Raw genomic sequence first — 69,804 nt, forward strand, 5'->3', positions numbered from 1 at the left:
CTTAGCATGTATTAGCATAATACAAACAATGCTGCTAAATGAATAAAGATCAAGATTCAAGATGTTTTATTTGTCACATACACACACACACAGGGTGTGCAGTGAAAATGAAAGTGGCAATGCTCAGCAGGAATGTGCAAGCAGCAACAAGTACACACTATTTACAATAAAAACAACACAATATTTACAGTAAGTGTGTGTGTGTGTGTGTGCCTAAGAGGGGCAGTTGTGTGGGTCTATGTGGGGGTCCTGGTGAGGTCGGAGTTCACAATCCTGATGGCCTGAGGAAAGAAACTCGTCTCAGTCTCTCTGTTCTTGCAGCGTGACTACGGGCGCCTGCCTGACCGCAGCAGCTGAAACAGTCTGTTGTTGGGGTGGTGAGGATCCTTCATGATCCTGCCGGCTCTGGTTCTGCACCTCCTGGTGTACAAGTCCTGCAGGGTGGGAGTGTAGTTCCAATAGTGCTCAATGAACGCACTACTCTGTGCAGAGCCTTCGTGTCGCGATCGGAGCAGTTGCCAAACCAGGCTGTGATGCTTCCTGTCAGCACGCTCTCTACAGCTCCAGAGTAGAAGGACTGAAGGATCCTCTGGGAAACTTTAAATTTCCTCAGCTGCCTGAGGTGGTTGAGGCGCTGCCTTGCCTTTCTCACCAGAGTGTCTGTGTTTGTTGACCATGTCAGATCCTCGGTGATGTGGACTCCCAGGTATTTATACCCGCTCACCCTCTCCACAGTAGTCCCGTTAATCCCCAGTGGTGAGTACGTCCTCTGTTGTTGTACCTCCCTAAAGTCCACAATCAGCTCCTTAGTTTTGGTGACATTCATGATGAGGCTGTTGTCCCGGCACCAGAGTGACAGATCAGCAACTTCCTCCAGGTAGGCCTTCTCGTGGTTGTGGAGATCAGGCCCACCACCACTGTGTCATCCGCAAACTTGATGATGGTGTTGAGCTGAACCTGGCCACACAGTCATGTGTGTACAGGAGTACAGTAGGGCTGAGGACGCAACCTGGGGGATCCTGTGTTCAGGGTGAGGATTTGGAGGTGTGTCTGCCCACCCTGACCACCTGTGGCCTGGCGGTCAGGAAGTCCAGGATCCAAGCACACAGGGGTGTTCAGTCCCAGCTCAATCAGCTTGCCGGCCAGTCTGGAGGAGACTATGGTGTTGAAAGCTGAACTATAATCAATGAACAGTAGTCTCACATAGCCCCCCCTCTGGCTGTCCAGATGAGAGAGTGTGGTGTGCAGTACCTGGGAGACAGCATCATCCGTGGATCTGTTTGGGCGATAAGCAAACTGCAGCGGGTCCATGGAGGAAGGGAGGAAGGCGCAGATGTAGTCCTTTATCAGCCTCTCAAAGCATTTCATGACCACCGAGGTGAGGGCCACCGGTCGGTAGTCATTCATACATGCTGGAGAAGCATTCTTGGGCACAGGGACAATAGTGGATCTCTTGAAGCAGGCGGGGACCACGGACTCAGCCAGTATCTATCTATTGAGGAGGTTACAGCCGATAAAGCTGTTGTTCACTGCGTCTTCACCTGAGTAAAAGCCCCTCCCACAGGTGTGACCGCTTCAGCGGACACCAAACTTCTCGTAGTTCTTGAGTAGTTTGTAGTTCTCTTTGTTCTCCAGCACGCGCACGCGCACACACCCACCGCATGGAGACGGCGCTGCCTTCATGGCGCAGCTGCAGCCCCGCCCCTCCCTCTCCGGTCGATCCGGCCGCGCATGCGCAGTAGCTCTCCTGTGCGCTCGGCTGTTTGCATTGTGTCTGAACTGCCGGCGAGAGCTTTGAAAAAAACAGAAAGATCTCATCCCCACCGCGGCAATGTCGGGCAGGTCGGTCCGAGCGGAGACCCGGAGCCGGGCGAAAGATGACATCAAGCGGGTCATGGCCGCGATTGAGAAAGTACGGAAATGGTAAGAGTGCGTGAAAGAAAGGAGAGAGAGGAGAAAGAGCCAGGCGTCATTATCTAACACGAGGGGAGAAAGGAGAGCCTCGTTGGGGGAGGAGAGGCGCCGGGCGGAGGATGAACTGATTCTCCTTCTTGAGCCGGCGGAGGGAGCGCGAGACGTTCAGCGGCTCCGGGGCACCGGGGCGCGCGAGCTTGGCGCCCCGCCGCCGTCGTCTCGCGACTCCTCTCGCTCTGCCGGACAAACATGGAGCCGTTCTCCTCTCTTAACGGGTTGAACCCAGGAGCCATTTCGGTGCAGCCACATGAAGCCATGGCGCTCCGGTGTGGCGCGTGACGCTCCGGCGGCTCGTCCCCCCGCACACACACACGGGAAAACAACCCTCCAATAAACTGTTGACTCCATTTTTAACGACGGCGCTCTGGAGTCGGAGGAGTTTAGTCCGTCTGGGTTTTTTAATCCGGCGCTTTGAGTCGCCCTCTGCGGCCGGTAGAGGAGCTCCCGGTGGGGGTTGGGAGCGGGAGGAAGAGGGCTAACCGGCGGAACACCGAGCGACTCTCGGGCTCAACGGTTACCACGGAAAAACACTTTCACAGCCACGCGCCGGTTCTGTGTGGTGGGGGTATTGTTTTGTTCGGTTTAGGCGTGTAACCCCGCCCGGTGGCGGCGTTTAGACGGTGTTTTGTGTGTTTTAATCAGGCGGTTTAATCGAACGTCCCCAGGTCAAAGTCAGGAGAAGTTAGCGGTTTGGAAACAACGTTTATTTAAACGGTCTTCTTCTTTTTAATAAAACAAATACAAATACACAGTGAAACATTGAGCTTTTATTTATTTTATACATTTTAATAAATGTGTTTTGTTATGGTGGTGCATCTTTGGTGCTCTGCTGCTGTTATATAACACTGTATGCAACCTAACTAGCTTAAAAGTTAGTTTTTAAGGACATTTTAAAGATAATTGTACTTGAGTATTTTCATTATATACTACTTTACACTATAATTTCACTACATTTCAGAGTAGATGTATAATTACAAAAAATATTAAGCATAAAATGTACCAACATGTATAAAACATAACCTCGTTACCAATAGTTCACCTCAACCAGCTAAATGCTGATTAAGCATTAAGTAGCAGTGATAATAATAATACAATATTATATACTGTAGTATGACACCAAATTATTCATGAGGGCTTTTACTCTCATACTTCCATCTACATTTATCTAATCATACTTTAAGTTGCATTTTCATTGTTGAACTTAATTTCTTTATTGCAGGAGTCAATTATTTAACAACTATTTTATTTAATTGATATATATTGTTAGTCATTCCTGACGGTTGGAATTTTCTTTATTTCTGACATTCTACGGATCAACAGATCATTTAGATTAATCAAGAACATATCTAGTGTAGTTTAATCATAACTGAAAGTTAAATATAAGGGATGTTTCCAGCTTTCTTTGTCCTGTGAGTTTTATTTTATTGAACGGACATTTAAAGATGTCTAATTTTTAGGGTTTTGAGACATTTTAAAAGCAAAGGATGTCCGTAGTATTCCCACTTTGTTTACTCCCCTGTGATTTCCTCAGTTCCTCGTTTGGTTTTTAACATGTCACAAAAAGTTCCGAAAGCTAAATGCGAAGCCTCTTTAAAGTGTTTCATGTGCTGACATGGAGACGGAGGCGCGTGGGGGGTCTGCTCCTCGCCTCCTGCCCACCGGCTGCTTCACGCCGTCTGAACCACACGTCTCTGGGTTTCCCCGGGACAAAGGAAGTCATTTGACGAAGTAATAGGTGGATCTGGGAAATGATTTAAACTTTGTAATTCTTTTTAATTCTTTAAATTAAGTGGTTCATTTTAAAAGCTGCCGAGAGAAATAAATAAATAAACTGCAGCCCGCGTGTCTGAAGCTGGTATCGCGGCCGTGGTGGGTTTTATAGATCTAGTTCAGAATCAGAATCAGAATCAGAAACAGTTTTATTGCCAGGAATGTTTTCACAAACAAACGAGGAATTTTTTTTGGTGGAAGGTGCAACATTTGGACATGACAAAACAAACAACAATCAACACGACAGAAAGACAACAAATAATGTGAAGTGTTTGGGTGTGTGCTTCAAGTGGTGTGTTTTAGTTAAAGTGCATGTTAAAGTGACGTGTGTGGAGGAGGGAAGAAGAAGGAGGAGGAGGAGGTGAGGAGGAGGAAGAGGAAGGAGGCGGGAAGAAGGAGGAAGAAGAGGTGGTAGTCCTGGGGTGACAGTCAGTCAGTCCAGGTTCCATTGATGAGCCCGACTGCCGACGGGAAAAAACTTTTGGTGTGGCGGGTGGTCTTTGTCCTGATGGACGCAGCCTCCTCCCGAGGGAGGGACTCGAACAGGGAGTGTCCAGGGTGGGAGGGTCAGCGACAATCTTTCTGGCCCGCTTCAGTGACCTGGAAGTGAACAGGACCTGGAGGAAGGCAGATTGCAACTAACCCTCTCGGCCGGCGGATGATGCTCTGCAGCCTGCGCTTGTCTTTGGCTGTGGCTGCAGGGTGCCAGGCAGTGATGGAGGAGCAGATGATGGACTCAACGATGGCCGTGTAGAATTGTACCATCATTCTCCTGGCAGGTTGAATTTCCTCAGCTGCCTCAGGAAGAACATCCTCTGCTGGGCCTTCTTGGTGATGGAGCGGATGTTCAGCTCCCACTTGAGGTCCTGGGAGATGATGGAGCCCAGGAAGCGGTAGGACTCCACAGCGTCGACGGGAGTCACACAGGATGAGAGGGGTGGGGCTGCATTCCTCCTGAAATCCACAACCATCTCCACTGTCTTTAGAGCGTTGAGCTCCAGGTTGTTCTGGCTGCACCAGGTCACCAGGTGGTCAGTCTCCCACCTGTAGGCGGTCTCGTCCCACCAGAGATGAGTCCAATGAGGTGGTGTCATCCATGAACTTTAGGAGCTTGACGGACTGGTGACTGGAGGTGCAGCTGTTGGTGTACAGGGAGAACAGCAGAGGAAAGAACACAGCCTTGGGGGAACCTGCTGGTGGTCCGGGAGCCTGAGACGTGTTTCCCCAGCCTCACGTGCTGCTTCCTGTCGGTCAGGAAGTCTGTGATCCACCTGCAGGTGGAGTCGGGCACGTGCAGCTGGGAGAGCTTGTCCTGCAGCAGGGACGGGATGATTGTATTGAAGGCAGAGCTGAAGTCCACAAACAGGATCCTGGCGTGGGTTCCTGGGAGTCCAGATGCTGGAGGATGTAGTGAAGGGCCATGTTGACTGCGTCGTCTGCAGACCTGTTGGCTCTGTGGGCGAACTGCAGAGGTCAGGAGTGGGTCGGTGATGGTCTTGAGGTGTGACAGGACCAAGCGTTCAAGGACTTCATGACCACAGAGGTCAGGGCGACGGGCCTGTAGTCATTGAGTCCTGTGATCTTGGGTTTTTGGGACGGGATGATGGTGGAGGCCTTGAAGCAGGCTGGAGCGTGGCATGTCTCCAGGGAGGTGTTGAAGATGTCGGTGAACACGGAGACAGCTGGTCAGCACAGTGCTTCAGGGTGGAGGGGAGGCAGTCCGGGCCCGCTGCTGCGGGGTTCTGCTTTTTGAACAGCCTGTTGACGGCTCTCTCCAGGATGGCGAGGGTCGCTGAGGAGATGGAGGGTGCTCCAGAGGTGTGAGCCCTGATGGGCTGGGGAGGGTGGGCTGATGGTCTGTGGCTTGTTGGTGGGGCTGTGGGGATTGTCTCAGGACTGCTCCATTGTCTTTCAAAGCGGCAGTAGAACTCATTTAGCTCGTCTGCCAGAAGCACATTGTTCATGGAGTGGGGTGATTTGGGCTTGTAATTGGTGATCTGCCTGAGCCCTCTCCAGACAGAAGCAGAGTCGTTTGCTGAGAGCTGCTGTTGCAGTTTCTCAGAGTACAGTCGTTTAGCATCTCTCACCGCCTTGCTAAACCTGTATTTGGACTCTGTGTACAGGTCCTTGTCCCCACTCCTGAATGCTTGGTCCTTCTGCAGTCTTAGCTTCCTGAGCTCCGCTGTGAACCAGGGTTTGTCGTTGTTATAACTCACCCTGGAGCTGGATGGAATACAGCTGTCCTCACAGAAGCTGATGTGGGAAGTTACAGCCTCTGTGTACTCATCCAGGCTGTTGGTAGCAGTCCTGAAGACATCCCAGTCAGTACAGTCCAAGCACGCCCGTAGATCCTCCAGAGCCTCACTGGTCCACTTCTTGAACTTCCTCACCACAGGTTTGCAGAGCTTTAGTCTCTGCCTGTATGAGGAATCAGATGAACCATGACGTGGTCAGAGTTTCCCAGTGCAGCTCGAGGACGGCGTGATAGGCCCTGCTGATTGTTGTGTAGCAGTGGTCCAGAATGCTCTTCTCTCTAGTAGGGCATTTTATTAACTGTCTATATTTAGGAGTTCGTGGCTGAGGTTTCCTTTGTTAAAATCCCGAGTACAATAACTAAAGAGTCCGGGAAGGTCCGCTCCACACACGTATCTGTTCAGCGAGGTCCGCTGTGCCTCGTTCACGTTCCCTGCGGCATGTAAACTCCGGCCAGGATGAATAAGCGAACTCACGTGGGGAGTAGAAGGGTTTGCAGTGAATGATAAAGATTCCAGGTCCGGCGAACAGTGCTGTAGGATCACCGTTATGTCGTTGCACCAGCCGTTGTTGAGGTAAAAGCAGATTCCTCCACCCTTTGCTTTTCGGAGAGCTCCGTGACCGGTCCGCTCGGAACAGCTGGAAGCCAGCCAGCTGGGCGCAGAATCTGGTATCGATCCACTTAGCCATGATTCCGTAAAACACAGGCGGAGGATGAGGAGAAGTCTCTGTCTCTCCCACCAGCAGCTGGAGTTCGTCAGTTTGTTGCACAGTGGCGGACGTTGGAGAAATATGCCCGGCAGCGCTGTACGAGATCCCGTTTCCGTAGCCGTGCAAAGCGCCCTGGCGTTTCCTCTCCGGCGGCGTCTCACCGCGTGGGCGAAGGTGAGCACACCTTTTACAAAAATGTCCAGTAACTCCACAGAAGTTAAAAACGTTGGAAATAAATCCGCTGGAGTTGTTCCCCTGATGTTCATGAGCTCTTCTCTGGTGAAAGAGCTCTGGGAATCACAGCAGAAAACAGTATTTAAAACGAAAACAACAAAAAACATCGCGCACCAACACACCGAGGCGGCCGTCCGCGGCGCCATCAGATTTAGTGGGGAGAAGAGACCCTGGAGAAGAGAACTTGAATCTTGTGGCTCTCAGGTGTGAGCCTGCTAGCGGTGCTGGTGATGTACCTGACGTGGGTCCAGGTCCTGGACACCCTGGAGCAGTTTGCCCTCCACCACAGCCTCCACCTGCGCCTCCTTCCACCTCAGCGTGCAGCACGGCTACTTTAGTGTCTGAATTCAGTCTGTAAGTGGTGATGAGGATGATATATATACATATGTGTGTGTGTTTTCCTCTCCGTCACAGGGAGAAGAAGTGGGTGACGGTCGGCGACACGTCTCTCCGTATCTACAAGTGGGTGCCGGTGACGGAGCCCAAATCGGATGACGTGAGTTTGCGGGTCGAAGAAGAAGAAGAACACGTGTGTGTACGTGTTCTTCTTCTGTGTGTTTAATGGGCGTTTCCCCCCTCTGGTTGCAGAAGAACAAGAAGAAGGGCAAAGACGAGAAGTACGGCTCCGAGCTGACGACCCCAGAGAACAGCTCCTCCCCGGGGATGATGGACCTGCACGGTGAGCAGAGCCACAGGCTCAGCGCTCGGGTCCAGTGGGTTCTGCTGAACGTGCAACTCTTTTAAAACCCACAGATATATTTATATATTTCTAGTTTCCCAACATTTAACAATCCAACAGCATTTGTTGGGGACTATTTTCTTCAGTGGATCAATACACACACCAGATACTCGTTAGTGGACACATTCACGCTTAGCTTTGGACTTTTTGTGGTTTTCATAGACAGAAAGTTCTAGTATCTTTCTTTAAAATGAATCACTCCTTATTTTTAAATAACCTTCAGCTTTTACTTTCCTGAAACTGAAAAGTAATTTGTGAGGGTTTGAAGCGTCTTCTGCCAACATCGTTGCACTGATGTCGTACTTGATCTAATAATAGATTAGATAATAGAATAGACACCAACAACTATTTACAGAAAGGTACGTTCTGTCTCACAAAGACTAAAGTCTCCCTCTCTCTCTCTCTCTCTACCTCTCTGTCTCTCTCTCTCTCTCTGTCTCTCCCCCTCTCTGTCTCTCTCTCTCTCCCTCCCTCCCTCCAGATGACAACAGCAACCAGAGCTCCATCGCCGACTCGTCTCCGGTGAAACAGGAGAACAGCTGCAGCACCAGCCCGGCGCCGGAGGCCGCGTCCCGCAGCGAGAGCAGCGAGGCCAAGCCGGACCAGAGCCCGGACAGCAAGCGGGGTCAGACACACACACACACACACACAGCTGATCGGCCACTTCCTGTTCTGGTTTTGCCGCTCTCTCTGTCGGGGCCGAACGATGACGTCACTCTGAGAGAAGAAGAACTACTTCCTCTTCTACTTTCTCTCCGGTTTCCTCTAAAAGACCCAAAACATGACGGAGACTCCAACATGTTGGTCTTCTCATCTTTTATCCACCGAAAAACAGTTTGATTAAAACATAAATCACCAAACATGCAGATGGAAGAAGATCTTCCTGGTCGGGTGAATAAAAAACATTTTTACATTCAACTTGTAAGAAAGTAAAACTTCCGAATAACTTTATCAATTCAACTCGTGATCGTTCCCTCGATTTAATGTTTTTATTCAGAAAGCGGAGAAAACCAGCAAGATTTCACTATTTAAAGAAAAGTTTGTAATTGTTTTGTGTCTCAATGAGTCACAACTCGATGTTTAAAAAAACTTTAAATAATCAACATGTTGCTGGAATACAAAATAAAGAAAACGGAACATAATTTCACACGGTGGACATTTTACATTTCAGGGTAATTTGCTAATAATGATCTCAACTTTGTTTTGTTACCTTCGCATTGAAAATGCCGGAAGGTTATGTTTTGATCGCCATTTATTTATTTATTTGTATGCGTGTTATTCGCAAATCTCAAAAAGTATTGAACCGAATCGCATGAAATTTGGTGGGATGATTGTTTATTATCCGGGGACCATTTGATTAGATTTTGGGATCAATCGGGTCAAAGGTCAAGGTCATGGAAAGGTCAAACTCTTTTTTTACCATAGCACGATACATTTTTGTCCAATTGGCAACTAATGCCAAAATGTTCATAATTCAATGCCCAATCTTGTGATATGCGAAGGTATGCGCTCTACCGAGTGCCCATTCTAGTTTTGAGTGCAACCTGCAGTGACTCCTCCCCGCCACACGGGGTCCCCAGAGAGTCAGACTGTGATTCAATGCCGTGTTGGCCTCTCCTCAGGTAAGACCCCCCCTTCACCAGAGACCTCGGAGAGAGCGCCAGGGGCCAAGCGAGGAGACGGGGGCGTGTCCTCGGGGGAGAAGGAGCCTTCAGAGGGGAAAGCCACTCAGGTAGCGACGCCGCGGGGAGTTCAAGTACCCCGGGAACAACACGTGCTTTCAGTTCAATGGCGTTCCCTAAATGAAGCATCCATGTATTCCTCTGTGTTTACTGTGTTTCTGTGTCTTCGCCCTGCAGGACCAGGAGGAGGCCCCGCCCACCAAGAAGAGCAAAGGGGAGTCTTCGTCTCAGGACTTCGAGGAGAGCTAAATGTCAGCGGTCGTTCCTCTCCCCCCCCCCACTCCTCTGCCACGGAGGCAGAATGGATGTGACCTCTATTCGCTGGCCCCCCTCTGTCTTCCTTCCAGTCCTCCACACTTCTTTCACCAATGCCAAGAGAAGCTCCGAGCCCCCCCCCGCCCCCTGAGGGAGGCTGCAGTCCCCTGTGTGACCAGGAGGGGGAGGAGCCACCGCCAGACCTGCACCTGTGACGAGAGAGTTCCCCCCGGAGTCGGAGTGGACCCGGCCGCTGACCTGAGACCCTCTGGAACGTTTTAACTGGCTCAGCTCAGGAGGCTACGCTGGTCTCAGGTCAGCGGCCGCGGGGGGGGTCCGCCTCCTGTTAGTCTGATGTTCTGTTTGTCTCGGAGTCGTTTCGGGGTTCTTTCTCAGGAGGTCAAAGCACTGTTACGTCTCGGTGGGCGCGGCTCGCTGCTGGAGCGTCTTCCTCTCTGGGAGTTCTCCACGCAGAGGAAGAGGAGGGCGGCGCCGGTGGTGCCTTCAGTCGGGTCGAGCAGCTTCTGGTGCCATGTTTTCTTCTTGTTTTCTGCCTTATAATAATCACTAATTAGTGTTCTCCAATATTTATCATCCACTGCAACACTTTTGTTTTATTTTGAAGGGACGGTTCAACATGTCGACACGAGAAGCTAGAGGACACTGTTAGCTTAGCTTAGCATAGAGACTTGAAACGAAGGGGAAAGCTAGCCTGGCTCTGTCCAAAAGGGGAAAATACAGCTAATTGTTCCTACTAATCCGTTTTTTAATGCGGATTAAATGTTTTTAATTACTGAGCTTCAGAGGATTCGGCTGAATTATCACGTTACAGATTGTTTGATTTCTACAGAAAAATCCCTCAGATTTTCTAAAACCTAAAACGTGTAAATTGGCGACACTTTTCTTCTTTTTCGACTTGATGCTAAGCTAACACATTTGTTTTATTTTGAAAGGATGGTTCAATATCTCAACGTGAGATGAAAAAAAGATGTAAAGCTGGTTAGCTTAGCTTAGCATAGAGACCTTAAACGAAGGGGAAAGCTAGCCTGGCTCTGTCCAGAGGAACACCCAAACCTAAAACGTGTTAATTGGCGATCCTTTTTTTAATTAGCTGTTTTTTTGACTTGATGCTAAGCTAAGCTAACCCCCCTCTGGTTCCCACCGCCTGTGTATCACGACTCCTCCACGACAGAAGGGTTCTCACAGTGCGGGTTCTCGTGGTTCTCGTGGTTCTCGTCCTCCTTCAAGGTGCTGCCTGTGACCTCTAACGTACGACCTCTCCCATGTTCACGTTGAGTTTCATTAATATTTACTCGTGAGTATGGATTGACTTCATGACACAACAGGGGCTATCAAGAAGTACTTTCACTTTCAGAGAATCAGCGTTCAGTGGATGGAGAGAGAGAGAGAGAGAGGATGGATTAGCATATACCTCATTCCCAGTCCAGCGGCGCTGGAACTTAAAATGCTATTGTATTGACATTAACAATTATTAAACAAAGCATTATGTGAACTCAGTTAAACCAACAATAGAAACTCACTGGTGTCGGTTAGTTTGCTCATAACTTTTAAATAAAATAATCGTGAGCTGTGAGATATACAATATTGTATTTTATTTTTTTCCCCGGGACCATTTTTTGTTTGACTTTAGAATCTTGTACAGATTTCTGGTTTTGGTTTGACTTATTTATTCCATCAGTAGTGCTCGGTTTTTATCATGTCATGGTTTTGTTTTCTTAATAAAAATCACAAAAGCTTCTGTTGATCGTGTTTCAGTGTTTGGAGAGATATACTTATTATATATATTTATATTCTATAATATATATATATACTGTGTATATTTTATATAAGATATTTGATAAATACAGTATATGATAATGTATGTATTATAATATATATACTGTATATATAATATTTATATTAGAATATATGTATAATATAAAAATATATTATATACTGTATATACAATATTTATATAATGTATATATATTAAGTATTATCTCTACAGTATATAATATATGATTGCAGAAAAAGGGAACTTTAAGGAAGATATTGCCGTTAATCAAACCCACTTTAAGGATAAAACCATTAAAATATGTGTATATAATTGTATTTATTATGTTTATTGTGGTTTTAGTACTTCCAGACAAAGCCATGAGAACGAGGTTGTTTTGTACTTCTATTGTTTTGAGTATTCAGGCCATAGAAAACAGTTTTACGCCACGTCAACATCTGCAAAACATGACACTTATAAAACACGAACCTTATAAAACACGACACTTATAAAACACGAACCTTATAAAACACGACACTTATAAAACATGACATCAGAACGTACACACGGCCCTCATAAAGCTTTAGTCTGGTGGTCTATTAGTACTTACAGGCGGTCAGTGTTATATAATACACGGTTACACCAGAAGATTCAATATGATCCAAATGTGCTGAAGAACTACAGGTCAACACTCGGCCTTCAGGTCAACACTCGGCCTTCAGGTCAACACTCTTCAGAGGAGGAGCTCGGCACTTTAGGGAAATACGCTCCTTCTGCTTTCCACAGTGCGTTAGAGGATCAATAGATCAATATCTGTATTTATTTATCAGCTCTTCTGAGCGTCAAAGGTTATAAACTAAGTCGTTATCGTCCTTTCTTTGCTACATTTTGAGGTATTCTTTAACTGGCGCCTACATTACCCACAATGCAACGAGACCGTCGGCGCGCTGCCGGCTTCGAGGTCCGCTAACGTCTTTCTGACGCCACACTTTCAGATTTCTATTTCTTTTTTTGTTTGTTTACATTTTCAAACATTTTAACCGACTCCAGTGACATCACTCGAGGCAAATCAGCGTTTCTTCTGGAGACGATGTCGCACGTTTCTTTTCTAGCTATTTCTATTTTTAGCATTTTTAGCAATTCGCAAACCGCTTTTCCAAGGTTACGCTTTGCCTCGCTGGCCGGCCAATCAAATCAAGGAGGAGGTGGGACTTACTGCTTCTCCCACTTCCTGTTTTGATGTGGGAGAAACAAAAGTTTGACATTAGCGGAATTTAATGAGAGCGTGACGATGTTATCGAATACATTTATTCAACCCGTTAAGCACATTGGATGATTTTGTGCTAAGCTATGCTAAGCTAACCCGCTCATCCAACAAACGCCAGAAAACGTGAAGACGTATTTCCCTCAAAGAAGTCCTTAAAGTGCTCGATGAGAAGTTTAAGACGTAATAAATGGAGCGTCTGGAGATTGTTTGGTCAAACACAAACGTGTTGAACACCTCGTCAGACCAAACTAACTGCCACTTTTGGGGAAGCTACGATTTCCAAAGTGGCGCCTGAACGCCTCGTGAAAGAATCATTCAGGTAGATTGCGACAGAGCGTCGGGCTTAAGAAGACTAATAATAATAATAATAATTTAAATAGGAGACGCCGTAATATTCTGCTTGTGGAATAAAGTTTTTATATATTTTAAAAACAGTCGTAATATTTCAACATATAAGTCGTAATATTTAAAGAAAAGTCAGAACCGTTTAAAAAATAAATTAAAAAATATTTTCAGAATAAATTTGTAATATTTTGAGAATAACATCCTAATATGTTAGAGAAAATCTGTCATAATTATTCGTCCCTAACGCTTCGTCGCTGATCGACAGACTTCCTCAACGTTAAGGACGTCGGACACGGCAGTGAGACAGGAGACAGGAGCGAGGAGAGAGGAGACAGGCAAGTAGGAGACAGGAGAGAGGAGAGTAGGAGACAGGAGACAGGAGAGTAGGAGACAGGAGAGAGGAGACAGGAGAGTAGGAGACAGGAGACAGGAGAGTAGGAGACAGGAGAGAGGAGAGTAGGAGACAGGAGAGAGGAGAGTAGGAGACAGGAGAGTAGGAGACAGGAGACAGGAGACAGGAGAGTAGGAGACAGGAGAGAGGAGACAGGAGACAGGAGACAGGAGAGGGGGAGAGGAGACAGGAGACAGGAGACAGGAGAGAAAGTGGAGGAGACAGGAGACAGGAGAGGAGACAGGAGAGTAGGAGACAGGAGAGAGGAGACAGGAGACAAGAGAGTAGGAGACAGGAGAGAGGAGAGTAGGAGACAGGAGAGAGGAGAGAGGAGACAGGAGACAGGCGAGTAGGAGAGAGGGGAGAGGAGACAGGAGAGTAGGAGACAGGCAAGTAGGAGACAGGAGAGAGGAGAGTAGGAGACAGGCAAGTAGGAGACAGGAGAGAGGAGACAGGAGAGAGGAGAGAGGAGACAGGAGACAGGCGAGTAGGAGAGAGGAGACAGGAGAGTAGGAGACAGGAGAGAGGAGACAGGCAAGTAGGAGACAGGAGAGAGGAGACAGGAGACAGGAGACAGGAGAGAGGAGAGAGGAGACAGGCGAGTAGGAGAGAGGAGACAGGAGAGAGGAGACAGGAGAGAGGAGAGAGGAGACAGGCGAGTAGGAGAGAGGAGACAGGAGACAGGAGAGAGGAGACAGGCAAGTAGGAGACAGGAGAGTAGGAGACAGGAGAGAGGAGACAGGAGAGTAGGAGACAGGAGACAGGAGAGTAGGAGACAGGCGAGTAGGAGACAGGAGAGAGGAGACAGGAGAGTAGGAGACAGGAGAGAGGAGAGTAGGAAATAGGAGAGAGGAGACAGGAGACAGGAGAGAGGAGACAGGAGAGTAGGAGAGTAGGAGACAGGAGAGAAGGAGACAGGAGAGAGGAGAGTAGGAGACAGGAGAGAGGAGACAGGAGAGAGGAGACAGGAGAGAGTAGGAGACAGGAGAGAGGAGGAGAGAGGAGACAGGAGAGAGGAGAGTAGGAGACAGGAGACAGGAGAGTAGGAGACAGGAGAGTAGGAGAGAGGAGACAGGAGAGTAGGAGACAGGAGAGAGGAGAGAGGAGACAGGAGAGGAGAAAGGAGACAGGAGAGTAGGAGACAGGCGAGTAGGAGAGAGGAGACAGGAGAGTAGGAGACAGGAGAGTAGGAGACAGGAGAGAGGAGACAGGAGAGAGGAGAGAGGAGACAGGAGAGTAGGAGACAGGAGACAGGAGAGTAGGAGACAGGCGAGTAGGAGAGAGGAGAGTAGGAGACAGGAGACAGGAGAGAGGAGACAGGAGACAGGAGACAGGAACGTAGAGTGGCGTCATGACGACGGTGTTCTGTTAATAAACATCAATGTATTTAAAGTTAGGAGGTCACGGAGGAGACGAGCGGAAAGCAGACAGTATAAAAATACAATGTGGAGCCGTGAGGAGGTGAGGAGGGATAGGATGCAGGAGAGGAGGCGAGGAGGAGAGGAGGGATAGAGAGGAGGAGAGGAGGAATAGGATGCAGGAGAGGAGGAGAGGAGAGATGAGAGAGGAGGAGAGGAGGGATAGGATGCAGGAGAGGAGGAGAGGAGAGATGAGAGAGCAGGAGAGGAGGGATAGGATGCAGGAGGAATAGGATGCAGGAGGAGAGGAGGAATAGGATTCAGGAGAGGAGTTGAGGAGGCGAGGAGGAGGAGCCTCTAGAAGGTCTGCTCCTCGCTGCAGGCCTCCGTGTGGTGGCCGAAGGCCTCGCAGCTCTCGCAGTACGGCCTCCTGGTGGCCGGGTGGCCTCGGTGCGCGCTGTGCGGCGCGGCCTCCGGGCTCTGCGCCTGCGTGGGACAGTCCTCAAGGTCGTGGAGGTCGAAGCAGTCGCAGATATCGCAGAAGAGACGCGGAGGACACTTCTTCTCCCTCGGCTTGGAGAACCTGGAGAGGAGAGGGGGGGGGAGGAGGAGGAGGGGGAGGAGGAGAGGAGGAGGGGGAGGAGGAGGGGGGGGGAGGAGGGGTGAGTGTGTGTTCTACAGTTCTGAGAACCAGAAGCTCCTCCCCCTCCGCCTCCTCTTCCTCCCCTCCTCCTCCTCCTCCTCCTCACCTGTCCGTCCCGTTGAACTCGTCCACGGCCATCTTCTTCAGTTTGACCTTCAGCTCTTCGTTCTTCCGCTGCAGGTCAACGATGACGCTGTTCAGGAAGTCGACCTGAGGGCCACGCAGGGGTCAGTGAGGTGTGTGTGTGAGTGTGTGTGTGTGAGAGTGTGTGTGTGAGTGTGTGTGAGAGTGTGTGTCTGAGTGTGTGTGTGTGTGAGTGTGAGTGTGTGTGTGAGAGTGTGTGTGTGTGAGTGTGTGTGTGTGTGTGTGTGAGTGTGTGTGAGTGTGTGTGTGTGAGTGTGTGTGAGAGTGAGTGTGTGTGAGTGTGTGTGAGTGTGAGTGTGTGTGAGTGTGTGTGTGTGTGTGTGTGTGTGTGTGTGAGTGTGAGTGTGAGTATGTGTGTGTGAGTGTGTGAGTGTATGTGTGTGTGTGTGTGTGTGAGTGTGAGATTGTGTCTGTGAGTGTGTGTGTGTGTGTGGTGTGTGAGTGTGTGTATGGTGAGAGTGTGTGAGTGTGTGTGTAGGAGTGTGTGAGTGTGTGTGTGTGTGTGTGTTGGCATGTGAGTGTGTGTGTGTGTGTGAGAGTGAGTGTGAGTGTGTGTGTGAGAGTGAGTGTGAGAGTGAGTGTGTGTGTGTGTGTGTGAGTGTGTGAGTGTGTGAGTGAGTGAGTGTGTGTGTGTGTGAGTGAGTGTGTGAGTGTGTGTGAGTGAGTGTGTGAGTGTGTATGAGGTGTGTGTGTGTGAGTGTGAGTGTGTGTGAGTGTGGAGTGTGTGTGAGGTGTGTGTGTGTGTGAGTGTGTGGTGTGGGTGTGTGAGTGTGTGAGTGTGTGTGTGTGTGTGTGAGTGTGTGTGTGTGTGTGAGTGTGTGTATGTGTGAGTGTGTGTGAGTGTGTGTGTGAGAGAGTGTGTGTGAGTGTGTGTGAGAGTGTGTGCGTGAGAGTGTGTGTGAGAGATTGTGTGTGAGAGTGTGTGTGAGTGTGAGTGTGTGTATGTGTGAGAGTGTGAGAGTGTGTGTGTGTGTGTGAGTGTGTGTGAGAGTGTGTGTGTGAGTGTGTGTGTGTGTGTGAGTGTGTGTGAGTGTGTGAGTGTGAGTGTGTGAGTGTGTGTGAGTGTGTGTGTGAGTGTGTGTGTGAGTGTGTGAGTGTGTGAGTGTGTGCGAGTGTGCGTGTGTGAGAGTGTGTGTGTGTGAGTGTGCGTGTGTGAGTGTGTGTGAGTGCGTGTGTGTGAGTGTGTGTGTGAGTGTGTGAGAGTGTGTGAGTGTGAGTGTGAGTGTGTGGTGAGTGTGGTGTGTGGAGTGTGTGTGTGTGTGCGGGTGTGTGAGTGTGAGAGTGTGTGTGTGTGAGGTGTGTGTGTGAGAGTGTGTGAGTGTGTGTGTGAGTGTGTGTGTGAGTGTGTGTGTGTGTGAGGGAGGTGTGTGAGTGTGTGTGTGTGTGTGTGTATGTGTGAGGAGTGTGTGTGTGGTGTGTGTGTGAGTGTGTGAGGTGTGTGGAGTGTGAGTGTGTGTGGAGTGTGAGTGTGTGAGAGTGTGTGAGTGTGAGGTGTGTGTGTGTGTGAGTGTGTGAGTGTGTGAGTGTGTGTGGAGATGTGAGGTGTGTGTGTGTGAGTGTGTGTATGAGTGTGAGTGTGTGAGTGTGTGTGTGTGTGTGTGTGTGTGTGTGAGTGTGTGTGTGTGGAGTGTGTGTGAGGTGAGTGTGTGTGTGTGTGTGTGAGTGTGTGTGTGTGAGGAGTGTGTGTGTGTGTGTGTGTGTGTGTGAGTGTGTGTGAGTGGTGTGTGTGTGAGAGTGTGTGAGAGTGTGTGTGTGTGAGTGTGTGTGTGTGTGTGTGTGTGTGTGTGAGAGTGTGGTGTGTGAGTGTGAGTGTGAGTGTGTGTATGATGGTGTGTGAGTGTGAGTGTGTGTGAGTGTGTGTGTGTGTGTGTGAGTGTGGGTGTGTGAGTGTGAGTGTGGTGTGTGTGTGTGTGGTGTGTGTGTGTGTGAGTGTGTGTGAGTGTGTGTGTGTGTGTGGTGTGTGAGTGTGTGTGTGTGTGAGTGTGTGTGTGAGTGTGTGTGTGTGAGTGTGTGTGTGTGGTGTGAGTGTGTGTGAGAGTGTGAGGTGTGTGTGGTGTGAGAGTGTGAGTGAGTGTGTGTGTGAGAGTGTGAGTGAGTGTGGTGTGTGTGTGTGAGTGTGTGGAGTGTGTGTGTGAGGTGTGGAGTGTGTGAGTGTGTGTGAGTGGTGAGTGTGAGGAGTGTGTGTGAGTGTGTGAGTGTGTGTGAGCTGTGTGTGTGAGGTGTGTGTGTGTGTGAGAGCGTGTGTGTGTGTGTGTGTGAGGTGTGAGTGTGTGAGTGTGTGAGTGTGTGTGTGTGTGTGAGGTGTGCAGGCAGGTGTGATGAGTGTGAGAGTGTGTGTGTGAGTGTGTGTGAGGAGGTGTGGAGTGTGAGAGTGTGTGAGGTGTGTGTGTGTGTGAGTGTGTGTGTGAGTGTGTGTGTAAGAGTGTGTGTGAGTGTGAGTGTGAGTGTGTGCGTGTGTGTGATGAGTGAGTGTGTGAGAGTGTGAGTGTGTGTGGAGTGAGTGTGTGTGTGTGTGTGAGATGTGTGTGTGAGTGTGTGTGTGAGGGTGTGTGTGTGAGTGTGTGTTAGGTGTGTGTGTGTGTGGTGTGTGTGAGTGTGTGTGTGCAGTGAGGTGTGTGTGAGTGGTGTGTGTGTGTGAGGTGTGATGTGTGTGTGTGTGTGTGTGGTGAGGTGTGAGAGTGTGTGGTGTGTGTGTGGAGTGTGTGTGTAAGTGTGTGTGTGTGAGTGTGTGTGAGGTGTGTGTGAGTGTGTGAGGTGTGTGTGTGTGAGGTGTGAGTGTGTGTGAGTGTGTAGGAGGTGAGGTGTGTGTGAGGGAGTGTGTGTGAGGTGTGTGTGTGGGTGTGTGTGAGAGCGTGTGTGGTGTGTGAGTGTGAGTGTGTGTGAGTGCAGTGGTGTGTGTGAGGTGTGTGTGTGAGAGTGTGTGTGTGTGTATGAGCGTGAGTGTGTGAGTGTGTGTGTGTGAATGTGAGTGTGTGTGAGTGTGATGTGTAGTGTGTGAGGTGTGTGTGTGAGTGTGTGTGTGTGTGTGTGTGTGAGTGTGTGTGAGGTGTGAGAGTGTTGTGAGTGAGTGTGATGATGTGTGTGAGGAGTGAGTGTGTGAGAGAGTGTGTGTGTGAGGCAGTGTGTGTGGAGGTGAGTGTGTGCATGGTGGAGTGTGTGTGTGACGTGTGTGTGAGGTGTGTGTATGGAGTGGAAGTGTGTGTGTGTGAGGTGTGTGAGGTGTGGCAAGGAGAGTGTGAGTGTGTGTGTGAGGTGTGTGGAGTGTGTGTGGTGTGTGGTGTGAGTGTGTGTGCATGAGTGTGAGTGTGTGTGATGTGTGTGAGTGTGTGAGTGTGTGTGTATGTGTGTGAGGTGTGTGTGTGTGTGGAGGTGTGTGTGGAGTGTGTGTGTGGTGTGTGTGTGATGTGTGTGAGTGTGTGTGAGAGTGTGTGTGTGTGAGTGTGTGTATGTGTGAGTGTGTGTGTGAGAGAGTGTGTGTGAAGGAGTGGAGTGTGAGAGTGTGAGGTGTGTGTGAGAGTGTGTGTGTGGAGTGTGTGAGTGTGTGAGTGGAGCGTGTGTGAGTGTGTGTGTGTGTGTGTGAGGTGGTGTGAGTGTGTGTAGGTGTGAGTGTGAGTGTGTGTGTGTGTGTAGGTGTGTGAGTGTGTGTGTGAGTGTGTGTGTGAGTGTGTGTATGAGGAGTGTGAGTGTGTGGGGTGTGTGTGAGTGTGTGTGTGAGGAGTGACAGTGTGTGTGTGTGTAAGTGTGAGGTGTGTGTGAGAGGTGTGTGTGAGGTGTGTGTGTGTGAGGTGTGTGTGGTGTGTGAGTGTGTGTGTGTGAGGGTGTGAGGTGGAGTGTGAGGTGTGTGAGTGTGTGTGTGTGTGTGAGTGGAGGTGTGTGTGTGAGAGTGTGTGTGAGTGTGTGTGTAGGCGTGTGTGAGGTGTGAGAGTGTGAGTGTGTGAGAGAGTGTGTGTGTGAGTGTGTGTGTGTGAGTGTGTGTGAGTGAGTGTGTGTGAGTGAGTGTGTGAGAGAGTGAGTGTGTGTGTGTGTGTGTAGAAGTGAGGAGTGTGTGAGTGTGTGTGTGTGGAGTGTGTGGTGTGTGTGTGAGGGAGGTGGTGGTTTATGTTAATTTTTTGGGGTTTTGAGGGGTTTTTTGGGGGGGGAGGGGTATGGTTGTGTTGGGAGGGTTAGAGGGGGGTTGGTTTATGGGGGAGTGTGTTTTGGGGTTATGAGTTGTAGGGGGGGGAGGGGGTTGGGAGTTGTTTGGGGGGAGAGGGTGAGGGTTGTTTGGGTGGATGGGGAGGGGGGTTTAGGGGAGGGGGTTTAGGGGAGGAGGGGGGGGTTTGGGGTTGGGTGGTTTTGGTTTTGGGATGGGGGGGGGTGGGTAGTTTGGGGGAGGGTTAGGTTTGGTTGTGTGGTTAGGGTTGTGGTTTGGGTTAATTTGGGGGGAGGGGAAGGGGGTGGGGGGTTTGAGGTATTGTTGAGATGTGTTGGGGGTTGGGTATGGGGGATTTTGGTGAGGGGGGTTTGATGTTGTAGTGTGGTAGGAGGGGTTTTTTAATGTGATGGTGTTGTGTTATGTTATGTGGTATTGTTGTGGGTTGGTGTATGTGTAGGGGATGTGGTTTTTGGGGGTTTTTATGGGGGGTTGTGTAATGTGGGTTGTAGGGGGTTGTTTTTGGGTTTTAATTTTAGTTTTTTTGTTTTTTAAAAAGTATAATCGGTTGTGAAATTCTTATGTGCAAGACACCCGACAGCATTAGCAGCCCAAAAAAAGAATAAGAATGAGAATAAACTATACAATATCCACAAAAAAAAAGAAAAAATAAACAATATATATAAAAACAATGTAATAGAATATACATCATGACAATATATATATATAAAACAATGTAATAAAATATACATTTTTTGAGACTATATATATATATATATGTAAAACATACAATATATATATACAATATATATATATAAACAATGTAATAAAATATACACCATGGCCATAGATATTCACAGAATATGTTCGGGTGTTAGTGTTAATGGGGGTCTCAGCCCTTTGTTCAGCAGCCTGATGGCCTGACTGAAGAAGCTGTCCCCCAGTTGTTTTGGGGGCTTGATACGCGGTATCGCCTGCCTGACGGGAGAAGGGTGAACAGGGGGCGGGGGGGTTATTGTCTTTTATCATCCGTTTTGGCCCCGGCCCCCACCGCTTGGTGTATATGTCCCGGATGGAGGAAGCTCACCTCAACGATGTACTGTGCCGCCCACCCCCCTCTGTAGTGCCCTCGCCCAGGGCGGTGCATTTCCCCGACCGGGCGGTGATGCAACCTGTCAGAACACCCCGATGGTACTGGTGTAGAATGTTCTGAGGATGGGGGGGCCATGTTGAATTTCCTCAGTCGCCTAAGGAAATACAGGCGTTGGGGGGCCCTTTTCACCACGTGAGTGGTGTCGTGGTCCATGTGAGGTCCTCGGAGATGTGCCGGGGAACTTGAAGCTGCTGACCTCTACTGCAACTCCGCTATGGAGATGGGGTGTGCCCCCTCTCCGCTTCCTGTAGTCCACGATCAGCCCTTGGTCTTTTTGGGCGTTGAGGCGAGGCTGTTCTCCTGGCACCACTGTACCAGTGATCCAACCTCCTCCCTGTAGGCTGTCTCGCTTTGGGTGATCAGCCCCAACACTGTTGTGTCGTCAGCAAACTTGATGATGCTTTGGGAGCTGTGCAGGGGTGCAGTCGGGGTGTACAGGAGTAAAAAGGGGGCTCAACACGCATCCCTGAGGGGCCCCCTGTTGGGGGTCAGCGGCTCTGAGGTGGTACCCCCATCCTCACCACCTGGCGGGCCCGACAGGAAGTCCAGTATCCAGCTGCACATGGTAGAGTGCAGGCCAACCTCTGAGCTTGGTGTCGAGCTTGGCGGGAACAATAGTGTTAAACGCTGAGCTGTAGTCCACAACCAGCATTCGCACAAACAGTTCCTCCTCCAGGTGGGAAAGGGCGGGGGAAGTGCCATGGCAATTCGCGGGTGGACCTGTTTTGACGATATGAAAATTGCCATGCGTGGAGCGTGGCACGCAACATGCGACATATGAAGTCCTTGACCAACCTCTCAAGCATTTACTGACAATCGAGGTGAGGGCTACGGGTCTCCAGTCATTCAGGCAGGTTACCTTGGGGTGTTTGGGGACAGGCACAATGGTGGGCATCTTGAAGCTCTCAGGAACAACAGCCTGGGACAGGGAGGTTGAAGATGTCTGGGGCTCCTGCCAACTGGTCTGCACATGCCTGAGGCGCCCGGGGTGTGGTCGGGGCCTGCCGCCCGGATGTCCACCCGCTTGAAGGCCCCGCCGCCAGCCTCTGAGATGATCAGCAGGCTGGTTCCCCGGGGCCCCTGCCTTGCGGGCTGCCGTTTACGCGAACCGAGCAAAGAATGTATTTAGCTCGCCTGGGAGGGAGGTAGAGGGTTCTCTTCACCCCTGGTTCTCCCCCTGAAGTCCGTGATTGTCTGTAGCCCTTCCACACACCTCTCACGTCATGGCTCTTGAGCTTTTTCCCCCACCTTGTTCCTGAACTCCCGCTGGCAGAGCCGATGGTCTTACGGAGGTCGGCGGGCTCTTTTGTATTCCGCCATATTCCCGGGGTCAAAAGGGGTTACCCCGCGGGTGCAGCCCCCGGGCCCTTTATCCACGGTTTCTGGTTGGGATAAACCAACCGACTTGGTAGGAACAACGCATCTATGCATTTTTGATGAACCCGGGGACTGAGGACGCGATCACTGGCGTTGTTGTCCCGGGGACCCTGAACAATCCCAGTCCGCCCTTTAAAACAGTCCTGTAGCATAGACCCCATTGGTCCGACCAGCGTTTCACTTCCCTTTACAGCGATTGGTTGCTGCTTTCTGCCTGTAGGCGGGAGTAGTTGGATGGGCGGTGGTCCGATTTGCCCACGGTGGGCGGAGGAGGGCTTTGTATCCATCCCGGAAAGGGAGTGGGGGAAAGCCCCCCCGTGTTGCTTTTTTTGTGTTGGTAGAACTTGGAGAACTTTCTTCAGGTTCGCTTTGTTGAAGTCCCCCCACAATGAAAGCAGCCTCGGGTGTGCCGACCCTGCTCGCTGATCGCCCGTAGAGTTCCTTCAGCGCTATGTCCGTGTTAGCTTGAGGGGAATGTACACAGCAGTTACGGTGACTGCTGTAAACTCCCCAGTGGTCGACACATGAGCATTAGGTACCCAGGTCCGGGGAACAGAACGACTTGGGGTATGTACATGACTTTGGTTGCACCAAGATCTGTGCAAAAGGGGCAAACTTTTAAAAAAATCCGGGAGTAACCGAGCCCAGCGGGGGCCAACCCAAAATTTGGGAATGTCCCATTGTCATTAATGCTGATGAAAATGTCATGAGATTTAAACTTCAATCCGATGAAACCCAGCATACCCAGGCCATTTACATTTTAATGCATTTGCAAAATTTTACCCGGATTAAATAAGTCATTTCCCTGGAAAAACCCAAAGCAAAAGCAAGGAAGAACATTCCCTAACCATAAACCAAAAACAAAAATAATGCCATAGGCCACTAATCAAACGGTTTTTAATAAATACGGAAAAAAGGAGCCCCTTTCCCCATTCGGGGGGGGACCCCACCACTGGGGGAAAACAGCCACGGGATGAAGTGTTATCGGGGTGCGGAAAAGAGTTCGTTCCGGCGGAGGGGGGGCTTCTTCCCCGGATGTAGGGGGGCCCGTCCCAGAGACGGCCCAAAAACCCAGTTTTTGAAGGGATGCGTCCCCCGGTAACCATGGGGCGGAGGGCGGGGGTGTGGGTGAATTTCGGGAGGTAAGCCCGCGTCATTCGGAGAGTCGGGGCGGGGGTTAGCGGGTGCCACCGGAATTGAGAGAAGGGGAAAAATGGGGGGGGAAAAGGGGGCCGGGAAAACCGTGCCCCCTTCTGAGAAGAAGAGGGGGTTTCCCTAGGTGACAGCCCGGGAAAGCGTGCCCAAGTGATGGGGCCCGGGGGGGTTGACGCTGGCACCCCGGGGCCTGGCTCGGGGGGGGGAAAACCGGGGTGGGGGGTGTCGGGCAGGGGTTGGGGATTTTTCCTAAGGGAAATGTGGGGTCGAGGGTTGACTTCAGGGGGTACAAAATCCCTGAGAGGTGGCAACAAAAGTTGGGAGTGTTTCGGATGGGGGAAAACGGAAGTATTTGGGTTTCAGTGTTGGGGGGAAAACCCAGAAAAAATAAAACGAGAAAATTTTTCAGAAAGAGAGGGGCCCAAAGGGGGGTTGGGAAAAGGAGAGGAAGGGGGGCCCAACACCCTTGAGGAACCCCTGGAGGGAAGAAGGGGGGAATTGAGGAAAAGGAAAGGGGAAAGAGGGGGGACCCAGGAGGAGGGGGGACCCAAGGAAGGGAAAAGGGGGGGACCCAGGAGGAGGAGGCCCCCAAGGGAGGAAAGGAGGGAAGGGGGACCGAGGCCCCCTGGGGAAAAGGAGGGAAGGGGGGCCGGGGCCCCCCTAGGAAAAAGGAGGGAAGGAGGACCGGGGCCCCCCAAGGAAAAAGGAGGGAAGGAGGACCGGGGGCCCCCCAAGTGAGAGGAAGAGGAGGGACCCAGGAGGGAGCCTTGGGGACCCCAAGTGAGGGGAAGAGGAGGGACCCAGGGGAGCCGGGCCCCCAGTGAGAGGAAAGGGAAAGACCAGACCCCCGCCCCCCAAAGTGGGGGGGAGGAAAAAAAAAACCCCAGGCGGCCTGGACCCATTTAAAGAAAGGATCAGGATTTTGGGGTTACGGTAAATGCGGGGGTTTGAAGGAAAGGCGAGGAGGGGGGATCCGCAAAGGGGGGGATGTCTGGGTAAGGAAAAATGCTCAGAAGGTGAAGGATAAGGAAGAGGAGGAGGTGCTCTAGCAGAGTGAAGGAAAGGACAGAGAGGAGAGAGTTAGAGGTAAAGGAAAGGCAGAGGAGGGCCGCCGGGGTGGGGATGGCCCGGGGGGGACCCAAAAAAAGGGATGGGGGGGGAGGGGGGTAAGAAGGTGGGTAAGGGGGGGGGCGGAGGCATTTTTTTAAGAAAAAAGGGCGGGGGGGGGGGCCCGGGGGGGATTTTTAAAAGAGGGAAAAGGAAGGGGAGAGGGGGGAGGGGTGGGCCAGGGGGGGGAGGGGTTTTTGGAAGGGGGTTTTTTGGGGGGGGGGAAAAGAAAAGGGAGGGAGCTTTTTTTTAAAAAAAGGGGAAAAGGGGGGGAAAGGAAAGGGGGGGGGTCAGGGGGAGGAGAAAGTTTGGGGAGAAAGGGAGACGGAAAAGGGGGGGTCAAGGGGAAAAGGGGGGGTTTGTAAGGGGGTCCCAAAACTGGTGGGTGGGGCGGGGGGAAAGGGGAGGAAGAAGGGGGGAAAGGGGGGGATAAGGGGGAAAGGGGGAAGGGGAGGGGTTGAAAAACCCTTGGGGAGTGGGGGGCCCCCCAAAGGGGGCGGGGTGGAGGGACAGGGGGTCGGGGGTTTGGGTTTAAAGAAAGGGGGGAGAGAAAACAGGAAAAAGGGGTCAGTGGGAAAGGGGGAAGGGAAAGGGTAGGGGGGCCCTTTTTTGTTTTGGGGGTGGGGAGAAAAGTCCACCCCGGGGAGGGTCCCGGGGGAAAAGGGGGGGCAGAGAGGCCGGGGGGGCGGTTTGCTCAAAAAAGGGGGCCGTGAGGGGAACAAGGAGAGGAAAAGGGGGGGGGAAATGGGTTGGGGAAAAATGGGGGCCCCCGGAAAGGGTGGGTGTAGAAACGGGAGGAAGGAGGGGAATTTTTTTCGGAAGGAAGAGCCAAGGATTAGGAAGATAGGGCCGGTTGGGGGGCCCCTTTAAAAATTGGGGGGGTAAAGGGAAAGAATGGAAAAATCCATCTTTTGCTGGGGGTTTCCCCAAGGAAGCCCTTTCGGGTTCCCCAGCCCCGACTCCAAAAAAAAGGGGGCCCCATTTTTCCTATTTTCCCCACAAAACCCCAAAGTCTTTGTTTGTGATAAAGGAAACCCATGTTTTGTCCTAGCTCACCCAAACAAAGCCCCTTTTTTTGCCTAGGAAACGGAAGACCCTTTGTTTTTGGCCCTTTTTCCAGTCTGTAACCCAAAGCCCGTTTTTGCCTCCATTCCAAAGGAAACCCTTGCTTTGCCTACGACTCCAAAGCCCCCTTGTCTTTGTCCTCCCGGGGGTTTTCCGCCTGGGGGAAGATCCTATGTTTTTGTTAGTTCGACTAGGAAGACCCTATTCTTTTTGATCGACTCCAAGGGCTCCAGTTTTTGCCTCCAGGACCCAAGGGCTCCAGTTTTTGCCTCCGGACTCCACGGGCTCCAGTTTTTGCCCCAGGACTCCGGGCTCCAGTTTTTGCCTCCAGGACTCCAAGGGCTCCTTGTCGCCCCCAGTCTGCTCCAAGGGACTCCAGTCTTTGTTTTTCCCACCCGTTTTGGTCCTAGTCTGCCCCAAGGGGACCCAGGCCTCCAGTTTTGCCCCAAACGGGACTCCGGGGCCCCTTTTGGTTTGCCTCCCACCCGGAAGACCCATCCTTTGGGCCCAAAGTTTGGGGGACTCCAGCCGCGTTGACACCACCCCTTGCTCGTTGTTATTCAAATGACACTCAATTGAAACCAGGTGATGAGCGCTCGTCCAATCAGTGAAGATGCAGGTGTCAGTAATCAGGACACACCTCTCTACCAAAACAAATCCTAAAACAGTACAGACCAACAATCCAGCAGCTCTAAACAACAAATACAACAGCAACTCAGCAGATAAACTAATTTAAAGAAGATACTTAGCAGGATCCAAGTAGTCAGTAGTCTCGCCTCACAGGTAGAAAATTTACACTGATGTCATGGTGTCATGATGCCATGATGTAATGATGCCATGTGATGATGCCATGATGTAATGATGTAATGATGCCATGATGTAATGATGCCATGTAATGATGTCATGATGCCATGAAGTCATGATGTAATGATGCCATGATGCCATGATGTAATGGTGTCATGATGTCATGAAGCCATGATGTAATGATGCCATGTAATGATGCCATGATGTAATGATGCCATGATGCCATGGTGTCATGATGCCATGGTGTCATGATGCCATGGTGTCATGATGTAATGATGCCATGTAATGATGCCATGATGTAATGATGCCATGTCATGATGCCATGATGTAATGATGTCATGATGCCATGAAGTCATGATGTAATGATGCCATGATGTCATGATGCCATGATGTAATGATGCCATGTCATGATGCCATGATGTAATGATGCCATGTCATGATGCCATGATGTAATGATGCCATGATGCCATGGTGTCATGTTATGATGCCATGGTGTCATGATGCCATGTAATGATGCCATGATGTAATGATGCCATGGTGTCATGTCATGATGCCATGGTGTAATGATGCCATGATGTAATGATGTCATGATGCCATGATGTAATGATGCCATGATGTCATAATATCATGCCATGATGTAATGATGCCATGGTGTCATGATGCCATGTAATGATGCCATGATGCCATGGTGTCATGATGCCATGTAATGATGCCATGGTGTCATGTCATGATGCCATGATGTAATGATGTCATGATGCCATGATGTAATGATGTCATGATGTAATGATGTCATGATGTAATGATGTCATGATGTAATGATGTCATGATGTAATGATGCCATGATGTAATGATGCCATGATGTCATAATATCATGCCATGATGTAATGATGCCATGGTGTCATGATGCCATGTAATGATGCCATGATGTAATGATGCCATGGTGTCATGTCATGATGCCATGGTGTAATGATGCCATGATGTAATGATGCCATGATGTAATGGTGTCATGATGCCATGATGTAATGGTGTCATGATGCCATGGTGTAATGATGTCATGGTGTAATGATGCCATGGTGTCATAATGTAATGATGCCATGGTGTCATGATGCCATGATGTAATGGTGTCATGATGCCATGGTGTAATGATGTCATGGTGTAATGATGCCATGATGTAATGGTGTCATGATGCCATGTCATGATACCATGATGTCATGGTGTAATGATGCCATGATGTAATGATGCCATGGTGTCATGATGTAATGGTGTCATGATGTCATGGTGTAATGATGCCATGATGTAATGATGCCATGATGCCATGATGTAATGATGTCATGATGTAATCATGGAGGACGACATGGAGGACATGGCCTCACCTGGTCTTCAGGTCCGGCCTCTCGAGCTGCTGAGAGGAAACAGATGAAGAAGAAAGAGAAGATAAAGTCAGACTTTACTAATCCTGACTTCTAGCAGGAAGTCGTTTATATAACTTGGACTTGGATTTGGCTCTCTCCGAAGGCGGTCGCATTTTTCTCTCCCCCTCCTCCCCATGACCTTCCTCCCTGCTTGGCTTCTCTCGTCATGTCTTGTCTGTCTCTATACTTGAGAGACTCTCTCCGCATCGCTCTTCGAACTAAAAACCATGGGCGAATCAACTGGTCCTTAAACGCATTGACACCGTCTTCTCGACGAAGCTCGGGTTCGGGGAACCTGCCTGTCCTGCGGGGCGTGGGTTGCTGGTTACACGATGGACGCGTGGGGAAGTGGCGTGTCTTGTGCCTAGCAGCCCTTTCCGTGGAGGCGTGAAGACATCTACCTATTCGGAACTTTGATTACAGGATTTCTGCTGATTGGAGTTGGCGCTGCCCTGGCTTATCGGAAAATTAAGGAAACGGTGACAGCCGTTAAAAGCCCCCTAAGGCTGCCCGACGCAGATTGGCGTTGGGCAGAGTTGTTGGCACTCAGACTTTGGCATTAAACCGTCAGAATGACAACATCGTGGAGAAGCTGATGGCTCTGCAAATGAAATTGGATCGATTTGAAATCCTATTGGGAAATGGGAGGAAAATGGAGGAATAGTAGTTGCGCAAAATTGAAATGCAGCTACTGGAAGACCAAACAATCCCAATCTTATGCTTTGGCTCCCTCTACCGGGCTTTGGCCAAGGCCGTGACTGGACAACTCCCGAAGATCACTGAAGCGAGACTCTCTCATTCCTTCCCCTATCCACAGACACCTGTGGTTGTTTTCTCCCAGGACCCTTCAAGGCTATCTCCATGGCAACGACCATCTTGCGGTCTGGGAACTTTGTCTGTTGTGGACTGGGGAGGACGACACAGGCCACTCACACACGAACTTCAACACACTGATATGCAATCACCCCACCCCCCGTCCCCACGCCTGCTTTGCCCCCAGGGTGACAGGACGGGTCTGTGTCCGACGCGTGGCGAGGACCGGGCTGGCTGCTTGTCGGTGCTGGTTACCTTCTGCCCCAATGACGGGCTATCGCCCAGTCTTTTTACCTCCCTCCCCTTCCTACTGTTGCAAGTCATGTCTAAGATGTATGTGCTTATGTGCAATGGTGTTTTTCTTCCTCCTGCTCCTTTTCTGTACCCCTCTAGGGCATAGTCGGGGTTGCTTTTTCTTTCTCGCCTCTCTTCCTCATGTTATGCTGTAATCTTTCATCCACCTTTCCAAGATGGCGCCCATGGGCAGGCGCCGGTGTCTTGGTGCGCGAATCTTGCACCTTCCGCCAAAGAAAATTCCTCGTTTGTGAAAACATTCTTGGCAATAAACCTGTTTCTGATTCTGATTCTGATAACAATATATATAAATATATTTATATATATAAATATATATATATATTTAAAGGGCCAGTACCTCCTCAAGATGCAGAGACGTCTGGGAGGCCAGCTTCAGCTCCTCACTGAGAGAGAGACAGAGAGACAGAGAGAGAGACAGACAGAGGTAGAGAGACAGAGAGAGGTAGAGAGACAGAGAGAGGTAAAGAGACAGAGACAGAGAGAGAGAGAGGGGAGAGAGAGACACACATGTTTAACCCCCTTGGCATGAGGCTCTGATCCAGATGAAGGACTCTCAGTCTCTCCTCTCCCCCTCCTGACTGGCCGCTCTACGGTTTAACCCTTTCACACACAGACGGGTTTATTGATCCTCTTCAGACCTCAGAGGAGGATGTCACTGCAGGAGGAGAAGGAGCAGGAGGAGGAGCAGGAGGAGGAGCAGGAGGAGGAGCAGGAGGAGGAGGAGGAGGAGCAGCAGGGAGAGCCAGAGGACGTCTGAGAATTTATGAATCTGGATATTTTTGGATGCTGGAACCGAGCGTGGAGAATGAAATGAGGTCATGAGCGTCTGCTGCATGAGGCGTGTGACACGCAGAGGAAACACGCTAAAGACACGCAGAAGAAACACGCTAAAGACACGCAGAGGAAACACGCTAAAGACACGCAGAGGAAACACGCTAAAGACACGCAGAGGAAACACGCTAAAGACACGCAGAGGAAACACGCTAAAGACACGCAGAGGAAACACACTAAAGACACGCAGAGGAAACACGCTAAAGACACACAGAGAAGACACGCAGAGGAAACACGCTAAAGACACGCAGAGGAAACACACTAAAGACACGCAGAGGAAACACGCTAAAGACACGCAGAGGAAACACACTAAAGACACGCAGAGGAAACACGCTAAAGACACGCAGAGGAAACACGCTAAAGACACGCAGAGGAAACACGCTAAAGACACGCAGAGGAAACACACTAAAGACACGCAGAGGAAACACACTAAAGACACGCAGAGGAAACACGCTAAAGACACACAGAGGAAACACGCTAAAGACACGCAGAGGAAACACGCTAAAGACACACAGAGAAGACACGCAGAGGAAACACGCTAAAGACACACAGAGAAGACACGCAGAGGAAACACGCTAAAGACACGCAGAGGAAACATGCTAAACACACGCAGAGGAAACACGCTAAAGACACGCAGAGGAAACACGCTAAAGATCATTTAGTAAAGACTACTGGAGTTGTGCTATGAATTTAATTTATGCACCAAAACACACAGAAGAAAAGTAATAATTGTAGTTGTTTGTGATTGGTCCCCAGAGGAAAATAAATACATGTATTTATATATATATATATAAATAACTGTATTTATTTATTTATAAATAAATAAATGTATTTATATATATAAATACATGTATTTATTTTTAAATATATATATAAATACATTTATTAAATATATATATATAAAAACATTTATTTATATATATAAATAAATACATTTATCTATATAAATACATGTATTTATATAAATATATATATATATAAATACATTTATTTATATATATAAATAAATACATTTATCTATATAAATATATATGAATAAATGTATTTATATAAATATATATATAAATACATTTATATATATATATATTTATATACACACACTCACACACACACATGCGCGCGCACGCACACACACACACACACTCTGATGTCATAGGGAGGCCCGCCGCCATGTTGGAGCCAGGCAGTTCTCGGAGGAGAGACGGAGCGGTGACATAACCACGGCAGACAGAGGGAGGATGGAGGGAGGATGGAGGACAGATTGCTCCCCATGCAGACTTCTGAAGCAGCTGCTCCTTCAGGACACTACGCATGTCGACCATTAGCCAATCAAATCCATCCGGAGGCAGGATGATGTAAACACACACACACACACACTCTCACACACACTCACAGAGTATTTTTACCTGGACCCGTCAGGGTTCTGCCGGCAATTAAGATGTTAATTAATATGTTGTCATGCCAACACAGCCATGACATCACCAGTACTCACATCTCCTTGCAGAGGTCTTCTGAGCGTCTCCTCTCCTCCAGCAGACGGAGCTGCTCCTGGTGGAGAGAGCTCTGCTGCCTTAAAGCCTCCAGCTGGAAGAGGAGCACACACACACACACACACACACACACACAGAGACACACACACAGAGACACACACACACACACACACACACACACACACACACACACACACACACACACACACACACACACACACACACAGACACAGAGACACACACACAGAGACACACACACACACACAGAGACACACAGAGACACACACACACACAGACACAGAGACACACACACACACAGACACACACACACACACACAGAGACACACACACACACAGACACACAGACACACACACACACAGACACACAGACACACACACACACACACACACACAGACACACACACAGAGACACACACACACACACACACACACACACACACACACACAGAGACACACACACACACACAGAGACACAGACACACACACACAGAGACACACACACAGAGACACACACACACAGACACACACACACACACACAGACACACACACACACAGAGACACACACACACACACAGAGACACACACACACACACACAGACACACACACAGAGACACACACAGACACACACAGAGACACATACACACACAGACACACACACACACACAGAGACACATACACACACAGAGACACATACACACACACACACAGAGACACACACAGACACACACACACACACAGAGACACACACAGACACACACACACACACAGAGACACATACACACACAGACACACGTCATGATTTCTCTGAGGAGTCGTGAAGGTTTCAAAGAGACAAACACATTTGTGACTTTTTGTTGCTTGAATAAACAGAATAAAGAGCCTCCTCCTCTCAGCAGGAAGACAACTGAGGGTCAGAGGGCAGCAGCTCCGTCTTTCAATCAGGGGGTTGGAGGTTCAATCCCCGCCCTAGTCGATGTGTCCTTGAGCAAGACACTTAACCCTGAATTGCTATTTGAATAGAATTGAATAGAGGTGGAGAGGTAGAGAGGGCAATACGTGGCTGGCATGAAGACCCATTAGCCAATCAGAACGCTTGTACTGTTGTTGCTCTATAATAATTCATCTTTATTCATAAAGAACATGTAAGATAGTGGTCTGATGCTGCCAGAGGAGACGCAGGTCAAGGACAGCGTCATCAGTGTATTGCTGCTTATGCTTCAACTCTGTCAGAATGTTTTTGGCATTGGGTGCCCTTTTTGGGGTTTGAGCACCTGCCCAACACGTGTTCCATCCTGTGCTTCACGGAGGCTGTGTGGCTCGGTACCAGACTCTGCGCTGCAGTTGGCTGGCTGCCAACTTTTCAGAGCGGACCGACACACGGAACTCTCCGGAAAGACGAAAGGTGGAGGAATCTGCTTCTATATTAACTGTGGCTGGTGCAACGACGTGACAGCGATCCAACAACACTGTTCTCCTGATCTGGAATATTTGATCATCAATTGCAAACCCTTCTCCTCCCCCCGCGAGTTCGCCTCATTCATTCTGGTTGGTGTTTACATTCCACCGCAAGCGAACGTGCAAGAGGCACAACGCACGCCGACCGGATACTATGTGGAAAACGGACCAACCCGGACTCCCTAGCTATTGTCCTCGGCGACTTTAACAAGGGAAATCTCTCCCGCGAACTCCCCAAATACAAACAGTTTATGAAATGCCCGAGCAGAGAGGAGAACATTCTGGATCACTGCTCCACCACAGGAAGCAGAGCCTACCACGCCGTCCCCCGCGCTGCACTCGGACGGACCCACGTCATGGTCCATCTGATTCCTGCATACAGGCAGAAACTTAAACTCTGCAAAGCTGTTGTCAGGACTTCAAAGCAGTGGACCAGTGAGGCTGTGGAGGATCTCCAGGCTGCTTGGCTGCAGACTGGGAGGTTTCAGGAGCTTCAGACAGCTTGGACCACGGAGGCTGTGACTTCTTACATCAGCTTCTGTGAGGACAGCTGTGTTCCATCACCACCAGGGTGAGTTACAACAATGACAAACCCTGGTTCACAGTGGAACTCAAGAAGCTGAGACTGGAGAAGGAAGAGGCGTTCAGGAGTGGGAATAGAGACGGATATGTAGAGGCAAAACACCGGTTTAGGAAGGAGGTGAGAGATGCTAAGCATGTTTAAAACTTGAACACCAGTTCTCAGCCAACGACTCTGCCTCTGTCTGAAAGGGCTGAGGCTGATCACCAACTGTAAGCCTGGAGCCCCCCACTCCACTCACGACTCACGCCTGGCCAGCAGCTTGAACGACTTCTACTGTCGCTTTGATGGACAATGGAGCAGTCCTGACACCCTCCCCCGTGACACCTCCCCCCAGCCCATCAACTGCACTGGCACAGCAGAGGCCGGCGCCTCACAACTGCCCACCTCAGAGCCCCCCCCCCTCCACAGTGACGACTCTCCATCTTTGAGAGACGTCAACAGACTTTTTCAGAGACAGAACCCCATAAAGCAGCCGGGCCAGACTCTGTCTCTCCATCCATCCTGAAGCACTGTGCTGATCATCTCCGGTGTTCACAGACATGTTTATCACCTCACTGGAGACGTGCCACGTACCAGCCTGCCTCAAGACCTCCACCATCATCCCCGTCCCCAAAAAAACTAAAGTCACTGGACTCTGACTCCAGACCCGTCCTGACCTCTGTGGTGATGAAGGCATTTGAGCGTCTGGTGCTGGTTCACCTCAAAGCCATCACTGACCCTCTCCTGGACCCCCTGCAGTTTGCCTCCAGAGCCAACAGGTCTGTAGACGATGCGGTCAACATGGCCCTTCATCCTCCAGCACCTGGACTCCTCCTGTTTGTTGACTTCAGCTCTGCCTTCAACACCATCATCCCGGCTCTGATGCAGGACAAGCTCTCCCACCTGCAGATGGATCACCGACTTCCTGTCTGACAGGAGGCAGCGTCTCTGACTCCAGGACTAGAAGCCCGGTTCCCCTCAGGCCCCGGTTCTTTCCCCTCGACTGTCCTCCTGTAGACCAACAGCTGCACCTCCAGTCACCAGTCCGTCAAGATCCTGAAGTTCACGGACGACACCACCCTCATTGGGCTCATCTCTGGGGGGACGAGTCCGCCTACAGGTGGGAGACGGATCATCTGGTGACCTGCTGTGGGCAGAACAACCTGGAGCTCAAGGCTCTGAAGACAGTGGAGATGGTCGTAGACTTCAGAAGGAACCCCCCCCCCCCCATCACCCGGAGGGACTCCCCAGTCGACACTGCAGAGTCCTTCCGCTTCCTGGGCACCATCACCTCCATCACCTCCATCACCTCCCAGGACCTCAAGTGGCAGCTGAACATCAGCTCCCTCACCAACAGAGCTCAACAGAGGATGTTCTTTCTGCGGCAGCTGAAGAAGTTCAACCAAAGACAATGATGGTGCACTTCTCCACCTGCATCATGGAGTCCATCCTCTCCTCCTGCATCCCCACCTGGTACGCTGCTGCTGCCACTGCCAGTGACAAAGGCCGACTGCAGCGTGTCATCCGCTCTGCCAGAAGGTGATTGGCTGCAATCTGCATCTCTACAGGACTTGTTGGCCTCTAGGACCCTGAGGCGGGCGGGTCACAGTGTGGCCGACCCCTCCCACCCGGGTCACATTGTGGCCGACCCCTCCCACCGGGTCACATTGTGGCCGACCCTCCCACCGGGTCACAATGTGGCCGACCCTCCCACCGGGTCACAGTGTGGCCGACCCCTCCCACCGGGTCACATTGTGGCCGACCCTCCCACCGGGTCACAGTGTGGCCGACCCTCCCACCCGGGTCACATTGTGGCCGACCTCTCCCACCCGGGTCACAGAGTGGCCGACCCCTCCCACCCGGGTCACATTGTGGCCGACCCCTCCCACCCGGGTCACAGAGTGGCCGACCCCTCCCACCCGGGTCACATTGTGGCCGACCCCTCCCACCCGGGTCACAGAGTGGCCGACCCCTCCCACTCGGGTCACATTGTGGCCGACCCCTCCCACCCGGGTCACATTGTGGCCGACCCCTCCCACTCGGGTCACATTGTGGCCGACCCCTCCCACCCGGGTCACATTGTGGCCGACCCCTCCCACCCGGGTCACATTGTGGCCGACCCCTCCCACCGGGTCACAGTGTGGCCGACCCTCCCACCGGGTCACATTGTGGCCGACCCTCCCACCGGGTCACAGTGTGGCCGACCCTCCCACCGGGTCACATTGTGGCCGACCCCTCCCACCGGGTCACAGAGTGGCCGACCCTCCCACCCCGGTCACATTGTGGCCGACCCCTCCCACTCGGGTCACATTGTGGCCGACCTCCCACCGGGTCACAGAGTGGCCGACCCCTCCCACCGGGTCACATTGTGGCCGACCCTCCCACTCGGGTCACAGAGTGGCCGACCTCCCACCGGGTCACATTGTGGCCGACCCTCCCACCGGGTCACATTGTGGCCGACCCTCCCACCGGGTCACATTGTGGCCGACCCTCCCACCGGGTCACATTGTGGCCGACCCCTCCCACTCGGGTCACATTGTGGCCGACCCCTCCCACCCGGGTCACATTGTGGCCGACCCCTCCCACCCGGGTCACAGTGTGGCCGACCCCTCCCACCCGGGTCACAGTGTGGCCGACCCCTCCCACCCGGGTCACATTGTGGCCGACCCCTCCCACCCGGGTCACATTGTGGCTGACCCCTCCCACCCGGGTCACATCCTCTTTGAGGTCCTTCCCTCCGGCAGGAGGCTGCGGTCCATCAGGACCAAAACCTCACGCCACAAAACCAGCTTCTTCCCGGCTGCCGTTGGCCTTCATGAACAAGGCCCGGACCCCCACCTGACGGGGTCACTTACCCCTCCCCCACACCTCAAGCCTGTGTTATGCACACACTACTTTGCACACTGAACATTGCACATGCACTCCTGCCCTGCTTTTTGTATTGTAGTACTTATTGTGTTTGTATAGTACTTATTGTGTTCTGATGTTTTATGTCATTTTATGTTCACTGTATGCACCCATACACCAGAACAAATTCCAGGTAGGTGTAAACCTACTTGGCAATAAATACAATTCTGATAATTGATACATTATAATCATTTGAAATTATTATAATGTATCATTTATGTGAAGAATGAAGCATACCTGTACCTCTGAGGTGGAGTACAGTAGAAGTACATCATGTACCTCTGAGGTGGAGTACAGTAGAAGTACATCATGTACCTCTGAGGTAGAGTACAGTAGAAGTACATCATGTACCTCTGAGGTGGAGTACAGTAGAAGTACATCATGTACCTCTGAGGTGGAGTACAGTAGAAGTACACCATGTATCTCTGAGGTGAGTACAGTAGAAGTACATCATGTACCTCTGAGGTAGAGTACAGTAGAAGTACACCATGTACCTCTGAGGTAGAGTACAGTAGAAGTACATCATGTACCTCTGAGGTGGAGTACAGTAGAAGTACACCATGTACCTCTGAGGTGGAGTACAGTAGAAGTACACCGTGTACCACTGAGGTGGAGTACAGTAGAAGTACACCGTGTACCTCTGAGGTGAGTACAGTAGAAGTACACCATGTACCTCTGAGGTGGAGTACAGTAGAAGTACATCATGTACCTCTGAGGTGGAGTACAGTAGAAGTACACCATGTATCTCTGAGGTGAGTACAGTAGAAGTACACCATGTACCTCTGAGGTGGAGTACAGTAGAAGTACACCGTGTACCTCTGAGGTGGAGTACAGTAGAAGTACACCGTGTACCTCTGAGGTGGAGTACAGTAGAAGTACACCGTGTACCTCTGAGGTGGAGTACAGTAGAAGTACATCATGTACCTCTGAGGTGAGTACAGTAGAAGTACACCGTGTACCTCTGAGGTGGAGTACAGTAGAAGTACACCATGTACCTCTGAGGTGGAGTACAGTAGAAGTACACCGTGTACCTCTGAGGTGGAGTACAGTAGAAGTACACCATGTACCTCTGAGGTGGAGTACAGTAGAAGTACACCGTGTACCTCTGAGGTGAGTACAGTAGAAGTACATCATGTACCTCTGAGGTGGAGTACAGTAGAAGTACACCGTGTACCTCTGAGGTGAGTACAGTAGAAGTACATCGTGTACCTCTGAGGTGGAGTACAGTAGAAGTACACCATGTACCTCTGAGGTGGAGTACAGTAGAAGTACACCATGTACCTCTGAGGTGGAGTACAGTAGAAGTACACCGTGTACCTCTGAGGTGAGTACAGTAGAAGTACATCATGTACCTCTGAGGTGGAGTACAGTAGAAGTACACCGTGTACCTCTGAGGTACATGAGGTACATGTAGTGTAAAAGCTCCTCAGGTGAACTCACCTGGCGACGCTCCTCCTGCAGCTCCCGGACCTCGTTCCTCGCCCGCTCCAGCTCTGACAGGAAACAGGAAGTGGTCATGGTTGAGTCTCCTTCACGCTCTCTTTCTAAAGGCAGCGTTGCCGTGGCGACGCGGTCGCTCACCTCGCTCCGCCTCCTCCGCCCGCCCGCTCCGCCCCTCGGCTGCCTGGAGCCGCCGCCTCTGAAACGGAGAGAAACATTCCTGATCCTCACGATGACATCACGATGATGTCACCCGTTATGATGTCACCCGTTATGATGTCATCTGTTATGATGTCATCCATTATGATGTCACCCGTTATGATGTCATCCGTTATGATGTCATCACGATGATGTCACCCGTTATGATGTCATCCGTTATGATGTTATGAGTCCTCTCACCAGGCCGGAGAGCTGCTCCTCCAGAGAGTTCTTATCCTGCTGCGCCGACTGGACGTCTTTCTGTCTGCTCTCCACGTCGACGCTCAGCTCGCCGATCTGACACAGGGGCGCACGCACGCACACGCACGCACACGCACACGCACACGCACACACAGTCTGTTTACATTGGCGGCTAAAAGGAAGCAAACAGAAACTACCGACTCCTCCGGCTGTACATCGGGCCATAAATGATGCATGATGGGACATGATCATGATTATTATTGAGCCGGGCGGCCTCAGCTCCTCTCCTGAGACATGACGATGACGATCTCACCTTCCTCTCCTGAGACTGGGCGCGGGCCTCCAGGCTGCTGATGTGCTGCTGGGAGCGGGACGCCGCGTCCTCCTCCTGCCGCGACGCAAGCAGCCGGAGGTCGGCCGCCTCGCGCTCCAGCTCCATGATGCGGGAGCGCTCCGACACCGTGGCCACCTGGGGGGGGGGGGGATCTGGTTATAGAGTACTCAAGTCACATGTTGAGTCACTGTGAAGATTTTGGGCTGTGACTTTTATTTTATCTTTTTACTTATTTGTTGATTAATCGTTTGTCTTAAAAGAAATTCCAAGGAGACATTTTCACGTCGTTTGTTTTGCAAAAAACAACAATCCAAAGACCTAAACAAATATTTCATTTAACGACTGTATGATAATTATTCAGAGCGGGTCAATTAGTAGAAATAGAGTCTGAAATAAACGTGACATCACTATTAACAGTGATGAATACTGTTAAATAAAACCAACAAGTAATACATCATGTGTGTGTGTGTGTGTGTAGCCACTGTTGTTCCCTCATCACCAAACACACACACACACAGTAGTTTAGTGTGTTCACTTGAGCACCGTGAACAGTGAACACCTTTCAGTTTTAACCCTTTAGTTTTAACCCTTTAAACTTCATCTACTTGTTCACTTCCTGTTTACCTTCATGCACATTTAGCTCAGATTATTAATTCTGGTTTCTACCTGACGACGGTCCTCAAACCCTAAATTATGGATGAATGAGAAGAGAGATCAAGATTGTTTCTGTCCATCCGCTAACCTGGAACAGGACTTTGTTCTGGTCTTGGCCCTGGTCTTGGCCCTGGTCTTGGCCCTGGTCTTGGACCCAGTCTTGGCCCCGGTCTTGGCCCTGGTCTTGGACCCGGTCTTGGCCCTGGTCTTGGCCCTGGTCTTGGACCCGGTCTTGGCCCTGGTCTTGGACCCGGTCTTGGCCCTGGTCTTGGACCCGGTCTTGGCCCTGGTCTTGGCCCTGGTCTTGGACCCGGTCTTGGCCCTGGTCTTGGCCCTGGTCCTTGTCTTGGCCCTGGTCTTGGCCCTGGTCTTGGACCCGTCCCCCAGCCCTGATCAAAGCAACACATTGATGGTTGGAGTCGTTCGTGGGAAGAAGAAAGGAGAAAGTGATTGTGGTCCAGAATCTATCTGTAAATGAGAAACAGACGTCCATGCACACGTCGGGGTCTCAGGTGGGTAGAAGTGGTTTTTGGGGGGGCCCTAGTTGGGTAGAGGTGGTTTGGGAGGGGCCCCTAGGTGGGTAGAGGTGGTTTTGGGGGGCCCCTAGGTGGGTAGAGGTGGTTTTGGGGGGCCCCATGGTGGGTAGAGGTGGTTTTGGGGGGCCCCATGGTGGGTAGAGGTGGTTTTGGGAGGCCCCTAGGTGGGTAGAGGTGGTTTTGGGGGGCCCCATGGTGGGTAGAGGTGGTTTTGGGAGGCCCCTAGGTGGGTAGAGGTGGTTTTGGGGGGCCCCATGGTGGGTAGAGGTGGTTTTGGGGGGCCCTAGGTGGGTAGAGGTGGTTTTGGGGGGCCCCATGGTGGGTAGAGGTGGTTTTGGGGGGCCCCATGGTGGGTAGAGGTGGTTTTGGGGGTCTCAGGGGGTAGAGGTGGTTTGGGGGCCCCATGGTGGGTAGAGGTGGTTTTGGGGGGGCCCTAGGTGGGTAGAGGTGGTTTGGGGGGTCTCAGGGGGGTAGAGGTGGTTTTGGGGGGCCCCATGGTGGGTAGAGGTGGTTTTGGGGGGGCCCCATGGTGGGTAGAGGTGGTTTTGGGGGGTCTCAGGGGGGTAGAGGTGGTTTTTGGGGGCCCCAGTGGGATGTTTGTATGCGACTCCTCGGTCACTGAGACGCCCCCGGCCCTCTTTACCCGGGTGTCCTCTAAATCCCTCTGCAGCTTCTCAGCTTTGGTCTTCTCAAAGAGAAGGCTCTGCTCGAGCTCCTTTATGTGGGCCAGCTCCAGTCGGGTCTGCGTCTGTTAGTAAGAGAAGAAGAGCAGGAGGAGGAGGAGAACACGGACATGCCAGCTGAGCAGAGAAGGAGACGAGGAGGGGACAACACTCACTATCTCAAATCATCTCCTTTAAGCGGCTCGCGTCTCAGAACTTGAAGGACGATGACGACAAAAGAGGACTGAAGGGGGCGGGGCATAGAGGAAACGCTCAAGAACAGACGAGTGGATGACAAGATGACGAGAGGATGAAAGCATGAATGAATGAAAGGAGAGCGGCGCGAAGAGAGCAGAGTCCCAACGAGAAAGAAGATGAAAGATTCCACGAGAAGAATGAGGGATGATCGCTTCTTCAAGAAGGGAAATGCAAAAGCAGCAGTTTAGTGCTAATGAATAAATAAAATAAAAAGGTTAGAACCCAGAGGGCGTAGAGCTGGTTCCAACTGGTGAGTTCAAGGGACAGGAGACGTGTGGGTGCTTCATCAACATCTACCTCCAGCTCTCCCCGGGCGATGCAGGCCTCCTCCACACTGAACTGCAGGTCCTCTACTTTCCTGTCAGGAAGAAGCACCATCAGGCTCAGAAGGGGGCGTGGCTGCTCCGCGTGGGCGTCGCCGAGGCCGCTCACCGCTTCTCCTCCTCCAGCTGGTTGAGCAGCTCCACCTTGTCCCGGTCGGCCGCCTCCACCAGAGAGCGCAGCTGGTCCAGCTTGGCCTCCATCTCCACGGCGACCTGAGAACACGGGGGGGGGGGGGGGGGGGGGGCGATGACATCATGTGTGTGTGTGTGTGTCTCTCTGTGAGTGTGTGTCTCTGTATGTGTCTCTCTGTGTGTGTGTGTCTCTGTGTGTGTGTCTCTCTGTGAGTGTGTGTCTCTGTATGTGTCTCTCTGTGTGTGTGTGTGTGTGTGTCTCTGTGTGTGTGTCTGTGTGTGTCTCTGTGTGTGTGTGTGTCTCTGTGTGTGTGTCTCTGTGTGTGTGTGTGTGTCTCTGTGTGTGTCTGTGTGTGTGTCTCTGTGTGTGTGTCTCTGTGTGTGTGTCTCTGTGTGTGTGTCTCTGTGTGTGTGTCTCTGTGTGTGTGTCTCTGTGTGTGTGTCTCTGTGTGTGTGTCTCTGTGTGTGTGTCTCTGTGTGTGTGTGTCTCTGTGTGTGTGTGTCTCTGTGTGTGTGTGTCTCTGTGTGTGTGTCTCTGTGTGTGTGTGTCTCTGTGTGTGTGTCTCTGTGTGTGTGTGTCTCTGTGTGTGTCTCTCTGTGTGTGTGTCTCTGTGTGTGTGTGTGTGTCTCTGTGTGTGTGTGTCTCTGTGTGTGTGTGTGTGTCTCTGTGTGTGTGTGTCTCTGTGTGTCTCTGTGTGTGTCTCTGTGTGTGTGTCTCTGTGTGTGTGTGTGTCTCTGTGTGTGTGTGTGTGTCTCTGTGTGTGTGTCTCTGTGTGTGTGTGTCTCTCTCTGTGTGTGTGTGTCTCTCTCTGTGTGTGTCTCTGTGTGTGTCTCTGTGTGTGTGTGTGTCTCTCTGTGTGTGTGTGTGTCTCTGTGTGTGTGTGTGTCTCTCTGTGTGTGTGTGTGTCTCTGTGTGTGTGTGTGTCTGTGTCCGACCTGCTCCCGCCCTCTCCTCAGCAGCAGCAGCTCCTGCTGCACCTCCCCAGCGTGGCTGGTTGCCTTGGCGACCTCTCCTCTCTCCAGGTCCTGCTCCGCCAGCAGCTGCTCGATGTGCTGCTGCTTCTCCTTCAGCGCCTCCTGCAGCGCCGTGGTGCCGGAGATCTTACGGGCGTAGCGCGCCGACGTCTCCGTCAGCTGGCGGAGGAAATCACTTTAGCGTGGAGACGGTTTCAGGGGGTGTGGATCGTGTTTTGCGTGGTCGGAGCTCCCACCAGTCCGGCCCGGCTGGGCTTGCCGCTGACGGAGGAGGTGGCGGAGCTGAGCGAGCTGACGGAGGAGGCGCTGGGGCTCCTCTTGAGGTCCGACATCCTCCGCGAGCCCCTCCCCTTGGAGGGCGTGGTGCACGGGAAGCCGATGCGTGTCACCTTGTGGGCCGGGGCGAACAGGCCGTACCGGGACGAGCACTGGAAGTACCTGAGGGGAGGTGCCAGGAGGACGTTAACAACCAATCAGGTGCAGCGTGGGCGGCGGCCTCACCGGGTGCCGGCCACGGCTCCGTCGTTCTTGCCGAGCGGCTCGTCCAGCTCCACGCCGCACCAGCCGCCCTTGGCGAAGTCCGTCTCTCCCAGGAAGCGGACCGCTCCGGCCTTGTTCCCTCCGACCTGCGGCGACACGTCAGAATGTTTCTTTATTCACGGCTTTGTTTACGCTGTCGAACAGGACCCTGAATGCAACACAGAAGCAGGCTGAGCGTCCCAAGTCTATTAACTACACCTCCCGTTACCCCTCACTCGCTTCCTTTCCTTGCATCCTAGTCCCTCCCACCATCAACTAAATAAACTGGATCAAGAAATCAAACTACAAAGAAAATATTAGTGTCCCTATGACATCATGATTACACGCCCCGGTACATCGTGACCGTATGACATCATGATTACACGCCCCGGTACGTCGTGACCGTATGACATCATGATTACACGCCCCGGTACATCGTGACCGTATGACATCATGATTACACGCCCCGGTACGTCGTGACCCTATGACATCATGATTACACGCCCCGGTACGTCGTGACCGTATGACATGATGATTACACGCCCCGGTACGTCGTGTGCCTATGACATCATGATTACACGCCCCGGTACATCGTGACCGTATGACATCATGATTACACGCCCCGGTACGTCGTGTCCCTATGACATCATGATTACACGCCCCGGTACGTCGTGTCCCTATGACATCATGATTACACGCCCGCACGTCGTGACGCTATGACATCATGATTACACGCCCCGGTACGTCGTGTCCCTATGACATCATGATTACACGCCCCGGTACGTCGTGTCCCTATGACATCATGATTACACGCCCCGGTACGTCGTGTCCCTATGACATCATGATTACACGCCCCGGTACGTCGTGTCCCTATGACATCATGATTACACGCCCCGGTACGTCGTGTCCCTATGACGTCATGATTACACGCCCCGGTACGTCGTGTCCCTATGACATCATGATTACACGCCCCGGGGACATCGTGACCCTATGACATCATGATTACACGCCCCGGTACGTCGTGTCCCTATGACATCATGATTACACGCCCCGGTACGTCGTGACCCTATGACATCATGATTACACGCCCCGGTACGTCGTGTCCCTATGACATCATGATTACACGCCCCGGTACGTCGTGACCCTATGACATCATGATTACACGCCCCGGTACGTCGTGTCCCTATGACATCATGATTACACGCCCCGGTACGTCGTGACCCTATGACATCATGATTACACGCCCCGGTACGTCGTGTCCCTATGACATCATGATTACACGCCCCGGGGACATCGTGACCCTATGACATCATGATTACACGCCCCGGTACGTCGTGTCCCTATGACATCATGATTACACGCCCCGGTACGTTGTGTCCTCTCTTACCAGCACGCGGTCGCCCAGCCTCAGCTCCCTCCTCTTCTTCATGGACTCCGTGTCCGAGACGTTGGACACCGACTCGCTGGACGTGAGCACGCGGCTGCAGGCGGCGCTCGTCTTCACGCTCAGGGCGGCGGCGGCAGGTTCGCTCGGCGCAGAGGCTGCCGGCGCCGGCCCGGGCGCCCCTCCCCCATCGGCCTCCGTCTCCGGCAGCGCGCTCTTGGACAGCTTGGAGGGCCTCGTGAAGATCCCCTTCCCGTCCTCGCACTGGAAGTAGCGGACCCCCGCCACGGAGCCGTCGTTCTTCCCGATGGGCTCGTCCAGCACGACGCCCGCCCACTGGCCCGGGGCGAACTGAGCCGGCCCCACGAAGTGCACCTGGCCGGGCTTGTTGCCGTTCACCCAGACCCGCTCGCCCACCTGGAAGTCCACGCTGGCATCCGGGGTCGGGGAGGGGGGGGAGGGGGACTTCTCTGGAGGAACCGGCTTTGGAGCGCCTGCATTCACAAACAACACCTTTTATTAAATATGTATTTATAAAAGTGATTTACAAATGAGGTATTTATATAATTATTTCATCTAAAACCAGTGATGATTGTCATTTTGGTTGTTAGTTGCTACATATAATAATGTATTTTAGGGGATTACTGTACAAATATCCCAGGTTTATGTTCAACATATTTTAATTATCCGTCTACAGAATGCAAAATATATAAAAGATACATTAAAAAAACTACTTTTTACATTTTTACAAACTTTCCTACATCATATATATATGAGAGATTATGACTATATATATATTTTATATTATATTTGTTATTATATATTTATATATATTTTATACAATATTATAATATACAATACAAATGTAATATACTATATATATTTTATATATATAACATGCAATATATAAATATTGTATAATAAACAATATACACAAATATATATTATATATATTATATATAAATATTGTAAAATAAACAATATATACAAATATATATATATAAAATATACAATATATATAAATAAACATTTAAATAGTATATGATATATAATATATATAAATATATATTATATCATTATAAATATATATTGTATAACATATATATTGTATATTATAACATATATATTGTATATTATAATATTGTATATTGTATAAATTATTAAAATATATATATATATATATCCATCCCAGGTTTAATTATCGGTCTCCAGAACGTCAGCAAAAAATATAAAAGATATAAATTCTGTTTACGATCTTATGCTGAAATATGAAAGTATTTATTTACATTTGAGGAACTAGAAACTATGAAGTGTTTTACTTCTTTGGGTTATTATTTCGTCACTTGTTTCACTTTGAGGAATAAAAATAAAATAACCACAAGAAAAATTTAATAAATAAACAGTTTAAATAAAAAATGTTAAAGATTGAAGAACAAGTAAACAAATAAACAAATTTGGAGGGAGTTCTTACCGGAGGACGGGGACGTCCTTGAAGGCACCGCGTGTGGACGGACGACTTTGCTCGGGGCTTTGAGCCCGCTGACCTTCCCCGGTGTACTCATGACCTCTGGGGGGGGGGGGGGGTATCTGGCCTGATCAAGGAGGGGCACTCGGACCTCCCCACCACCCCATGAAGCCCCCTGGAACAAAAAGAGATCCATGGAGGACATTTATGATAAACTGGAGGATGAAGTGTTTATGTGATGATGCATGTTTATGATAAACTAAAGGATGAAGTGTTTATGTGATGCATGTTTATGATAAACTGGAGGATGAAGTGTTTATGTGATGATGCATGTTTATGATAAACTAAAGGATGAAGTGTTTATGTGATGATGCATGTTTATGATAAACTAAAGGATGAAGTGTTTATGTGATGATGCATGTTTATGATAAACTAAAGGATGAAGTGTTTATGTGATGATGCATGTTTATGATAAACTAAAGGATGAAGTGTTTATGTGATGATGCATGTTTATGATAAACTAAAGGATGAAGTGTTTATGTGATGATGCATGTTTATGATAAACTAAAGGATGAAGTGTTTATGTGATGATGCATGTTTATGATAAACTAAAGGATGAAGTGTTTATGTGATGATGCCTATTTATGATAAACTGGAGGATGAAGTGTTTATGTGATGATGCATGTTTATGATAAACTGGAGGATGAAGTGTTTATGTGATGATGCATGTTTATGATAAATTAAGGATGAAGTGTTTATGTGATGATGCATGTTTATGATAAACTAAAGGATGAAGTGTTTATGTGATGATGCATGTTTATGATAAACTAAAGGATGAAGTGTTTATGTGATGATGCATGTTTATGATAAACTGGAGGATGAAGTGTTTATGTGATGATGCATGTTTATGATAAACTAAAGGATGAAGTGTTCATGTGATGAATGTTTATGATAAACTGGAGGATGAAGTGTTTATGTGATGATGCATGTTTATGATAAACTAAAGGATGAAGTGTTTACGTGATGATGCATGTTTATGATAAACTAAAGGATTAAGTGTTTATGTGATGATGCATGTTTATGATAAACTGGAGGATGAAGTGTTTATGTGATGATGCATGTTTATGATAAATTAAGGATGAAGTGTTTATGTGATGATGCATGTTTATGATAAACTAAAGGATGAAGTGTTTATGTGATGCATGTTTATGATAAACTAAAGGATTCAGTGTTTATGTGATGATGCATGTTTATGATAAACTGGAGGATGAAGTGTTTATGTGATGCATGTTTATGATAAACTAAAGGATGAAGTGTTTATGTGATGATGCATGTTTATGATAAACTGGAGGATGAAGTGTTTATGTGATGATGAATGGTTATGATAAACTAAAGGATGAAGTGTTTATGTGATGTATGTTTATGATAAACTGGAGGATGAAGTGTTTATGTGATGAATGTTGATGATAAACTGAAGGATGAAGTGTTTATGAGATGATGAATGTTTATGATAAACTGAAGGATGAAGTGTTTATGTGATGAATGTTTATGATAAACTGAAGGATGAAGTGTTTATGTGATGAATGTTGATGATAAACTGAAGGATGAAGTGTTTATGTGATGAATGTTTATGATAAACTGAAGGATGAAGTGTTTATGTGATGATGAATGTTTATGATAAACTGAAGGGTGAAGTGTTTATGTGATGATGAATGTTTATGATAAACTGAAGGATGAAGTGTTTATGTGATGATGAATGTTTATGATAAACTGAAGGATGAAGTGTTTATGTGATGATAAATGTTGATGATAAACTGAAGGATGAAGTGTTTATGTGATGAATGTTTATGATAAACTGAAGGATGAAGTGTTTATGTGATGAATGTTGATGATAAACTGAAGGATGAAGTGTTTATGTGATGAATGTTTATGATAAACTGAAGGATGAAGTGTTTATGTGATGATGCATGTTTATGATAAATTAAGGATGAAGTGTTTATGTGATGATGCATGTTTATGATAAACTAAAGGATGAAGTGTTTATGTGATGATGCATGTTTATGATAAACTAAAGGATGAAGTGTTTATGTGATGATGCATGTTTATGATAAACTGGAGGATGAAGTGTTTATGTGATGATGCATATTTATGATAAACTAAAGGATGAAGTGTTCATGTGATGAATGTTTATGATAAACTGGAGGATGAAGTGTTTATGTGATGATGCATGTTTATGATAAACTAAAGGATGAAGTGTTTATGTGATGATGCATGTTTATGATAAACTAAAGGATGAAGTGTTTATGTGATGATGCATGTTTATGATAAACTGGAGGATGAAGTGTTTATGTGATGATGCATGTTTATGATAAACTAAAGGATGAAGTGTTTATGTGATGATGCATGTTTATGATAAACTGGAGGATGAAGTGTTTATGTGATGATGCATGTTTATGATAAACTGGAGGATGAAGTGTTTATGTGATGAATGTTGATGATAAACTGAAGGATGAAGTGTTTATGAGATGATGAATGTTTATGATAAACTGAAGGATTAAGTGTTTATGTGATGATGCATGTTTATGATAAACTAAAGGATGAAGTGTTTATGTGATGATGCATGTTTATGATAAACTGAAGGATGAAGTGTTTATGTGATGTATGTTGATGATAAACTGAAGGATGAAGTGTTTATGTGATGAATGTTTATGATAAACTGAAGGATGAAGTGTTTATGTGATGATGAATGTTTATGATAAACTGAAGGGTGAAGTGTTTATGTGATGAATGTTTATGATAAACTTAAGGATGAAGTGTTTATGTGATGATGAATGTTTATGATAAACTGAAGGATGAAGTGTTTATGTGATGATAAATGTTTATGATAAACTGAAGGATGAAGTGTTTATGTGATGAATGTTTATGATAAACTGAAGGATGAAGTGTTTATGTGATGAATGTTGATGATAAACTGAAGGATGAAGTGTTTATGTGATGAATGTTGATGATAAACTGGAGGATGAAGTTTTTATGTGATGAATGTTTATGATAAACTGGAAGATGAAGTGTTCCTTCATGTGATGAATGTTTATGATAAACTGGAGGATGAAGTGTTCCTTCATGTGATAAATGTTTATGACAAACTGAAGGATGAAGTGTTCCTTCATGTGATGAATGTTTATGATAAACTGGAGGATGAAGTGTTCCTTCATGTGATGAATGTTTATGATAAACTGAAGGATGAAGTGTTCCTTCATGTGATGAATGTTTATGATAAACTGGAGGATGAAGTGTTCCTTCATGTGATGAATGTTTATGATAAACTGGAGGATGAAGTGTTCCTTCATGTGATGAATGTTTATGATATACTGGAGGATGAAGTGTTTATGTGATGATGAATGTTTATGATAAACTGGAGGATGAAGTGTTCCTTCATGTGATGAATGTTTATGATAAACTGGAGGATGAAGTGTTCCTTCATGTGATGAATGTTTATGATAAACGGGAGGATGAAGTGTTCCTTCATGTGATGAATGTTTATGATAAACTGAAGGATGAAGTGTTCCTTCATGTGATGATGAATGTTTATGATAAACTGAAGGATGGTATTGTCACAGATTTGTATTTTACTTTACTTTGTCTGTCTGCATTGTATATTACCCAACGGTTGTATAGCATCGTCGAACATGCGCAAGGTAACAGGAGAATCCTCGTCCTCAACGCGCCGCTCCCTCCCGCCCAGCCGGTGCTGCCCGACCACAACAACAAGCCCACCCGGGAGAGAGCTGTCAGGTCGACCGCCACCGGCTCTGGTTTATCTCGAGCATCCCGCCATTAAAAGCACAACAGTCTCGTGAGCGCGTGACCGGCGGGAGACGAGGCTGGCCGCGTGGTTCCGTCTGGGACCAGAACTCGCGTCGTCCCCACGGCCCGTTACATGACCCGGAGCGGCGTTACAGCGACATTCAGGACGGAAGTTACGGCGGAGGCTTACTTGTTGTCCGGCGGTGCGCTGGGTCTCGGCGGAGGGACGTTGCGGCTCGTGAGCTTAACGGAGCTTTTAAAGAACCATTACACGTTTTTTGTTTTTTCCCAACGGCTCTTCCTTTGCCTCAGCCCCAGCCCCGGCATGACGTCACCCTCGGAACGGATGCCGCCTCCACGGACCGATCCCGAAGCTCGGACATCCGAGGATCACATCTTTTTAATTTGTTGTTAACACTTTTATCGGAAAACGACACACGCAGATTAAATGGTTAAGTTGGTCCATTTATCTTAAATAAAAAAGCATTGTGATTTAAAAAAAGATCGTGTATGTCATTTGACTATCTCAAAATAAGATATTTTAAATTACAAAGCAAAATTATGACGTAGTCTCTCAAAAGAAAGACATATCACAACTCAAGTACTTATATTAAAGTAAATTAAGGACGTAAAACATCAATCTTATGGGGACATATAATCATTGCATTAGTGGAGTAAATATTTATTTTTTAATTCAGTTGAGAAAAAGTAATGTGATTAAAAGAAAAATATCCGCATGTTATTAATCTAAAAAAACTCATTACAAAGTAAAATAGTGTAAGAAATAAAAGCTAAATAAGCTCTTTCTATCACAGAATAATTACTTCGTATCCAAAATCACAATAAATGAATAAATTTACCCATAATTGGAATAATAGTAATAAATAACCTTTTTTTAAATACATGTATTCTCTGTAAATGTTTGTTAATGTGTGTTCGATGAAAATGACAAACAGTAATAAGTGATTTTTGTTGGGGATTTAAATGTGTAATTTATTTACTGAAAACTAAACTTGACAGGATACAAATATTAGAAAAAATCTACACAAAGAATATTAAAAACAGAAATATTAAAAAGAACACATGCTTTTACATTATTTGTAGTAGTTATGTGCTTGTATGTTTAGTTTGTTTTAATTAACACAAAAGTCTAAAAACACCCTCTGGCTGTTTAACTGATTTATACTGTAAATATTATTCTTCAACTAGTAGATAATCAGTGATTGAATATTTAAAAGTGTTATATGAACTACAATACAAAGACGGCTAAACACAAACATCCGATAGTGTTACCTTTACAATATAGTTAGTATAGTTGGCCAGTTTACAATATAATTAGGTCACCGTGCAACATCATTTTATCATCAGTAAAACATAATTGCTCTAATTAAATCCCTCCCAATGGTTTTATGTGCACGCACACGGCAATTAGCTGCTAATTATTATTTTAGGTGGGTAATTGTTTTCACAATTTAAAAAGCAAAAGCTCTTTCCTACAATATATGAGTTTAAATATATATTCATACAATATATATATTAAGTTATATATATTATATAAAATATTTATATATATATAATATAAAATATATAATATTAAAAAATATATATATAATCATAAACTCTCAAACTGGGATAACAGTAATTCTAAAACAAAGAGGAGATAATAGGATTTAAAGCCTTTGGGTTAGGGTTAGGGTTGCCGTGGTAGAAGACGTGCCGGTCGGCGAGCGGGTACCCCGTGGCTGAGAAGATCAGAGGCCGGCGGAGGCCCCATCTGTGCGCCGCGTTGTCTCCGGTGTTGATAAAGCGTGATCGCCGCTCGGTTCTGAAACGTGACGGCGCCCGGGGGAGAAGACGCAAAACTAAAGGAACCTGCGGCGGCCATTTAAAGTGAGTCCGGGGACTTCTTCCTCACTCGGTTGTTTTTAAATAACACAAAATAAGAGTGGGAAAGAAGAGCGAACAGGAGAAGGAGACGTTTATTAGCCTACAGGTTGTCTTGTTTTTGCTTGAAGGACATTGTGGGTTCGCGTCATACCACAGCTTTGGCAAAACGAGAGAGAAAGCGTCTATTATTAATAACTGAAAAAGAAAAGAAAGAAAAGATGCCCAGTGAGTGGCCAAGTCCGCAGCTTTGTTTTTTTTATGGACAGTAAATAAAATAGGTATAAAATGACTTAATGTGTACATTTGGCCAGGTTGTCGTCAGTTACACGTCACATCTGTTTCGGTAAAAGTGCATATTTGGTCTTCACTTCTTGACTTCGCCCAGATCGTCGATGCTCTCGTCGTCCACCTGGAACACAGAGAATGTAACGTCGTAATTATCCTCAAATACTTAAAATAGAGGCCAGAAAAGTGGATTAATCCTCGTTTCTACAGCGACCAGCTGTTCTAGGAAATGACTTTAAAATAAAAAGTTCCATGTTTGAAGACACAGATCTTCAAAGTCTGTGCGCAGTGACGGATTCACAGCTCGGCCTCATCCGGGGGAGTTTGAAGAGCAAAAAAAACATTTAGATGTCAGCCAGCTCACCTCAGGCTTAAAAATGGAGCCCAGAATTGCGGATTAATCCACCACTGAAAATAGTCCCCGTTTCTTTGATTACAAACTACAGAGATCAGCCGTTTAAGGAAATGACTAGACACTTTTTAACAGTGAACTCTTTTAAATGAAAAGTTCCCATGTTTGAAGACAGAGCTTCAAACTCAAATTCAGGTCCAGCTTTGGAAGTTTGGCGGCGAAAGAGAAGAAAACAAACAAAAGATGACCCATTAAAAAGCCAGCCGGCTCACCTCGGGCCACTTCTCTTGAATGACGTCGATGATGTCGTCTGTAAAATCTCCCTGAATGATGATTTCATCCTCCGCCGTCACGGAGGCGCCGCAGGAGAACTTCTGGGCGAAGAACCGCTGAGCCTCTTTGAGTTCGATGTCTGCAAAAGAGTCAACGAGGGATTCACGTCAGGAGGATACAGCGTGAAGAAGAGGCAGTGAAACACAGATTAAATAAACTCTTTACCAAATGTTGCCATGCCGCACACCCTTGTGACGTATTTCTTCTTGGCTCTTGGGATTTTTGCTATTGTGATTTTCTGAGGCACGCTCTTCTTTTTCTGTTTGATCTGACCTCTCCCGCCTTGAAAAGGTAAAAAACACAAAAACAGCCCGATTAAAGTCTTAAAGTATAGTTATTTTCATGAAACCAAACATGGATACTCTAATACAACTAATATGGTAACCCGTAATAATATTATTTATTTAAAAAAGGTAAACATTTGGCCCCCACGTACCTCTCTTCTGTTTCTTTTTTTCCTCCTCCTCGCCACCAGGGGGCGCGTCTCCAGGGCCGAGGTCCTGATTGGGCACATTGGCTAAAGGGCCTGGAGGTCAGAGGGGAGAGGGTTAAACTGATCGGGAATATTTAAATATATATATACATACATACATATATAAATACTAGGGCTGTCAATCGATTAAAAAAAATTAACTAATTAATTGCACATTTTGAAATTGCGATTAATTAATCGCGATTAAAAGTGTTTTCCTTCTTTTTAAAGACAAAACTTGACACAGAGCTGTGTTTTCAAAGAGGCTCCTACCTATAAAGTGCCAGCAAGGTATTTAATATCGTGGATGATAAATTGTTTCTTCAGTGAAACATCAGATTAGTAAAAAAAAAGAAGTATATTGAGACCCCATTGGTCCTGACATCTTTACCACTGAACAGCAGAACCAGTGGCCTTGGTAACTGACTGACATTCACATATGTCACGTGACCCTCTGGAGGCTGGGGGCATTTTATACATTTTACAAAATAAATTAAATTCACCGTTTAAAGTCTTTTGCATGTGACACACCCCCACGTGTTATACATCAAACATTCCAGAACAATCTCAGCTCTGAAATGAGCCTCATTGTCCTGGCGCCGTGTTCTCTGCTCTCTGACTGACAGGCTGCTAATGAGCCTCACCTGTGAGGTGGGAGGTCCTTTGTGATTTACTGAGTGTTCATTGGTTGTTTTTTCCCCAAAATGTTGACAGACAAACGGATTGACCAATCACGGTGAAGGTTTCGTGTGTCGAGTTCTTTCCGCGCCGCGTCCCCCGACACGTCGCCCTCCGTTCCTCTGTGTGTCAGAGGTGGAGACGGGAGGAAGGAGGAGCAGGAGGAAACCCGACTGATTCATCCACCAGTTAAACTGATTTATGATCCTTATTTTCGCGGAGAAATAATTGTTTTAAAAACGGAAACAGTGTCAAACCGTACTGCCGCGGTTTAAAAAAAAAAAAAAAAACAATTTGCGTTAATTGCGTTAAAATATGTTAGTGCGTTAACGTGGCCAAATTAATTGCATAGATTAACGCGTTAACGCTGACAGCCCTAATATATATATATATATACATACATACATACATGTATATATCGTGTCGGGTGACGCGGCGCGGAAAGACCTCGTCACACGAAACCTTCACCGTGATTGGTCAATCCGTTTGTCTGTCAACATTTTGCGAAAAAACAACCAATGAACATTCAGTAAATCACAAAGGACCTCCCACCTCACAGGTGAGGCTCATTAGCAGCCTGTCAGTCAGAGAGCAGAGAACACCGCACGAGGACAATGAGCCTCATTGAATAGAGCTGAGATTGTTCTGGAATGTTTGATGTAGAACACGTGGGGGTGTGTCATATGAAAACGCCTTTAAAAGGTGAATTTACTTTCTTTTTTTTTATCGAAAGAATGAGCCCCGCCTCCAGAGGGTTAACGTGACATATGTGAATGTCAGTCAGTCACCAAGGCCACTGGTTCTGCTGCTGTTCAGTGGTAAAGATGACAGGACCAATGGGGTCTCAATATACTTCTTTTCTTTTACTAATCTGATGTTTCACTGAAGAAACAATTTATCATCCACAATATTAAATCCCTCGCTGGCACTTTATAGGTAGGAGCCTCTTTGAAAACACAGCTCTGTGTCAAGTTTGGTCTTTAAAAAGAAGGAACAAACTTTTAATCGCGATTAATGAATTTCAAAATGTGCGATTAATTAGATAAATTTTTTTCATCGATTGACAGCCCTAATATATACATATATACATATATACACAAGACTTTTGATCAAATAAATTAGCTTAAGGACTTTCCACTGAAACATGAATATTTAGATAAATAAATATATTTAGATAAAATAATTTTTGCGGATCAACTTCTCTTGTTTTATGCTTAAGGACTTTCCACTCAGATGTTTTTTGAATATCTATATAAATAAATAGATATATAAATAAATATATACTTATATCGGGATATATATATATCTATATCTCTTTGGATAAAATCTTAAATGGTACTCACCTACAGTCATCCTGGCAAACACATCTGGAAAGTTCTTCTCAAGCCAGTGCCGACATTTGGCTGGCTCCGGCATGTACTCGCAGTACTGCAGACACAAGAACATCTTCAACAGTCACACACAGGCGTACGGACACCGTGTGTATTTACAGAATGTTGCGTGTTTGTTTTGTGTCGGCTTTGTCGTCCTCGTTTTAAGCCCCGTGTCTTTTTTCTATTTTCCCTGGAAACAGTTTTACTACCGTGTAAAAGCAACTTTATTTTAAATCTTGCATGAAGTAAAGGTACGTGGCCAATAAAGCTGAATATGTCACAAATCAGATATTTGCCGATGCTTTTTAGTGAGGAAGAGAACATCCTATAACGTACCTCCGTCGGCAGAGAGCAAACTGCAAAGAAACAAACAGATATTCAGATGTTGCACACAGTACAGAGAAATAGAGACGTACACATATATTATACTGATGAGAGGTACATAGAACTGGGATCTCGGGACATGTACACCAGAATATTATACGTGATGAAGTAATACTGCTTAGTGTTTTCTGTATTTAATAGTACTATCATAGAAATACAATATACGGCTGATTATTTTTGCTCTTTTCTCCCTCGATTAATCAGTAATTGTTTAGTCAACGAAACGTGAGAAACAGATGTCCTGCCGTCTTCACAGGCGTGTCGTTGTTAAATGTGTCGGGAGTCGTTTCTGTACCTCCACAGTAAAGCACTTTCAGGGGGTACTTTGAGTCAGCGTGACCTTTCCGATGTTCCGGTTTGCTTTCTAAAGGAGCAGATTCCATCTCGGTAGTAGCCATCACAAATTATCTGAAAAGACAGAAGAGAAAGCGACGTCATTGTTTGCACAGTGTACCAATATAAATATATAAAAGGACAAATGTGAACAATACAGTTGAGACACGAGTCAACCAGGGCCAACTGAAGATTTGATGTTTTAATATAATGTGAATAAAATGCCAGATCTCAAACCAGCAGGAAGACGACATTATATCATAATAAACTCTATTTAGTGACGTCAGCTGGAAATAAAAGCTCAGTGAGATCAGCTGGTGAAATGAGGGTAAACATTAATTATAGAACATCTTGTGGATGAATGTTGTTTATTTTAATCTGTAGGTTGGAGTAAATAACACCACGTCTCCACTCGACATCTAAACCCCGTGTGACCCCTGATAAAATGTATATTAATAAAAATCCACTTGCCACTTTTATTTTGTAAAATACACTTGTTTTAAAGTTCCGTTATCAGTTTGTTGTTTACCATATTTATCTATTATTGAATCGTGTTTATTACGGTTATATTCTGTTTAGTTATATGCACCTTTCACCTCGTCAAATTCATTTTATGTGCACCGTCGTAAATAAACGGGCCGTGATCCTGATCATGCTCGAGAGAAGGACATGCGTGAGCTAGCTAGGCAACACATGCGGCTGTTAGCTTGTAAATACTTGTTTTGCGTGTTATTTAAACACCAGCGTAAGCAGACGCTGTCGCGATGGAGGCCAGCTGTGCTGTGAATACACCCAGAGTTTAGTGAGAGTGGTTTCATTCACCACGTAACTGTTGACTCACCCAGCTGTCACCGCTTAGCTTAGCATGCTAGGTAAGCTAACGCGCCGCTAGCTGATCGGGGATCTGCTGTTGGGATGAACCGGAGGAAAAGACAGAAGAAGAGTTACGAACCCCGTAGAAATATACTCTTAAAACTGATGTCTTGTCGGTGAATCCGCTCGCATTATTGTTAACGTCTGGGTTTTTTGACTTTTTATAAAATCATTCTTATTGAATAAGGTTCAGTCGGCGCACTTTGAGCACGCCTAGTGGCGCTTCTTGTTTTTAGGTGTCCAAGTGGCCGGTGTGCAGCGCCGGTGTGCAGCGCCGATGCACCGCAGCGCCCCCTGCCGACCGGAGGATGAACTGAGTGACACAAAACCATTTGATAAACCTTTTCACAATCAAGTGATATTTGTAAAATACAAATAAATGTATTACGGATTTTCTTCAGACGAGTGCAGGATGTAGTTATGAGTTCATATTTTTAACTACGCTTACACTACACCTACAACTTTGTTTGAGGTTTTGAAGTTGTGCTTGCGCAGCGCCCCCTGGCGACCGGAGGATGAACAGAGAGACACGAAACCGTTTGATAAACTTTCCCAAATGTAAGTTATACGAGTAAAATACAATATATATATTAGGAATTTTCATTAGAGTTAACATTATTAATTATAATTTGTAAAACTATAGTGACGGTGTATTGTGGCTTTTCTGTGTTGAGTAGTTCAAGCAATCTAAAGCCCATTGGTAAGAAAGTAATTAGTTTAATTAATTAAACCTTCAGGTGTTGAGGCAAGAAGTTATTTTAAAAAACTCATAATAAAAGTAAAAAATAACATTTTATAAAAGGACTTACGTCCTCGTGACGTCACCGCTCAGTCATGTTTGTTTGTTTGTTTGTTTATTTATTGGATCCCCATTAGCTGACGCCTTAGCGACCGCTAATCTTCCTGGGGTCCACAGAAAGAACAAAATACAATACATACAAAAACATACAAAACATATCGTGAAACCAACAGTTAAAAATAGTACAACAAAGTAAAAAAATAGTGCAGTCAGATGCTCAGTACAGTTGAAGGATAAGATATATGTTATGTTATGCAAATCAACTTAAGTCATACAAAGAAAAAGAAAAAGAAAATCAGATGACTAAAAAGCAAGAGAATACGTCAAGTGGTGAATGTTCTTAGGTGCGCCTTTAATTGTTTTTTGAATGATAAATTGTTACTCATGTGAGTTAAACGAGGAGGCAGTAGGTTCCAAGCGGTCGTTCTCCCACTCCTCTCCCAGAAGCTTCCGTAAGGTTCTCCTAAATATATTTACATATTCAGCAAAGACGATATTTAAACGTGGTTTAAGTGCAGCTAACTTATACAACCGCCCCCCCCCCCTAACAATGGCCACGAGCAGCTCAGCAACCATGAAGCGAGCCGCCACTGCAGCTCACTGACATGTGAAGGGAAAAGACTTTCCCCTGGGCAGATGGTAAACAATCACACCCTCATTGTCTTTGCCAACAACAACAACAACAAAGACAAAAACAACAACAACAACATGAACACACGTCTCGTGAGGTCTCAACCATCCTCCCTCCACTCCTTCTTTCAGATACTTCAGCTGAGTTATGGCACTCCAGTTAAAAAGCTCGGTGACATTAATCTTGCATTCCACTCTTTGTTTTCAAGTTTTAAGGTTTTATTTGCCATTTGTACAAAATATACAAGAAACCACGACAGAAGGTGTTAATATGTTCAGTTTGAGATGGTTTTAAATTACAGATCAGATAGTAATGTATAAATGATGACATGATGACTGTGATGTGGACACTTCTCCAGAGGAATGATGGCGCTGGAGCCCGCTGCTCCAGGATGGAGACCGGAGCCAAACCCCCCGAGAGCCTCCCCCCTAGAGCCTCCACCCGAGAGCCTCCGCCCAAGAGCCTCCCCCCTAGAGCCTCCACCCGAGAGCCTCCACCCGAGAGCCTCCACCCCGAGAGTCTCCAACCCTAGAGCCTCCACCCGAGAGCCTCCACCTGAGAGCCTCCACCCCTAGAGCCTCCACCCGAGAGCCTCCACCCGAGAGCCTCCACCCGAGAGCCTCCACCCGAGAGCCTCCACCCGAGAGCCTCCACCTGAGAGCCTCCACCCCTAGAGCCTCCACCCGAGAGCCTCCACCCGAGAGCCTCCACCCCGAGAGCCTCCACCCCTAGAGCCTCCACCCGAGAGCCTCCACCTGAGAGCCTCCACCCGAGAGCCTCCACCCGAGAGCCTCCACCCGAGAGCCTCCACCCGAGAGCCTCCACCCGAGAGCCTCCACCCGAGAGCCTCCACCCGAGAGCCTCCACCTGAGAGCCTCCACCCCGAGAGCCTCCACCCCTAGAGCCTCCACCCCTAGAGCCTCCAGCCGAGAGCCTCCACCCGAGAGCCTCCACCCGAGAGCCTCCACCCCGAGAGCCTCCACCCCTAGAGCCTCCACCCGAGAGCCTCCACCCCGAGAGCCTCCACCCCTAGAGCCTCCACCCGAGAGCCTCCACCCGAGAGCCTCCACCCGAGAGCCTGAGAGCCTCCACCTGAGAGCCTCCACCCGAGAGCCTCCACCCGAGAGCCTCCACCTGAGAGCCTCCACCCCGAGAGCCTCCACCCCTAGAGCCTCCACCCCTAGAGCCTCCACCCGAGAGCCTCCACCCCTAGAGCCTCCACCTGAGAGCCTCCACCCGAGAGCCTCCACCCCTAGAGCCTCCACCCGAGAGCCTCCACCCCGAGAGCCTCCACCCGAGAGCCCGTGTGTGTGTGTCACGCCTCCTCCCTCGTTACGTCATCAATCAATTAGAAATATCTTAAGAAATGTCTCATCTCTTTCAAAATGTTATTTATCCATTTTATGTCTTTAAAAATATATATATTACTTAATCTTTTCACGTCTGTTTTTTAAATATGTAATTTAAATAAATATATATATATATCTAAATGCTGCGAAGAAAATCGACAAAATGTTTGTGACGAAAAACCCAACAGAATTTATCAATTTTTAAAGCTGCATAAGTTATATTCAAGTTATACCAGAATAAACATAAACAAATTAGATTAAATATAGAAATAAATATAAAAATAATAATTAGTCAATAAAGTTTGTGGATAGTATATAGTTTATTTTTTAGAAATTAATCCTGAGTTAAATTTGTATTAAATATATAAATAAATATAAACAGAATAATATAATATAATAAAATGTATATCTAGGATATAGTTTATTTTTAAAACGTATTTATATATGTATTTCCTTGTTTATTTTTTGGGGGATATGTGTATACAGGACTGTCTCAGAAAATTAGAATATTGTGATAAAGTTCTTTATTTTCTGTAATGCAATTAAAAAAACAAAAATGTCATGCATTCTGGATTCATTACAAATCAACTGAAATATTGCAAGCCTTTTATTCTTTTAATATTGCTGATTATGGCTTACAGCTTAAGAAAACTCTAAAATCCTATCTCATAACATTTTAATATTTCCTCAGACCAAGTAAAAAAAAAGATTTATAACAGCTGAGTGTTTGTCAAGGCTCAGGAAACCCTTGCAGGTGTTTCGAGTTAATTAGACAATTCAAGTGATTTGTTTAATACCCTACTAGTATACTTTTTCATGATATTCTAATATTTAGAGATAGGATATTTGAGTTTTCTTAAGCTGTAAGCCATAATCAGCAATAAATCAGAATAAAAGGCTTGCAATATTTCAGTTGATTTGTAATGAATCCAGAATGCATGACATTTTTGTTTTTTTAATTGCATTACAGAAAATAAAGAACTTCATCACAATATTCTAATTTTCTGAGACAGTCCTGTATATATATATATTATATAAGTCGTATTAAAGTTGTAAACAGTCGTCCCGTCTTCGTCTCTTCGGCCTCGTTGGTTTGAATCTGTGCAGACGACATGTGTTCTGGAAGACAGGAGAAACCGCCGCGGCTCCTTCTCTGAGTGCCGCCGTGTCGCGTCTCCAGGGGAAGGAGGCGGCGGGAGGACGAGCTGCTGGAGGACGAGCTGCTGGAGGACCAGCTGCTGGAGGACCAGCTGCTGGAGGACCAGCTGCTGGAGGACCAGCTGCTGCGGCTCGCTCCAAACAGGAGGCCCGTCGGAGCGCCGCTGCTCCGGCAGGTACGGGAACGTCCTCTGTGGAGAGGGAACGCCGCGCTTCCTCATTCCCAGGCGTCTCTTTCCGGTTTGACGGCATTCTGAAGGGGCGACCAGAGTTCTGTGTGTGTTGGTGGAAGTGACTTGATGTTAAAGCTTCAATGAAGCGTCCGTGTTTCTACAGAGCTTCAAGATCCGAGATCTCAGGGACAGGAAGTCAGACCCATACAGGACGTGTGGCTTTTTATCCTCTTAATCGTGTCTTCTTATACCCTGCTATGCATATTATCTGATGTACATGTGTGTGTCAAGCGGCGGTGTAGCGTGACGTGTGTGACACGTGGAACCAGACGTGGAACCGGTCCTGCGGGCCGTTGGCGGCGCGGCTCTGGACCGTCTTTCCGGTTCCACGGCCTCCGCCCGGTGACTCAGGAGGAAACGTGGATGTGTTTTTTTAACCTTTTTAAAAACCTAGTCACTACTTTTTTATTAAAACAATATATATATGAAACTATTGTGTCATTTATGTTTTATTGCCTGTGAATAAATGCCCTCATTTGGAGAGTTTCCCCTTTTTTTAATGCGCGTTTTTACGCATTTGGAGAGCTTTTACGCGCCAGGGAAGCGGCTTGGTTCGCCTCCGTGTCGCTTTGGGTTCAGGGGAAACCGCGACGTTTTAATCTGAAGGAGGTTTATTTTGGGGGGCGGGGCTTGCGCGCGACGCACCTGTTGTTATTTTGAAAGCCGCACGAGAGCAAAGAGCCAGGAGACCCGGAGCTGGACCTCTGCGTGGAGTCAGAGACCTTTGAGTTAGCGTGTTTACAGCAGCAACAACAACAACAACAACAACAACAACAACATGAGCAAAACGAAGACCAAAAGCGACAACAAGACGGAAAAAGCGTTGGCTGCCGAGAAGGAGCAGTTCGGTAAACAACAGGTTCGTTTTGATAATCATAATTATTCGTATAAAACGTTTATACCGTGGTGACGTCATCTTCTTAACTTCGGGAACGTGATGCCCGTTTAGGGAACTTTTGGAGCATTTTAGAAAACCCACAAACGTGAAGCCAAAACCGACAAAATATTTCTCTATATATTTATATCGTGTAATATTGTGTTTCGATAAGAAGTGAGTCCAGCTCGTGTTTCCGGTGTTTCCGGTGTGTCTCTGAGTTTGAGTTTCTCTGCTTTCAGCTGCACAGCATCAGTAAGACTCTGGTCTCCGGCGAGGCTTCCCCCAAAGAGAAGCATGTGCGCAGTATCCTTCTTCCTGGAGCTCCTCTGCTCCGCGAGGCTCAGACTCAACCAGAGGAGCTCAGAGTCCCCAGAGGGTTCATCCTCTGGGAACCCTGAACGACTGCAGGAGCTTTCATCGCGTTGGAATGAAATCTAGATATTTATCTGAGCCACAGATATGAAGCTCATAGTGGAACTAGGAGAGTCAGGATGAACACATTAAATAAGGTTCATCCTCTGGGAACCCTGAACGACTGCAGGAGGTTTCATGGCGATCTGTTGGATTAAATCAAGATATTTATCTCTGAGCCACCGATTTTAATCTCAAGGTGCAACTAGAAGTCACAAGATGAATACATTAAATAAGGTTCATCCTCTGGGAACCCTGAACGTCTAAAGTGAAGTGAATAAGACATGAGAGGAAGGTCACAGGGTCGCCAACATCGGTAGGATTCATCCTCTGGAGGACACAAACGTCTAGAAACGTTCAGGGCATCATCCATCCTGTGGAGGTTGTTGGTAAGTAAAGTCACAGGATGAATACATTAAATAAGGTTCATCCTCTGGGAACCCTGCATGTCTGCAGGAATGACCTTGACAATCCGTTGGAAAGTGAATAAGACATGAGAGGAAGGTCACAGGGTCACCAACATCGGCAGGATTCATCCTCTGGAGGACACGTTCAAGTGGAGTTTGTGCGTCGGTATTCTTTTGATCTTCCTTGACCGCCGCTGTGCCGTCATCATCGTGGGGACGCACCAGGAGGGCGGAGCCTCCACCTTCTGGTCCTACGCCCTCAACCTGCCGCTGTCCAGCAACGCCATCATCAGCTGGAAGTTCTGCTACCTGCTGCACAAGGTGCTGCGGGACGGACACAGGAACGTGAGTTGGGCTCTCTCTCCGCGCGCGCCGCTTTGTCTTCCCCGGTGTAACCTCCCCCTGCTCTCGGTTCCACCCCGCAGAACGTCAGAGATTCTCACCGATACTGCAGAAACGTCAGAGACATGGGCGTCCTCTGGGTGAGGAAAAGCGGCGCAACATTGTGAAGAAGGAACACTGTTTATACAAGAAGGTTTGGTCCAACCTGAGGGTCGGGGCCCTCCGATAGGCCACCGGATAACCCTGAGGGGTCAGGAGAGGAAGCAAACTTAAGTTATGTGAAGTGAATTTATTTAGCTAAAATTGTAGATTTTTTGGGGGTGAAATATTGAATAATTCTTCCAGTTTTGTAAATTTGAATCCATGTGAGAAGTTTGGTGTAAATGTTGAAAACAAGTAGTTTCATCTTTTTAATTTAAGTAATCAGCACTAAATAAAATGATACATATATATATATATATAATATTTATAATATATATTATAATATTTTATACAATATTATAATATACAATATATATAATATATATATATTTATAATTGTATAATATATATTTATATATATTGTAAATTATATATATTGTATATATTATATAATATATATAAATTTATAATTGTATAATATATATTGTATATATATGTATATTATATATATATTAACATACAATATGTGAAATATTGAATGCTAGACTTATCACATAAGTGTCTTCATTTCCAGCTCTTTTAAATAAAGTGTGAGGATTGTATTAATTATGATTGAATCTTTTTAACTTTACTGCGTTGCAGGGAAACCTGCACGATCGGTACGGACACATCGTCGCCTTGTCGGCCAAGTTTCTCGGCCTCAAAATGGAATTTCATGCAAAGGTAATGCATTAATATTATAATTTTTTTATGGTTCTTCATATATGTGAGAAACATAATGACGACCGTTAAAATAAATCCACAGCACAAGACGATCCCGGCGAACCTGGAGACCGGCGACGAGGCGCTGGACAAGGAGACGGGGAACGACGTGGCCAAGATGTACGTCTGCTACCGCGGCCGCTTCAACGTTTATCATGATGACGCTTCATGTGGCTTCTGTTGCAGGCTGGATATGATACAGGAGCTGATGGACTATTGGGACGCCGGGCTAAAGATGCAGGACACGGGTGAGTTACTCTCTCTGCTTTTCTTTTAGAACATAGAAAAACGTAAAAATGGCAGTAAAAAAATCTACGTTTTAGTTTTTAATAACCAAAGATATACTCTTTAAAAATGTCTTATGCATTTAAAGTTCAATTAAAAATCATCTCCTCTCTTAGCTGGAGGAAATAGTTCATTTGTTGGGGACTATTTTGTGCGGCGGATGAATCCAGATCAATGTGTTGTAATGACTCGGAGGAAGAACAGAAGTCGGGCTTTGATGAACTCGCCTGTTCTGGGATTAGTCGACAATAATATAAACTCAGAACTCCTAACTTTGTCCTCCATTGTGTGCAAAGAAATCTATATTTTAGTTATTAAGACCAAACAAAATGGTGTTAAAGATGTACTCTTTCAAAAAAAGTCTTATAAATATTTAGTTCAATGAAAAGAAATGTCCTCTAACAGCTGGAGGAAATAGTTCATTTGTTGGGGACTATTTTGTGCGGCGGATGAATCCCCGTATTTAGATGTCAGGCTTCATATGAATGAACTCCCCTGTTCTCGGATCAGTCGACAACAATAAAGAGTCAGAACTTTGTCGTGTGTTCTTGTGAAGTTCTGCGCCAGCTGGACGCCAACGGCGCCAAGTCGAGCACGGCGGCCGGCCAGTGCCGCCTCACGCCTCTGATCCCGCTGCTCCTGGACTGCAGCCTGCTGTACCACTTCTCCGTGCTCGCCATGTTCAAGCTCCACGGCCGTGAGACGCTTCCACTCCTTCATTTGGCCTTTTTAATTGATGACGATGTCATTATCAATTGTTATTATTGTGTTTACTATGATTCTGTCATTTATTCTCTGACATATTTTAGCATCTTCTGCCTTTTTATTGTGTATTTTCCCTTGTTTGAATATATCGTAGTTTTATTTGATATTTTTACTTCCTTCAAAATCACTTAAAGCTACATATTTTATATAAAAAGCGCTATTTATTATTTATTATTTATTACGTATTATTTATTTATTTTAGTTTTTTTTTATTCATCCCCAGACGGAAATTTCTTGAAGCAGCAGCAAAACATTTTTTTCCAAATAAACAATACAATAAAAAATAAAATAGCATGGCAAAATAGCAAGTTATTTATTATAATTGTATAATTTATTATTTAGTCTACTTATTTGTGTTTATGTTTGATAAATCCTGATGAACATATCTTCTGGTTCTCAGGCCTCGCTCCGGACGTTCTCCTTGGACATCGAGAGCGGTTCCGTGATCTGTTCACCAGGTGAAGCTCGTGGGTTCTGTGTCGTCGGGTCTGTGTCGTCGGTTCTGTCTTGAGGCACAGATACACTCTTACGCTTGTTGTTGGTTCTGTCGGTTCTGTCGGTTCTGTTGCTGACCCTCTGGGTTCCTCTCCTCAGCCTCACTCAGTTCTTCGACCGAGCGAGAGAAATGGAGTTCTTCAAAAGTATCATCCAGATCCCCGACCTCCCCGATGTGAGTACCTCCATGTTCCCACCGGAGGAAATACTCCGGTCCAAAAGCTTTCAAACTTCAGCAAAAGAATTCACTCAGAAAAATATACGAAAAGTACTTTTAGTAAAAGTCTTGAGAAATGGCGTCGCGATTAAAGCCCAAAGGGACACCTTCAAAATGTGTTTTTATCATCAACATTATTAATTCACACATTAGCATTTATTATCTTTTTTAGAAATCAGCAGATCTTCACATTTTAGAAGCTGGAACCATGAAATGTTTTTGCAATTTTGCTTAAAAATTACTTAAAATAAATAAAACTCCGAAGCTCTTCATGTTTTCTGTTTGTAAATCGTTAAGATTTAAAACACATGTAGTGGAGTAAAAAACATCCCACCTCTGAGGTATGAAGTGGTATTAAAGTAGCTCAAGTCTTCACTTAGTGCTGTATTTGAGTAAAGTTTAACTTATATTACCTTGTTGGCGACGCAGGGTCCTCCGAACTTCCTGCGCGCCGCGGCGCTGGGCGAGTACAGGAAGCCGGTGGTGCTGCTGGCCAACGAAGAGGAGGTGGAGACGCACCCGGAGGTAGACACAGGAATTAATATGAATCTAATATAATTATATAATGATTACATTCTATAATTAATATAATGTTTCAAAGCTGTTCTTCTGGTTTCAAGGCTATCGCTCGTGTGTTGAGCAGTAGTATCTTCTTCTTTCAATTTGTAATTTATAATTCATCATTTATCATTCATCATTTTTATCGATTCTTAAAAAAAAAATTATAACATTTTTTAAATTCAACTTTTAGATATATATATATATATTCTATACTTTTTCAATTATAATATTTATTTATTTTGTATTATTATGACATTTTAATTTTGTATTTTTTAATTTTTTATATGTTTATATGTTGTATTTTTAAAAACTTTTTCTATTATTATATTAATTGATTTTGTATTATTGTTATAAAAAGAAATATTTTAAATCTGTTTGTTTATTTATCATTTTGTTTCTACAACTTTTTCTTTTATAATAATTTATTTTGTATTATTATTTCAAAAATTTGTATATACATTTTATTTTTTTATATGTTTATGTATATATATATATATATTTGCTTTCTATTATATTAATTAATTTTGTATTATTATTATAAAAAGTAATACTTTAAATACATTTTATTTTTTAATATGTTTATATATATTTTTATTTTATTTCTATTATACTAATTCATTTTGTATTCTTATAGTTATTATTCTAAAAAGTAATATTTTGATATAGTTATTAATTCCTTCCATCAGTACTACCTGCTCAGCCAGTGTGCCGACGCGCCGGCGGCCCAGCAGGGGGCGACGGAGACCCAGAGCCTGAAGAGGGAGCTGGAGGCGCTCCGGCCGGAGCTGCGGCTCCTGAAGACCGAGGTAAGCCAGGTGGACCGGGGGCCCGATGCCCGGCGGCCCCGAGGCGGCCCGCTGACCGCCCGTTCCCCCCCCCCCAGGCCCAGAGGTGCGTCACCGAGCTCAGGACTCAGGTGAACCACCTGGAGGCCGAGGTGGAGGAGCAGCGCGGCCACAAGCAAGCGGCCATGATGGAGATGGAGCACATGAGGATGGAGGTGGAGGCGCTGAGGGGCCTGAGGGACCTGAGGGGCCTGAGGGACGCCAACGCCGGGGCGGACCGTGAGACACAACACACAACACACAACACCTACCGGATTATTAACAGAAAGAAATCCACTAAAGCTGCAAGAGACAGAACATCAAATAATATATATATATATATGTGTGTATATATACACATGTATATGTATATATATGTGTGTGTGTATATATTATATATATACAGGCACGTGCACAGATAGAGCCCTAGTGGTGCTCAAGCTCCTCCCCTTTTGCCCTGGATGACTAAAGTGCCCTTTTCCCTGGAGACACTTTTTTCATTCATCAGTATTTCAGAATAAAAGTTTCTCTCTCTGTCATCAAGTCCCCCCAAATGTGTTTTAAATAATATTCGACGGGGCATTTATTTGAGAATTTCGCCCCGACATGCTCCGCGGCGCTCACGAGTTCACGAGCCCCCCCCCCTCCTCCCCCCGCCCCTCCTCCTCCTCCAGGCAGGTCTCCTCTCGCCACCAAGCGGCTGCACCTCCTTCTCCTCTGACCCGCAGCACCAGACCAACAGGTCGTGACGTGTTCGTCCCCTGACGTTGTTTTGTGATAAATCAACCACAACATTAGCGGTGCTGAAAACATGACGTCACAACTGGTTTGACGTTTACTAAAAAAATAAACAAACAAAAACTCACGAAATCCGTGATTTCAAAGCCTCGTCCTGCTGTTTACTGACGTTAGTTATGTTTAGAGAGAGGGAGAGAGAGGAGAGAGAGAGAAGAGAAGAGAGAGTGCATTCTTATTCCGTTCTATTTAACAGGGGCTAATCTAGGATTTGCGTGGCCAGACAACAACAAAAAATCAGGAGGCCTCTGGTATTGGTCAGAGGGATGTCTGTTGATGTCTATCAATATCGCTTATTTTCAAAATGACGTCAGAGGGCAATACGGATCCGTATCAGACCAGGAGGGCAATACGTGGCTGGCATGACGACCCATTAGCCAATCAGAACGCTTGTAGGCCTACTGTTGTTGCTATATAATAATTCATCTTTATTCATAAAGAACATGTAAGCTAGTGGTCTGATGCTGCCCAGAGGAGATGCAGGTCGAGGATGTATTGCATCATCAGTGTATTGATGCTTATGCTTCAACTGTCAGAATTTTTTTTGTGGCATTGGGTGCCCTTTTTTTTGGTTTGAGCACCTGCCCCCCAATATATATATATATGTATATATATTAGGGCTGTCAATCGATTTAAAAAAATTAACTAATTAATCGCACATTTTGAAATTCATTAATCGCGATTAAAAGTTTTTTTTCCTTCTTTTTAAAGACAAAACTTCACACAGAGCTGTGTTTTCAAAGAGGCTCCTACCTATAAAGTGCCAGCGAGGTATTTAATATCGTGGATGATAAATTGTTTCTTCAGTGAAACATCCAGATTAGTAAAAAAAAAGAAGTATATTGAGACCCCATTGGTCCTGTCATCTTTAACACTGAACAGCAGAACCAGTGGCCTTGGTAACTGACTGACAGGCGTTTGCATATGACACATACCCACGTGTTATACATCAAACATTCCAGAACAATCTCAGCTCTATTCAATGAGGCACATTGTCCTCGCGCCGTGTTCTCTGCTCTCTGACTGACAGGCTGCTAATGAGCCTTACCTGTGAGGTGGGAGGTCCTTTGTGATTTACTGAGTGTTCATTGGTTGTTGTTTTCACAAAATGTTGACAAACGGATTGACCAATCACGGTGAAGGTTTCGTGTGACGAGTTCTTTCCGCGCCGCGTCCCCCGACACGTCGCCCTCCGTTCCTCTGTGTGTCAGAGGGGGAGACGGGAGGAAGGAGGAGCAGGAGGAAACCCGACTGATTCATCCACGAGTTTAACTCATTTCTGCTCCTTATTTTCGCAGAGAAATAATTGTTTTAAAAACGGAAACAGTGTTAAACCGTACTGCCGCGGTTTGACACTCAGAGGAGTGAAAAAACTTCAACGAACACCGGAAGTAAACAAAATTGCGTTAATTGCGTTAAAATATTTTAGTGCGTTAACACGGCCAAATTAATCGCATAGATTAACGCGTTAACGCTGACAGCCCTAATATCTATATATATACACTACCGTTCAAAAGTTTGGGGTCACCCAGACAATTTTGTGTCTTCCATGAAAACTCACTTTTATTTATAAATGAATTGAACATTTCATAGAACATATAGTCAAGACATTGACAAGGTTAGAAATAATGATTAATATTTGAAGTATTAATTTTGTTCTTCAAACTTCAAGCTCAAAGGAAGGCCAGTTGTATAGCTTATATCACCAGCATAACTGTTTTCAGCTGTGCTAACATAATTGCACAAGGGTTTTCTAATCAGACATTAGTCTTCTAAGGCGATTAGCAAAAACAATGTACCATTAGAACACTGGAGTGATAGTTGATGGAAATGGGCCTCTATACACCTCTGGAGATATTTCATTAGAAACCAGACATTTCACCTAGAAGAGTCATTTACCACATTAACAATGTATAGAGGGTATTTATGATTAATGTTATCTTTATTGAAAAAACAGTGCTTTACTTTGAAGAATAAAGACATTTCTAAGTGACCCCAAATTTTGAACGGTAGTGTATATATATGTGTGTGTATATATACAGGACTGTCTCAGAAAATTAGAATATTGTGATAAAGTTCTTTATTTTCTGTAATGCAATTAAAAAAACAAAAATGTCATGCATTCTGGATTCATTACAAATCAACTGAAATATTGCAAGCCTTTTATTCTTTTAATATTGCTGATTATGGCTTACAGCTTAAGAAAACTCTAAAATCCTATCTCATAAAATTTTAATATTTCCTCAGACCAAGTAAAAAAAAAGATTTATAACAGCTGAGTGTTTGTCAAGGCTCAGGAAACCCTTGCAGGTGTTTCGAGTTAATTAGACAATTCAAGTGATTTGTTTAATACCCTACTAGTATACTTTTTCATGATATTCTAATATTTAGAGATAGGATATTTGAGTTTTCTTAAGCTGTAAGCCATAATCAGCAATAAATCAGAATAAAAGGCTTGCAATATTTCAGTTGATTTGTAATGAATCCAGAATGCATGACATTTTGTTTTTTAAATTGCATTACAGAAAATAAAGAACTTTATCACAATATTCTAATTTTCTGAGACAGTCCTGTATATGTGTGTGTGTGTATATTTATATATATATATGTGTGTGTATATATATATGTATTACACAATTCTCTAAATACATTTGACTCTTGGTCTTCAGACCGCGCTCAGGAGGCGGAGCTTCGCTTCACTCAACTCAAAGAGCGCCACGCAGAGCTGATCACGAGCCACGCCAATCTGATGAGGA

The 69,804-nt window shown here is 46.8% G+C and overlaps 4 protein-coding genes across 7 annotated transcripts in view; 2 read left to right on the forward strand and 2 right to left on the reverse strand.

Moving 5' to 3' along the window:
• The first annotated feature begins 1,738 nt into the window (after positions 1 to 1,738).
• Positions 1,739 to 11,376, forward strand: bcl7a (BAF chromatin remodeling complex subunit BCL7A). 2 transcript variants are annotated; one of them, XM_056432736.1, is made up of 6 exons: positions 1,749 to 1,923; positions 7,357 to 7,438; positions 7,531 to 7,621; positions 8,163 to 8,306; positions 9,304 to 9,413; positions 9,541 to 11,376. In XM_056432736.1, exons 1-6 carry the CDS (start codon positions 1,832 to 1,834, stop codon positions 9,610 to 9,612), a joined length of 591 nt encoding a protein of 196 aa, XP_056288711.1. In that variant the 5' UTR covers positions 1,749 to 1,831; the 3' UTR covers positions 9,613 to 11,376. The 2 variants fall into 2 exon arrangements, with proteins under 2 accessions (XP_056288710.1, XP_056288711.1); XM_056432735.1 differs by having other exon boundaries at positions 1,739 to 1,923; positions 9,304 to 11,376.
• Positions 11,377 to 14,403: 3,027 nt separating this feature from the next.
• clip1b (CAP-GLY domain containing linker protein 1b) lies at positions 14,404 to 49,493 on the reverse strand. Its single transcript, XM_056431937.1, has 19 exons — positions 48,883 to 49,493; positions 45,229 to 45,397; positions 43,761 to 44,251; positions 42,356 to 42,480; positions 42,091 to 42,292; positions 41,816 to 42,013; positions 40,857 to 40,960; positions 40,722 to 40,782; positions 40,148 to 40,252; positions 38,294 to 38,449; positions 37,981 to 38,076; positions 37,723 to 37,780; positions 37,582 to 37,634; positions 31,197 to 31,288; positions 29,211 to 29,256; positions 27,707 to 27,735; positions 25,770 to 26,028; positions 15,503 to 15,606; positions 14,404 to 15,336 (listed from the first exon to the last, which is right to left on the reverse strand). The coding sequence occupies exons 1-19, from the start codon at positions 48,898 to 48,900 to the stop codon at positions 15,111 to 15,113; spliced, it is 2,592 nt and encodes an 863-aa protein (XP_056287912.1). The 5' UTR covers positions 48,901 to 49,493; the 3' UTR covers positions 14,404 to 15,110.
• A 1,494-nt stretch (positions 49,494 to 50,987) lies between these two features.
• Positions 50,988 to 56,224, reverse strand: denr (density-regulated protein). Of its 3 annotated transcripts, XR_008833906.1 has the most exons (9): positions 56,076 to 56,224; positions 55,086 to 55,198; positions 54,743 to 54,762; positions 54,377 to 54,461; positions 52,320 to 52,409; positions 52,049 to 52,165; positions 51,823 to 51,962; positions 51,215 to 51,322; positions 50,988 to 51,108 (listed from the first exon to the last, which is right to left on the reverse strand). XR_008833906.1 is itself a non-coding variant. In XM_056432738.1 (8 exons), the coding sequence occupies exons 2-8, from the start codon at positions 55,186 to 55,188 to the stop codon at positions 51,278 to 51,280; spliced, it is 600 nt and encodes a 199-aa protein (XP_056288713.1). In that variant the 5' UTR covers positions 55,189 to 55,198; positions 56,076 to 56,224; the 3' UTR covers positions 50,988 to 51,277. The 3 variants fall into 3 exon arrangements, 2 of the variants coding, with proteins under 2 accessions (XP_056288713.1, XP_056288714.1); XM_056432738.1 differs by having other exon boundaries at positions 50,988 to 51,322; XM_056432739.1 differs by having other exon boundaries at positions 50,988 to 51,322; positions 55,965 to 56,224.
• Positions 56,225 to 60,944: 4,720 nt separating this feature from the next.
• LOC130204929 (huntingtin-interacting protein 1-related protein-like) overlaps positions 60,945 to 69,804 on the forward strand; it is a 24,480-nt gene continuing 15,620 nt past the window's right edge. The window contains exons 1-14 of the mRNA XM_056431938.1: positions 60,945 to 61,025; positions 61,283 to 61,347; positions 62,065 to 62,206; positions 62,287 to 62,343; positions 62,987 to 63,067; positions 63,150 to 63,226; positions 63,293 to 63,354; positions 63,948 to 64,088; positions 64,557 to 64,614; positions 64,751 to 64,826; positions 65,298 to 65,393; positions 66,116 to 66,235; positions 66,313 to 66,493; positions 69,718 to 69,804. The exon at positions 69,718 to 69,804 is cut by the window's right edge and continues 2 nt beyond it. Coding sequence (XP_056287913.1) covers positions 60,945 to 61,025; positions 61,283 to 61,347; positions 62,065 to 62,206; positions 62,287 to 62,343; positions 62,987 to 63,067; positions 63,150 to 63,226; positions 63,293 to 63,354; positions 63,948 to 64,088; positions 64,557 to 64,614; positions 64,751 to 64,826; positions 65,298 to 65,393; positions 66,116 to 66,235; positions 66,313 to 66,493; positions 69,718 to 69,804 — 1,324 coding nt within the window. The remainder of the gene's footprint in view (positions 61,026 to 61,282; positions 61,348 to 62,064; positions 62,207 to 62,286; positions 62,344 to 62,986; positions 63,068 to 63,149; positions 63,227 to 63,292; positions 63,355 to 63,947; positions 64,089 to 64,556; positions 64,615 to 64,750; positions 64,827 to 65,297; positions 65,394 to 66,115; positions 66,236 to 66,312; positions 66,494 to 69,717) is intronic.

Source organism: Pseudoliparis swirei, chromosome 15 (genome assembly GCF_029220125.1).
Source record: "Pseudoliparis swirei isolate HS2019 ecotype Mariana Trench chromosome 15, NWPU_hadal_v1, whole genome shotgun sequence".
Taxonomy (NCBI): Eukaryota; Metazoa; Chordata; class Actinopteri; order Perciformes; family Liparidae; genus Pseudoliparis; species Pseudoliparis swirei.

Excerpts from the sequence above, each read along its gene's own strand:
- bcl7a (XM_056432735.1), top strand. The coding sequence starts at position 1,832 with ATGTCGGGCAGGTCGGTCCGAGCGGAGACCCGGAGCCGGGCGAAAGAT. Across the intron at positions 1,924-7,356 it reads ATTGAGAAAGTACGGAAATG|GGAGAAGAAGTGGGTGACGG; the intron begins GTAAGAGTGCGT and ends TCTCCGTCACAG. Across the intron at positions 7,439-7,530 it reads CGGAGCCCAAATCGGATGAC|AAGAACAAGAAGAAGGGCAA; the intron begins GTGAGTTTGCGG and ends CTCTGGTTGCAG.
- clip1b (XM_056431937.1), bottom strand. Across the intron at positions 40,783-40,856 it reads CAGCTGGAGGAGGAGAAGCG|GAAAGTAGAGGACCTGCAGT; the intron begins GTGAGCGGCCTC and ends TCTTCCTGACAG. Across the intron at positions 40,253-40,721 it reads TCGCCCGGGGAGAGCTGGAG|ACGCAGACCCGACTGGAGCT; the intron begins GTAGATGTTGAT and ends TCTTACTAACAG.
- denr (XM_056432738.1), bottom strand. The coding sequence starts at position 55,188 with ATGGCTACTACCGAGATGGAATCTGCTCCTTTAGAAAGCAAACCGGAA. Across the intron at positions 54,763-55,085 it reads GAAAGTGCTTTACTGTGGAG|TTTGCTCTCTGCCGACGGAG; the intron begins GTACAGAAACGA and ends GTTTCTTTGCAG. Across the intron at positions 51,323-51,822 it reads TTCAAGAGAAGTGGCCCGAG|GTGGACGACGAGAGCATCGA; the intron begins GTGAGCCGGCTG and ends TCTGTGTTCCAG.